Here is a 72,089-nt window from a genome sequence, read left to right on the forward strand (position 1 = left end):
AGACTAAATTCTGGCAAAAACTAACCAGCTACTAACTAATTCCCTTTCAAATTCCAGGCCATTAACTGTAGTATCGAAACCTGTGGGGCGACTTACTGGACCCTGGGAAAGCACGTCTGGGGGCTCTGGCAGGACCCAAGAGTTTGATATTGACATCCGCTTCATTCAGAAGAACCATGATCTCTCGGGCCAAAATGGAGCGATTAGTATTACCCTTGCCCGATCCTCCCTTATATTCCTTAAAACTGTAGGAATCAATATAAAAGAAGGAAAGGCGGAGATAAGGCCTGAACTTCAAGAAACCTGGAAAGTGTTAACCACATACAGTCAGGGCCAGAAATATTTGGACAGTGACACAAGTTTTGTTATTTTAGCTGTTTACAAAAACATGTTCAGAAATACAATTATATATATAATATGGGCTGAAAGTGCACACTCCCAGCTGCAATATGAGAGTTTTCACATCCAAATCGGAGAAAGGGTTTAGGAATCATAGCTCTGTAATGCATAGCCTCCTCTTTTTCAAGGGACCAAAAGTAATTGGACAAGGGACTCTAAGGGCTGCAATTAACTCTGAAGGCGTCTCCCTCGTTAACCTGTAATCAATGAAGTAGTTAAAAGGTCTGGGGTTGATTACAGGTGTGTGGTTTTGCATTTGGAAGCTGTTGCTGTGACCAGACAACATGCGGTCTAAGGAACTCTCAATTGAGGTGAAGCAGAACATCCTGAGGCTGAAAAAATAGAAAAAATCCATCAGAGAGATAGCAGACATGCTTGGAGTAGCAAAATCAACAGTCGGGTACATTCTGAGAAAAAAGGAATTGACTGGTGAGCTTGGGAACTCAAAAAGGCCTGGGCGTCCACGGATGACAACAGTGGTGGATGATCGCCGCATACTTTCTTTGGTGAAGAAGAACCCGTTCACAACATCAACTGAAGTCCAGAACACTCTCAGTGAAGTAGGTGTATCTGTCTCTAAATCAACAGTAAAGAGAAGACTCCATGAAAGTAAATACAAAGGGTTCACATCTAGATGCAAACCATTCATCAATTCCAAAAATAGACAGGCCAGAGTTAAATTTGCTGAAAAACACTTCATGAAGCCAGCTCAGTTCTGGAAAAGTATTCTATGCACAGATGAGACAAAGATCAACCTGTACCAGAATGATGGGAAGAAAAAAGTTTGGAGAAGAAAGGGAACGGCACATGATCCAAGGCACACCACATCCTCTGTAAAACATGGTGGAGGCAACGTGATGGCATGGGCATGCATGGCTTTCAATGGCACTGGGTCACTTGTGTTTATTGATGACATAACAGCAGACAAGAGTAGCCGAATTCTGAAGTGTACCGGGATATACTTTCAGCCCAGATTCAGCCAAATGCCGCAAAGTTGATCGGACGGCGCTTCATAGTACAGATGGACAATGACCCCAAGCATACAGCCAAAGCTACCCAGGAGTTCATGAGTGCAAAAAAGTGGAACCTTCTGCAATGGCCAAGTCAATCACCAGATCTTAACCCAATTGAGCATGCATTTCACTTGCTCAAATCCAGTCTTAAGACGAAAAGACCCACAAACAAGCAAGACCTGAAGGCTGCGGCTGTAAAGGACTGGCAAAGCATTAAGAAGGAGGAAACCCAGCGTTTGGTGATGTCCATGGGTTCCAGACTTATGGCAGTGATTGTCTCCAAAGGATTCGCGACAAAATATTGAAAATAAAAATATTTTGTTTGGGTTTGGTTTATTTGTCCAATTACTTTTGACCTCCTAAAATGTGGAGTGTTTGTAAAGAAATGTGTACAATTCCTACAATTTCTATCAGATATTTTTGTTCAAACCTTCAAATTAAACGTTACAATCTGCACTTGAATTTTGTTGTAGAGGTTTCATTTCAAATCCAATGTGGTGGCATGCAGAGCGCAACTCGCGAAAATTGTGTCACTGTCCAAATATTTCTGGACCTAACTGTATATAGACACGTTACTTACCCTCCTCGGCTCCCACACTGCATGACTTCTTCTCTGAGCTGCAATGCATTTCAGCATGATGTGCGCTCTCCGATGCACATCCAATCAAAGCGATCTCCTGCTCCTGTCTTCAGCTCACAAAGCACTTACCTTTCCCCGCCAGCTGCCGCATCCTCTCCACTTTCACGGCTCTGTGTTGCTTGCAGCAATGTGATGAAGTTACAGAGTGATGACGCTGCTGCTCGCTTGGCCGCAGGATGACGCGCCAGCTCCCTGCTCTGCTCCACTGAACTTGCCTCCAATACATGGCTGATTTGTATGTGCTGCCCCTGAAGCGCTTCACATGCAAATTAGCCACTTGTAGTGGCTGAAGCATTACAGCTGGGCCCCTCTGCTGCAGCTGTGACTGGGGACTAGTGAAGAGGGGGGCCCAGGGTTTTAATAAAGCTACCCCAGGCCCCCTTTTTTCACTGAGCCCCATACTCCGTCATGGTTGTGATGCCCTGGTGGCGGCCCTGGATATGACCACAAGACTCCACTTTGCCATTCAGATGTTTTATAGAAATCAGCTCCCCCTCTCACACCTGGCATCTACCAGAGAACAGAATCTCAGTAGATTTTGTGCTTATTCTGGTAAAGAGAACGCAAGATCCCTGTAATACTGAGGGAAATCATCTGAGTAGCTAAGGGCATGTATTTGAGAAAAGTAATAATTTCATCTAGCATTAATTTTTAGTTTAATTTATTGTTTCCCTTTAAAAAAAAAAAAAGGGGGCTAAAGACCTATCAGCAGATTTGTGCAATGTAAAGTGAGGACATCAACATCAAGTGAGGAGGGCTGAGCCACAGATTTCAGTGATGCGTCACTTATTAGGTTGTGTGGCGTTTCCATGCAATGAGTGTTTCATCATGAGCAGCTTTATGGACTACACAACTCCTGAGCCCTAGTCTGACCCCGCCCCCTCCTCTGATAAGCAGCTCGCTGTCAATAGACAATTTACAGAGCGCTTATTTTTGAACTTTTTTCTTCCTTAAGCCAGAACGCTTTATATTTCCACCCACACAATTGTATGAAGGCTTGTTTTTTTTTTTTTTTAAAGGACAAGTTTACTGTTGAATGGGCACCATTCATATTACCATATAGTGTACTCGGGAGGGGGGGTGGAGGGGAGAGAGAGAATATCTACGGTATATAAAAAACACAACACACGGGGAAAAATTCCAAATAAGGTAATATTGTGAAAAATTTGCAATTCTGCATTTGGTTTTTGGGCTTTGTTTTTATGGAATTCATTTGTGCAGTAACAATGACCTGGAAAAATGGTTCTCCAGGTCAGTACTATTATGTACTGTAGATACCAAGCTTGCATATTTTTTTTTTTGTCATTTAAAAAGGTAAGGTCTCGCGTTTTTTAATTTTTGTATTAATAATTGTGATTATGAAATAAAGTATTTTTAATACAAAAATTAAAATTCACTGTTTAGTTTTTATTTAATCCAGTTTTACTGGAAGCACTGGGGGCTGCCATCATGGATTTGGTGTTTGTAACGACAGTTACTCACCTCCTTTATGGCAGCCCCCTGTGCATAGAGAACAGTGGTCGGAATCCTACCCCCAATTTAGTAACATTAGAGAAGGCGTCTGCTGTGAAATGGACGCGCTCCCTGGGCTGTCCAGATCACAGCAGAGGGAGAAGATCAGCGCCATTTTTGTGGAGCACACAGCGTGTGCACTTTCCCCCTGTCACTCGCCGGGATGGATGGGGTGAGTACCGGCGCCGGGCAACGGTGACTGCACCGTTACTGATCTTGGCGCGCTGTTCCCCCACTCTTCCGCGACCCCTTCCTCCCCGCAACCACCCCCGTTCCCCACGTGTGCTCACCTCGGGCCTCTGCTGCTTGTACTGTGATGTCTGACAGGACAGGCTGCCAAGGCGCAGGTCTGAGGTGAGTGCATGCGGCATTGGGAAACAGTCAGTAGGCAGTGTGGGGGCATTGGGATACAGTGCGGAGCGGGATACAGTGGAGCACTATGCAGCTGTCCTTAGTGACACATTAGGATCACTTTGCGGCCACCAACAAAATGGCTCTGCACCGTGATTCTAAATTTCATTCTCTCTTATCCTGTTGGAAACACCCAGATTAGGAGGGGGAGGTGACATCACACACAGGAAAGCAGATTCTGCCCACTTTTACTGCAGCTGTAATGTGAGATATTTTTACAGTCGGAATTCAGCAGCTGCTCCCCCTAGTGTTTAAGAGTGGAAAATATCAAACTTATTTTTTTATATTTTTCTCAATTAAAAATAATTTTAAACATAACATTAAATACTTTACATTTTTTCAGTTATTTAAAATTTTTTTATTTAACAACACCTTCCCTTTAAAGTGGTTAAAAAAAAATAAAAAAAAATAATAATTCTGAAATTCATAAATATTGGGTTGCCATATTCCAAGGCCCATAACATTTAAATTTTGTTCGTGATAGAGCTGTGTGAGGGCTGGTTTTGTTTTTAGTTATGCTTTTTGGGGTGGATGCAATGTTTGTAGTGTAGTATTTTATATAATAGATTGATTGACCTTTTAAAGGATGCAACCATATAAAAACTATAGGTCACTACAGCAAAAAGAAAACAATATCCAGCTGCAACGTCTTCATAGGGAAAATATTTTTCTTAAAATTCCATTTTATTGAAAACTAATTAAAAATCATAGTGCAGCAAGTTATAAACACGCGGTTGACGCGTTTCAAAAGTTAGACTTCCTTAACCAGAACCATTGTTGTTATGATTAAGGAAGTCTAATTTCTGAAACGCGTCAACTGCGTGTTTATAACTTGCTACACTATGATTTTTAATGATTGTAGTTTTTAATAAAATGGAATTTTAAGAAAAATATTTTCCCTATGAGGACGTTGCGGCTGGATATTTTTTTCTTTTTGCTGTAATCACGTTTGAGCCTCCCTTATTCCATGCACCTCAAAAAAGTCAGTGGAGCCTCTGTTAGGAGTCTCAACACAGAAACCAGCCGGATATCCTTCTGGGAAGGACCTAGCCAAGGAGTGGCTCTTTTTAGGAGACCACCATAACCACCATATTAAGTGGCCCTTTAAGTCAATATCCAACGTTTTGACAAGTTTAAAGATATGACAAGGGAAATACCAAGGCCAGGCATCCATCCACAGACAGCTGTTTCGGGGTATTGCCCCTCATCAGTGTGGAGTAGGATTCCATGCACCGTCTGACCTGCTCTACAACATGAATTTACCAGCATAATATCATACGGTGAGCTGTATTTTTTCTTTTTTTAAACTGTCATGTACAGCATATTTTTTAAGATCTTTACATGATAAAATAAGAGGGTGACTTGAATTAGGTTTTGTTGGTTTTTTTTTTTATCTCCCCACTTTTTGGTGGATTTATTATGGGACTAGAACCTGCCGATGAGTGCTTAGCGTAGGGTGTGAATCGGGCAGCATGTATCGGCTTCAGGTTCCCCTTTAGGTTTTCCCATGAGCATAAATCTGCAATCTGTCTGCATCATCTATGTAAAAAAAAAAAGGCCATATACCCAAAGTATAAATAACAAAAGCAAATTTTATTATAAAGCTATTAAAAATTGCACAGTTATGGAAATATCCACATTTAGCGCTCAATGAGTAAACAGCCAATGGGTGAGCCTTTAGTGCTCAATGAGTAAACAGCCAATGGGTGAGCCTTGAGAAAGTGAACAGGCTACATGAGAGTATTGCAGTAAGGCCAGTGTCACACTTGCGATTGCCCTGCATGTATCTCGCGCGAGTCTCGCGGTGCATCACCCGTCACGGACTCACACTCTCCTCACAGTAGCGGGTCGGCTGTATAGAGATGTATGCAACCGACCCGCTCCTGTGAGTCTGACGGGTGATGCACCGCGAGACTCGCGTGGGATACATGCGAGGCAAGTGTGACACCGGCCGAAATGTATTAAGCATATACAGTGTCCTCCAATTTCTTTAAAATCCTAGAAAACGTATGGTAATAATGTCTCCAAGATACAGTAAAATCAGAGGAATTCTTCATACCTTGTAAACAAATCTGAGTTGCGCAACCTATGACAGTACCAGGAGGCTATTGATTGATAACACGCGGTACGCCATAATGCCATCTGTCATACAACCTTTGTACGTGTAAACAATTTTGGCACTGTATTCTTACACAGCAGGAAGGTTTCTTTTTATCTAAATGAGGTCAGTCACTGAATTCCATGCAAGAGGAAACACAACAGATTCCTTAGAGGTTTTCTAGAAGACTCATAAAAGGCAACAAGGCTCCTGTGAGTCCTGAGTAAACAATCACGGAGGGGCATCTCCAGGCATCAGGGTATCCAACAAACTCGGAGTTTGGCAGTTTCACTGGATCAGAATGGGTCCATAACTCTGCACAGTCACGTCTGGACCAGAAGAACGCATCTTGACCCGGAATTTCTTAGATCACAATTAAAAACAGAAATCAGAGAAGTCCACAACAGCCGCTTTTCTTCTTTTGTGACTCAATGTACTGGTGGATCTGGAATTTATGATCATCTGGACTACTGGATCTTTGCTTCAGCTCCCTACATAGGAAGATAAAGGACACAGAATGAGGAATTGTTGTCCAGGAGACTTTAAATTACCATGTGAGATTCTGTGTGTTACTTCTTAAAGGGAGTCTGTCACCAAGTTTTTAGTCCCTCATCTGAGAACAGCATAATATAGAGACAGAGACCCTGATTCCAGCGATGTGTCACTTACTGTTTGCTGTCATTTTGATAAAATCAATGTTTTCTCTGCTGCAGATCTAGCAGTTATACAGAGCTCATGAATATGCTGGACTACCTGGCAGCACGCCAAATAGTCCTCTAATGATAATTACTGCTGATTAAACAGTGGTTTTATGAAAACTACACTAAGCAGCCCAGTAAGTGACACATCACTGAAATCAGGATCTATGCCCCTACGTTATGCTGCTTTCAGATTAGGAGGCAAATACCAAATGACTGATTCCCTTTAAATTACATAAAAAATGGACCTCCTACTAGAAAATAAATTGCTGGAAGCTTTATATTACTATAGCAGAACATCTGTCAGCAGGTTTTAGCTATAAAATCTGAGAGCAGCATGGTATAGGGCAATAAAGCCAGATTCAAGAGAGGTGTCACTTAGGCTGCTTTCACACATCCGGTTTTTGCAGTGCGGCTCAAAAACCTATGCAACGGATGCGGCGAAAAAAACGGATCCGTTTCATAAGCTTTTTACATGCGGCCCGTCCGTTTGACGGATGCGGCTTGATACTGACCATGCACAGTGCAAAAAAACCCCGCATCCAGCGGCCGAATGTGGTTTTTGCCGCAGGACGACGCATCTGGCGTCCATAGGCTTGCATTGTAAATCGCGCCGGATCCGGCGCGATGCGGTTTTTTCGCTGCACAAAAAAAACGTGCCAGGCAACAGTCCATCTGGCCGCCGAATGGGCTAAATATGTTGCATCTGGCAAAAAACGGACGCAACGCAAGGCCATGAGGCACAATACGGCGCTAATGCAAGTCTATGCGGGAAAAACGCAACCGGCGTCAAAAAAAAAAAAAAAAAAAAAAAAAAAGTTGCATTTTTTCTGCAAAGCGCCGTATTGGGCCGCTCAGCAAAACCCGGATGTGTGAAAGCAGCCTTACTGGACTTCTTGGTGCAGTTTTGAAAGATTCCTTGTTTTGTCTGATGTATAACTCCGCCCCCACCACTGACTAGCAGCTTGCTGGCAATTCACAGTGCACACAGGAAGCTGCCAGTCAGTGGTGGGGGCAGGGTTACACAGATTAGCCTGACTGTCTGCAGGTGAGATGTAATCCTATAGTGATAATCTCCGGCTGATAAAATACTGATTGTATTGAACCTAAAAAACACATAGCCTGACATCCCTGAACTCAGTCTTTCTTGCATTATGCTGATGACAGATTAAATAGTAAAAATCTGTTGACAGATTCCCTTTAACTGACGTGAAAAGAATAGATTTTATCTGCTTTCTACACTGCACAATTTCATAAACGAATAGCTCGGCAATTATTAGCATTCTGCAGGTCGCTACAGTTAAGGCTATAGCAAAATATTTAACCATAATTATTTTTTAGTGATGAGCGAGCATGCTTGTCACTACTCGGTACTCGCACGAGTATCACTGTACTCGGGCTGCTCGGCGGGGACCGAGTAATCTCGCGATACTCGTGCTTTACTCGTGGTCTTCATTTCTGCATGTTGGCGCTCTTTTGAGAGCCAGCCCTCATGCAGGGATTGGCTGGCAGACCACTGCAATGCCACAGCCCTGTTAGTTGTGGAATTGCAGTGATTGGCCGGCCTGCACAGCGTCACCGAGCCTTTATATAGGCCGGCGCGCTGTGCTCTGCTCACAGCTATCCAGACAGTCAGTGCAGGGAGAGTGTCGCTGATTCAGGGAAAGCTTTGCGGCCCTTTATAGTTAGTTCCGGAGCAGGGCTGCAAACAGTGTGATCAAAAGTCCTTCTCAGGACTATTCTAGTTGTATACAGGCAGGCAGGGTATAGCCAGGTCGGCGTACAGTAGCAGAGTCCTTCTCAGGACTATTGTTGCTATATACAGGCAGGGTATAGCCAGGTCTGAATACAGGCTAGTGACCAAAAGAGTCCTTGTCAGGACTATTGTAGCAGTATACAGGCAGGCAGGCAGGCAGGGTAGTGGTGACCGTATACCAGCCTTCATATCTGGGGCTGGTGTACACAGTGTAAAACAGTCCAGATAGTGTCTGACTTGTCTGTACTGTAATTGTCGCTCCCCAAAAAAACCTGTTAGGTTATTATTGCGTCCGTGCTTGGTTTTTAAAACCGCACGTGTGTGCCTGTTGGTGGCAGCGTACAGGTGCACTGGTGTGCGTTTTTACCAAACTATTATATAACGCACAAGTGTAGTGTATAATACACGTCAGTCAGCAGTGGCTGATAGTGTCAGAGTTCTTAATTTTTGCTCCTAAAACCTGTGTTAGGTTATTATTGCGTCCGTGCTTGGTTTTTAAAACCGCACGTGTGTGCCTGTTGGTGGCAGCGTACAGGTGCACTGGTGTGCGTTTTTACCAAACTATTATATAACGCACAAGTGTAGTGTATAATACACGTCAGTCAGCAGTGGCTGATAGTGTCAGAGTTCTTAATTTTTGCTCCTAAAACCTGTGTTAGGTTATTATTGCGTCCGTGCTTGGTTTTTAAAACCGCACGTGTGTGCCTGTTGGTGGCAGCGTACAGGTGCACTGGTGTGCGTTTTTACCAAACTATTATATAACGCACAAGTGTAGTGTATAATACACGTCAGTCAGCAGTGGCTGATAGTGTCAGAGTTCTTAATTTTTGCTCCTAAAACCTGTGTTAGGTTATTATTGCGTCCGTGCTTGGTTTTTAAAACCGCACGTGTGTGCCTGTTGGTGGCAGCGTACAGGTGCACTGGTGTGCGTTTTTACCAAACTATTATATAACGCACAAGTGTAGTGTATAATACACGTCAGTCAGCAGTGGCTGATAGTGTCAGAGTTCTTAATTTTTGCTCCTAAAACCTGTGTTAGGTTCTTAGTGCGTCCGTGCTTGCATTTAAAAACCGCACGTGTGTGCCTGTCGGTGGCAGCGTACAGGTGCACTTGTGTGCAATTTCCAGAAACTTTGATATAACGCACAAGTAGTGAATATACACGTCAGCAGTGCACAGCATTGCAAAATGCGCAAGGGCATTGGCAAGGAACAAGGAAGTGGACGTGATGGTGGTGCAGGCAGAGGCCGAGGTCGTGGGCAAGCTCTAATTTCGCCACAACAAAGGGCCACATCTAGTCGCTCGCACGTCCTGTCCCAAATTCTTGGGGACCGCAGCAGTACACCGCTCTTGAACCAAGACCAGTGTCAACAGGTTGTTAGTTGGATAGCGGATAATGCTTCCAGTCAGATTGGCACCACCACAAACACTCTGTCTTCCACACGGTCAAGTGTCAGTAGCCGTGATACTGCACCGCACATTTCTGAACCTGATCCTCCTTCCTACCACCAGGCTGAGTACACGTCCTCCTCGGACATTAATGATCCCACACTTGGACACTCGGAAGAGCTGTTCACGTTTCCATTCACACATTCTGGCCTCTCGCCAGCTCATATTGAAGTGGGTCATGAGGAGATCGTCTGTACAGATGGCCAAATATTTGAGCAGCCACGTTCTCACGAAGTTGGCAACGTGTCTCAACAAGTGGTGGACGATGATGAGACACAATTGTCAGCAAGTCAGGAGGAGGAGCAGGGTGCGGAAGAGGAAGACGACGTGGTGGATGATCCAGTAACTGACCCAACCTGGCAGGAGGATATGCAGAGCGAGGACAGCAGTGCACAGGGGGAGGGAGGCGTAGCATCACAACAGGCAGTAAGAAGCAGGGTGGTGGCCCCAGGCAGAAGTCAGGCAACCGTTCCCCGGAACAACACGACGACACAAGGTGCCTGTACAAATGTTAGGTCTTCACGAGTCTGGCAGTTTTTTAAGTTGGATCCAGATGATTCAAAAAAGGCCATTTGCAACACCTGCCGTGCCAGCATCAGCAGGGGTACCAAAACTAGCAGCCTGACCACCACCAGCATGATCAGGCACATGTCAGCCAAGCACCCGACTTTGTGGGAAGTACAACAGAGTCGAGGAGCAGTGCTTGCTGATGTCACTGCTACGTCTTCGCTGGTTGTGCATGCGAGCCAATCCTCTGTCCATGCTGCCTGCGAACAAGCCTCCTCCACTCCTGCACCTGCAGTTGCCTACGCAGAAAGAACACCATCATCAAGCACGTCCTTGTCCCAGCGCAGCGTTCAGTTATCCATTCAGCAAACCTTTGAACGCAGGCGCAAATACACTGCCAACACCCCACATGCCACAGTTCTAAATGCTAACATTTCGCGACTGCTTGCGCTGGAAATGTTGCCTTTTAGGCTGGTGGAGACAGAAGCATTCCGTGACCTGATGGCGGCAGCTGTCCCACGTTACTCGGTCCCCAGCCGCCACTAATTCTCCCGGTGTGCCGTCCCCGCGTTGCATAACCACGTGTCACAAAACATCACACGTGCCCTGAACAACGCTGTTTCACCCAAGGTCCACCTAACCACAGACACGTGGACAAGTGCTTGTGGGCAAGGCCGCTACATCTCGTTGACGGCACACTGGGTTAATATTGTGGAAGCTGGGACCCAGTCTGAGCGAGGGACGGAACACGTCCTTCCCACACCAAGGTTTGCAGGCCCTACCTCAGTCAGTGTTTCACCCACACTCTACAGCTCCGGAATGTCATGCTCTTCAGCCTCCTCCTCCTCCTGCGCATCCTCATCCACTGTGCCCTCCACACCAGTCACAAGCTGGAAGCACTGCAGCACTGCCTCGGCGAAGCGGCAACAGGCTGTGCTGAAGCTAATCTGCATAGGTGACAAACCCCACAATGCAGAAGAGCTGTGGACAGCTCTGAAACAGCAGGCAGATCACTGGCTCACACCTCTGAACCTAAAGCCAGGAAAGGTCGTTTGTGACAATGGCCGGAACCTGGTGGCGGCTTTGAGGCGAGGCCAGCTGACACATGTTCCATGCGTGGCCCATGTGCTCAACCTCGTGGTTCAGCGGTTTATAAAGTCATACCCAGAGCTGTCTGATCTGCTGGTAAAAGTTCGCCGCCTGTCTGCACATTTTCGAAAGTCACCTACTGCTTCAGCCGGCCTTGCCGGCTTTCAGCGCCGTTTGCATCTTCCGGCTCACAGACTGGTGTGTGATGTCCCCACGCGTTGGAATTCAACTCTGCACATGTTGGTCAGGATATGTGAGCAGAAGAGGGCAGTTGTTGAGTACCTGCATCACCTAAGCCGTCGGGAAATGGGTCAAACTCCACACATAACACCTGAGGAGTGGAGATGGATGTCAGACCTATGTACCATCCTCCAAAACTTTGAGGACTCCACCAAGATGGTGAGTGGTGATGACGCCATTATTAGCGTCACCATACCGCTACTCTGCCTTCTAAAACGGTCCCTGCTGAAAAACAAACATGATGCATTGCAGGCGGAGCGCGATGAGTTGCAGCAAGAAACAGTAGTGGGTGTGGGTGATAACACACAGCCCAGCCTCGTCTCATCACAACGTGCAGTGGAGGACTATGACGAGGAGGAGGATGAAGACATGGAGCAACTCTCCGGCCAAATTGAGGATATGACATGCACACCAGTCATATCCTCGATTCAGCGTGGCTGGCCAGAGGACAGGGTAGATGAGGAGGAGGAGGAGGAGGAGGAGGAGGACAGCATGTTCAGTCATCTTGTTGGTCAGGCTACTGAAGTCCTGGCTGTTAAGAGTCTGGCGCACATGGCTGACTTTATGGTAAGCTGCCTGTCTCGTGACCCTCGCGTTAAGAACATCTTGGCCGACAATCATTACTGGTTGGTAACACTGTTAGACCCACGCTACAAGGAGAACTTTTTGTCTCTTATTCCCGTGGAGGAGAGGTCAACCAAAATGCAGCAGTTTCGGAAGGCCATACTCACGGAAGTAGGCAAAGCATTCCCCTCACAAAACGCTAGCGGCATAGGTCAGGAATCAGTGGACAACCGAGGCGTACAGCCGAGAGAGGCACAAGTCCAATCCGCCAGAGGTAGGGGAACAGTCTTTAAGATGTGGGACAGTTTTCTCAGCCCCTCACGTACCACAGCCCCTGAGGTGCGGGGTAGTGCCACAAGAAATCCTAAGTTTGCCCAGATGCTGAAGGAGTACCTTGCAGATCGAACAACTGTACTCCGACATTCCTCTGTGCCTTACAATTATTGGGTATCCAAGCTGGACACGTGGCATGAATTGGCTCTCTACGCCTTGGAAGTCCTGGCCTGCCCTGCTGCTAGCGTTTTGTCAGAGCGTGTTTTTAGTGCCGCAGGTGGAATCATTACAGATAAACGCACCCGCCTGTCAACTGAAAATGCTGACAGGCTGACTCTGATAAAGATGAACAAGGGTTGGATTGGGCCAGACTTCACCACACCACCAGCAAATGAGAGCGGAATTTAAAGTTTGCCATGTACCTCCACTCACCCATGGGTACACTTCTCGACTTTGGATAATCGCTGGACTGCTCCTCCTTCTCCTCATGCGCCATCATGATGACCGTTACAATAGTTAGGTCTTTGTTTCAGGTATACCCCCAGTGGTAAATTTTTTCGCCCATTCTTTGCAGAATGGACATTACAACGACAGGAGACCCGCTCCTTTGCAATGGGAACAATGTTTTGAGGCCCTCATGCACGTCTCTACCCAGGGACAACGTGGAGCCTCCCAATTTTTGGCTGCCCTGCCTAAGGGCTATACTGAAATACACCCACTTCCTTAAAATGGACACTTAATGTTTTGAGGCCCTCATGCACGTCTCTACCCAGGGACAATGTGGAGCCTCCCAATTTTTGGCTGCCCTGCCTAAGGGCTATACTGAAATACACCCACTTCCTTAAAATGGACACTTAATGTTTTGAGGCCCTCATGCACGTCTCTACCCAGGGACAATGTGGAGCCTCCCAATTTTTGGCTGCCCTGCCTAAGGGCTATACTGAAATACACCCACTTCCTTAAAATGGACACTTAATGTTTTGAGGCCCTCATGCACGTCTCTACCCAGGGACAATGTGGAGCCTCCCAATTTTTGGCTGCCCTGCCTAAGGGCTATACTGAAATACACCCACTTCCTTAAAATGGACACTTAATGTTTTGAGGCCATCATGCACGTCTCTACCCAGGGACAATGTGGAGCCTCCCAATTTTTGGCTGCCCTGGCAAAGGGCTATACTGAAATACACCCACTTCCTTAAAATGGACACTTAATGTTTTGAGGCCCTCATGCACGTCTCTACCCAGGGACAATGTGGAGCCTCCCAATTTTTGGCTGCCCTGGCAAAGGGCTATACTGAAATAGACCCACTTCCTTACAATGGGCACTTCAGGTTTACAGGCCATAATGCACGGCTCTATCCAGGGACAATGTGGAGCCTCCCAATTTTTGGCTGCCCTGGCAAAGGGCTATACTGAAATAGACCCACTTCCTTAAAATGGACACTTAATGTTTTGAGGCCCTCATGCACGTCTCTACCCAGGGACAATGTGGAGCCTCCCAATTTTTGGCTGCCCTGCCTAAGGGCTATACTGAAATACACCCACTTCCTTAAAATGGACACTTAATGTTTTGAGGCCATCATGCACGTCTCTACCCAGGGACAATGTGGAGCCTCCCAATTTTTGGCTGCCCTGGCAAAGGGCTATACTGAAATACACCCACTTCCTTAAAATGGACACTTAATGTTTTGAGGCCCTCATGCACGTCTCTACCCAGGGACAATGTGGAGCCTCCCAATTTTTGGCTGCCCTGGCAAAGGGCTATACTGAAATAGACCCACTTCCTTACAATGGGCACTTCAGGTTTACAGGCCATAATGCACGGCTCTATCCAGGGACAATGTGGAGCCTCCCAATTTTTGGCTGCCCTGGCAAAGGGCTATACTGAAATAGACCCACTTCCTTACAATGGGCACTTCAGGTTTAAAGGCCATCATGCACGTCTCTATCCAGGGACAATGTGGAGCCTCCCAATTTTTGGCTGCCCTGCCTAAGGGCTATACTATAATACACCCACTTCCTGACAATGGACACTTAATGTTTTGAGGCCCTCATGCACGTCTGTATGCAGGGGCATTGGTGAACCTCACAATTTTGGACTGCCCTGGCAAAGGAAAATACTACAAAGACTCACTTCCTCAAAATGGGCACATTAGACTCAAGAGGCCTTCATGTACGTCTCTTCTCAGGGACATCGGAGTGCCACACAATGTTTTCACGTAAAATCTTTCATGTATTAATCTCAAAAAGTAACATACACCAGATCTATCTCACTATTGGGTATGTGCCCTTAACATTTCCGCCATGAAAAATCATTTTGGGGTCATTTTGGAAGGTTTTCTGGTGAGTCCGTAAAAATGGCGTAAAACGCGGACAAAATTGTTCACAGCTGTGACTTTTGAGTGATAAATGCTTCAAGGGGTCTTCCCCATGCTGTTGCCATGTCATTTGAGCACTCTTCTGAGACTTTTGTGCCATTTTTAGGGTTTCTCCATGCTGCCGGGGGGTCATTTCACAAAAATACTCGGGTCTCCCATAGGATAACATTGGGCTCGTTGCTCGGGCCGAGTACACGAGTATCTTGGGAGGCTCGGCCCGAGCTTCGAGCACCCGAGCTTTTTAGTACTCGCTCATCACTATTATTTTTTGGTAAATGTTGTTGAGGGAGGACTTGTTCTTATGGATGAGCTTTAGTTTAAACTGGCACCATTTTGGGGTTACATACAACTTCTTGGTAACGTTTAGCTAAGGGAAGTGAAGGTGACCTAAAACAGCAATAGTTGGATCTATTTTATGGCATTCAGCATTATATGGATATATGGATGCTGTGATACCAACTAGGTTTTTCTTCCTACGGTGTACATTTTTAAATAAAAATCTGAAAAGTTATTTTCATCAAGCCTTCAAATTACACTGTACACACAGCAAATGCAATGCAGATTTTTGGCAGAATTTCTCCAGTATTCCCACAGTTAATAAAAAAAAAAAAAAAAAAAAATAGTATGTACATTCTATTGCACCCTATGCTTTACAAAAGGTGTACATACAATAAAATACGCTAAAAGTATTGACATATGGCAGAGTTGAAAATATATGCAACATGTAGAAGATTTTGTTTTAATTAAGGAGTCTACTTAAAGTGTAGACAAGTTTGAGTCTTGTGCATTTGCCCTAAATATTTGATTATTTTTTTACATATTACAACTTGTGTTTTTTTTTGTTTTTTTTAGCCACACCATTTAATGAAATTACTTGAATCTGACAAAAGTAATTAAAAAAAAAAAAAAAAAACAAACTATGAAAATGAACAAATGAAAGTCAGTTATTGCTTTTCTGCTTCCACAGAATTTATTTTATTTATTTATTTATTTATTTATTTTTTTTAATAAAACTCATGAAATCGGCCTGGACAAAAATGATGGCACCCTTCCTTAACTTAATATTTTGTTACACAGCCTTTTGAGGCAATTACTGCAATCAAACGATTTCTGTACCTGTCAATGAGACTTCTGCACCTATCGACAGGTATTTTGGCCACTCCTCAAGATTAAACTGCTCCAGTTGTCTGGTGTTTGAAGGTCGCCTTTTCCAGGTGGCATGTTTCAGCTCTTTCCAAAGATGCTCAATAGGATTTAGGTCGGGGCTCATCCACTTCAGAGTAGTCCAATGTTTTCCTCTTAGCCATTTTTTGGGTGTTTTTAGGTGTGCGTTTTGGGTCATTATCTTGTTGCAAGACCCATAACCTGCAACTGAGATCAAGCTTTCTGACACTGGGCAGCACATTTCTCTCTAGAATCTCTTGATAGTCTTGAGATTTCATTGTACCCAGCACAGATTCAAAACACCCTGTGCCAGATTCAGCAACGCAGCCCCAGAACATAACTGAGCCTCCTCCATGTTTCACAGTAGGGACAGTGTACTTTTCTTGATATGCTTTACTTTTCTGTCTGAACAAAGCTGACGTGCCTTGCCAAAAAGTTCCATCTTTGTCTCATCTGTCCATAGGATATTCTCCCAGAAGCTTTGTGGCTTATCAACATGTAGTTTAGCAAATTCCAGTCTGGCTATGACTTTTTTTTTTATTTTAACATTGGTGTCCTCCTTGGTCGTCTCCCTTGAAGTCCACTTTGGCTCAAAACCACGGATGGTGCGATCTGACACTGATGTTCCTTGAGCTTGAACTTCACCTTTAATCTCTTTAGATGTTTTTCTGGGCTCTTTTGTTACCCTTTGTATTATCCGTCTTAGATTTGTCATCAATTTTCCTTCTGCGGCCACGTCCAGGGAGGTTGGCTACAGTCCAATGATCTTAAATTTCTGAATAATATGTACAACTGTAGTCACAGGAACATCAAGCAGATTGGAGATGGTCTTATAACCTTTACCATGCTTGTCTATAATTTTCTTTCTAATCTCCTGAGACAAAACTTTCCATCACCAAACAGCACAGTTGAGTATCTGTAGCCCTATATACAGGCCCACTTAGTGTTTACAAGATTATAGATACCTGTGATGCTAATTAGTGGACACACTTTGATTTAACATGTCTCCTTTGTCACATTTTCAGGGGTACCATCGTTTCTGTCCAGGCCTATTTCATGCGTTTTAATTTTTTTTTTTTTTTTTTTTAAAAAAAAAAATTGTGGAAGCATGGTTGCAAAGAAATGTCTGACTTTCACTTGTTCATGGTCATAGATTATTACTTTTGTCAGATTCACGTTATTTCTGTGACCATTGTGGGTTTTTCCTTTCATTAAACGAGGGGGACCAACAGTTTTAACCACGTGTGTATGTAACTATTACAACTTTTGCTGCGTATGGAACAAACTCGGCAACTCAGCTCATTTTATAGGAAGGGTTAAGCTTTATAGAAAAAAAAAAAAAAAAGAGCCATGATCACAAAAACTACCTATTGCTTAAATAAGGTTTTTAATGGTACAAGTGTTTAAATTGCAATGTGTTTTTTTTTAATTACAAATTACTAATAAAAATTGTGATCTTTTCAATTGTCATTCTGAACACTTTTTTTTCACTCATACTCCTTCTCCTTTCAGGAAGAGTTTACCACAGATCATCAAAGGCAGGATTACAATGACCAGTCACTAGTGATGAGCGAGCATTACCATACTCTGGTACTCGAAATGAGCAGGTAATGCTCGGATGGGTTCGATTCGGTTATTGAGTCGCACCATCCAAGCATCCAACTGCTTGTTAACCCCTTCAGCCCCGGGGCACTTTCCGTTTTTGCGTTTTTGTTTTTTGCTCCCCTTCTTCCGAGAGCCGTAACTTTTTTATTTTTCCGTCAATCTTGCCATATGAGGGCTTGTTTTTTGCGGGACAAGTTGTACTTTTAAATGAAACCATAAGTTTTACCATATGGTGTACTGGAAAGCAGCAAAAAAATTCCAAGTGTGGAAAAATTGCAAAAAAAGTGTGATGGCTCAATAGTTTTTGGGATGTTTTATTCACGGTGTTCACTATATGGTAAAACTGATGTGTGGGTATGATACCTGAGGTCGGTGCGAGTTTGTAGACACCAAACATGTATAGGTTTACTTGTATCTAAGGGGATAAAAAAAATTCACAAGTTTGTCCAATAAAAGTGGCGCACGTTTTGCGCCATTTTCTGAAACACGTAGCGTTCTTATTTTTTGGGATCTATGGCTCAGTGACGGCTTATTTTTTGCGTCTCGAGCTGATGTTTCTAATGGTAGCATTTTTGCGCAGATGCTACGTTTTGATCGCCTGTTATTACATTTTGCGTAAAACTTGCGGCGACCAAAAAACGTAATTTTGGCGTTTGGAATTTTTTTGCCACTACGCCGTTTACCAATCAGATTAATTGATTTTATATTTTGATAGATCGGGCATTTCTGAACGCGGCGATACCAAATATGTGTATATTTATTTATTTTTTAACCCTTTAATTTTCAATGGGGGGAAAGGGGGGTGATTTGAACTTTTAGGTTTTTTGTTTTTTTTTTAATTTTTTAAAACTTTTTTTTTACTTTTTTTATTTTATTTTACTAGTCCCCCTAGGGGGCTATAGCGATCAGCAATCCGATTGCTGATCGCTATCTGCTGATTACAGCTATACCGCTGTAAACAGCAGAAATAGTCACTTTCTTTCTTCCTCTGCTCCGTGCCGAGGAAGAATGAAAGTGAAACTTCGTAGCACCAGGCGTCATCACATGACCCTGTGCTACGATGGCAACCACCGAACGACACGTGATCACTCACGTGACGTCCGGAGGGGGCAGCGGTAAGTAAAAAAGATGGCCGCGCGCATATAGATCTCGCTGCCAGATTTTGGCAGCGAGATCTAAGGGGTTAATGTTCCGGGTGGAATGCGATTCCACTCGGAACATGTAGGCACACATGTCAGCTGTTGAAAACAGCTGATATGTGTGCCGATCCACGCCGCCTGCCCGCGGCAGGGGGCGGGGCTTACCGGGACACGATCCATGACGGATATATCCGTCCATGGTCGTGAAGGGGTTAAGAGCACGGCAGTGTTCGCTCATCATATGTACTAGAGTCACTTACACATACCCTTCACACCATAGCCACCGGACATACTTACTTCGCTACAGCCATAAACGCAAGTTCAACATTTACACCTGTCTTTGCGCTAGTCTCCATGAAAGGAATGCCATACTCCTAAGGATTAGAAATCAATGTATAGTTAATACAGCCCACCGTCACATGGCTTTAAAGATTAGAGGGGTGTTCCCATGAACAACGTTCATTTTAAAGTGGATTTTAATCTAATATAATTATATCATTTATACAATTAGATGTCTAAAAATAATGGTCCTGTGCTGAGATAATCTCAATAAAAATTAGAATATCATCAAAAAGCTAATTTATTTCAGTTATTCAATACAAAAAAAGGAAATGCATATACTAGAGTCATTACAAGCAGAGTGATCTATTTCAAGTGTTTATTTCTATTAACGTTGATGATTATGGCTTAAAGCCAATGAAAACCCGAAAGTCACTATCTCAGAAAATTAAAATAATTACCACAAAACACCTGCAAAAGCTTCCTAAGCATTTAAAATGGTCCTTTAGTCTGGTTCAGTAGGCTACACAATCATGGGGAAAACTACTGACTTGACAGATGTCCAGAAGGCAGTCATGACACACTCCACAAAGAGGGTAAGTTACAAAAGGTCATTGATAAAGAAGTTGGCTGTTCACAGAGTGCTGTATCTCAAACAGATTAATGGACCGTTGAGTGGAAGGGAAAAAAAATAAATAAAAAAAGTGGTAGAAAAAAGGTGCACAAGCAACCGGAATAACCGCAGCTTTGATTGGATTGTTAAGAAAAAGGCCATTCAAAAATTTGGATTTACAAGGAGTGGACTGCTGTTGGAGTCAGTGCTTCAAAAGCCACCACACACAGCCGTATCCAGGGTATGGGCTACAACTGTCACATTCCTTGTGTCGAGCCACTCATGACCAATAGACAACGCCAGAAGCATCTTACCTGGGCCAAGGAGAAAAAGAACTGGATTGTTGCTTAGTGTCCAAGGTGTTATTTTCAGATGAAAATAAATTTTGCATTTCATTTGGAAATTATGGTCCCAGAGTCTGTAGGAAGAGTGGAGAGGCCACAATCCAAGCTGCTTGAGGTCTAGTGTGAAGTTTCCACAATCAGTGATGGTTTGGGGAGCCATGTCATCTGCTGGTGTAGGTCCACTGTGTTTTATCAAGACCAAAGTCAGCGCAGCCATTTACCAGGAAATTTTAGAGCACTTAACTATTCCCTCTACTGACAAGCTTTTTGGAGATGGAAACTTCATTTTCCAGCAGGACTTGGCACCTGTCCACACTGCCAAAAGTACCAATACCTGGATTAATAACCACAGTATCACTGTGCTTGATTGGCCAGCAAACTCACCTAACCTAAACCTCATAGAGAACCTATGGGGTATTGTGAAGAGGAAGATGAAACACCAGACCCAACAATGCAGATGAGCTGAAGGCTGCTATCAAAGCAACCATAACCCCTCAGCAGTGCCACAGGCTGATCGCCTCCACGCCACGCCGCATTGATGCAGTAATTCATACAAATGGAGCCCCAACCAAGTATTGAGAGCATTTACTGTACACACTTTTCAGTAGACTCCAACATTTCTAAGTTTAAAATCATTTTTTCAGGTTGGTCATATAATATTCTAATTTTCTGAGTTTTGGCTTTTCATTGGCTGTAAGCCATAATCATCAACACTAACAGAAATAAACACTTGATATAGATCACTGTGTTTGTAATAACTATATAATATGGGTTTCACTTTTTGTATTGAATTACTGAAATAAAATTCAAATTTTGTTGATATACTAATTTATTGAGATGCACCTGTATGTGCCCCGGCTATGTACTGTGTAATGGCCGTGTCTGACCGTACAGGGACATGGTCCGATCACATCACATCTCCTGGGCCGGGGAAGAAGTAATAAAGTATATAACAATACAGCTTGGGAATGCAAATTATTCCAGGTGGTAAATTTTTAATTTTATTTTTTCAAATAACAGGCAGGGAAATGTTTTACCACACAAAGAATCAGATACAATCCTGTGCTGTAAGGTCTGTATATTCTTGTGCTTCCTCACCAGCCCAGGAGATGGGGTGTGATCAGAGACGGCCATTACACAGTACACATCAGAAGCAGGTACATAAGGGTATGTGCCCACGATCAGGACCAACTGCCTTATAGTATAAACATTTCCATTAAAAAAAAATATATATATAAATAAATATATGGATTCCATGGTCAGTGGCAAGCTGCCGACAAAAAAGCTCTCTTGCTTTGGTGCACCTGACTTGTCTACAATGCATGGGGTAATATATGGCCAGTAGGGGTTTGTACCAGCAATGAACGTCAATCATAAGGACTTCTAAAGCTGGATCCATGGCAATTCACTGCATAATAAAATATATCTATGAATCAGCACAACCTTTTATATAGAATAGATCATATACCTATAGTAGGTGCACACATCCATAAATTGAATGGATACATATATTCGAAATTCTGGTTAGAAACAGAAAACAAGCTCCAGAAAAGATTACATTTATGGCTTAAAGAGAATCAGCCATGATTAAAGATTACATTAATGGACGCGTCTTGTTTTTTGTTTTTAAAAGGTGAGGATTTACTAGAAATAGGCGAGTGGTGGGAGTGCGGTGAAATGAATATATGTCTATGCTTAGTGGTGCTGACAGGAGCAGTGGTGAGTGGGGCTGGGGGCATACATATTTGGCGGGGTCCTTGGGGCATACAGATCTGATGAGGGGGGGCTGATGTCCCCTGCAGTAATGAGCCCACTGTTTAGTAATGTGCTCCAGCAGGTTTCCTTCTGTCCCCTATTATGCAGTGTCTCACCTATTCTCCATGCCTTCTGTGCCTCCAGATGCAGCACACAGACCCCTCCGTGATAGCGTCCGGAGCGGCTGCTGCAGGATGTTGTGGCTTTACTGCAGTTAAACGCTTTACGGTGCCACAAAGCATTCAACTGCAGTAAAGCGCTGACAGCAGAAGCCGCGGCGGCTGCCCCGAACAGGCGAGTATACAGTAGTGTGTGTGCCTGTCTTCAGTGTATACATGCATGTGCGGTGTGTATGTGTGTGTGTGCGCGTGTGTGTGCGTGCGTGTGTGCGTGTGTGTGTGTGCGCTTGGTGTATCCATGTGTGCCTGCTATGTGTGTATATGTGCTCACGTGTGTGCGTGCGTGCGTGCAGTGAGGACCTGGAAGCCGGAGCATCGTTCGAACTGCAGCTGCACAAGTGACAGTGCCGCCATGCATGCCGGAATAGGAGGGCAGAAAACTGGAGATTATGTATGTAGATTAATTTCTAAAATTATAGCTATGGTGCCACTCATTATTACAGTGAATTGGTCAGCAGGTATTTGCTACCTGATCTGAGAGCAGCATGCTGTAGGCAAAGAGATCCTGAATCAAATGATGTATAACTTTGATTGCGTCAGAACAGTTGCAGCCAGTAATCTATGCATTTAGATTTAGAATGTATCGGAGTCCAGGGAGCTGTCACTCCCACACCGGGCTGTCATTAATTAATATACAGTTAGGTCCAGAAATATTTGGACAGTGACACAATTTTCGTGAGTTGGGCTCTGCATGCCACCACATTGGATTTGAAATGAAACCTCTACAACAGAATTCAAGTGCAGATTGTAACGTTTAATTTGAAGGTTTGAACAAAAATATCTGATAGAAATTGTAGGAATTGTACACATTTCTTTACAAACACTCCACATTTTAGGAGGTCAAAAGTAATTGGACAAATAAACCAAACCCAAACAAAATATTTTTATTTTCAATATTTTGTTGCGAATCCTTTGGAGGCAATCACTGCCTTAAGTCTGGAACCCATGGACATCACCAAACGCTGGGTTTCCTCCTTCTTAATGCTTTGCCAGGCCTTTACAGCCGCAGCCTTCAGGTCTTGCTTGTTTGTGGGTCTTTCCGTCTTAAGTCTGGATTTGAGCAAGTGAAATGCATGCTCAATTGGGTTAAGATCTGGTGATTGACTTGGCCATTGCAGAATGTTCCACTTTTTTGCACTCATGAACTCCTGGGTAGCTTTGGCTGTATGCTTGGGGTCATTGTCCATCTGTACTATGAAGCGCCGTCCGATCAACTTTGCGGCATTTGGCTGAATCTGGGCTGAAAGTATATCCCGGTACACTTCAGAATTCATCCGGCTACTCTTGTCTGCTGTTATGTCATCAATAAACACAAGTGACCCAGTGCCATTGAAAGCCATGCATGCCCATGCCATCACGTTGCCTCCACCATGTTTTACAGAGGATGTGGTGTGCCTTGGATCATGTGCCGTTCCCTTTCTTCTCCAAACTTTTATCTTCCCATCATTCTGGTACAGGTTGATCTTTGTCTCATCTGTCCATAGAATACTTTTCCAGAACTGAGCTGGCTTCATGAGGTGTTTTTCAGCAAATTTAACTCTGGCCTGTCTATTTTTGGAATTGATGAATGGTTTTGATCTAGATGTGAACCCTTTGTATTTACTTTCATGGAGTCTTCTCTTTACTGTTGACTTAGAGACAGATACACCTACTTCACTGAGAGTGTTCTGGACTTCAGTTGATGTTGTGAACGGGTTCTTCTTCACCAAAGAAAGTATGCGGCGATCATCCACCACTGTTGTCATCCGTAGACGCCCAGGACTTTTTGAGTTCCCAAGCTCACCAGTCAATTCCTTTTTTCTCAGAATGTACCCGACTGTTGATTTTGCTACTCCAAGCATGTCTGCTATCTCGCTGATGGATTTTTTCTTTTTTTTTCAGCCTCAGGATGTTCTGCTTCACCTCAATTGAGAGTTCCTTAGACCGCATGTTGTCTGGTCACAGCAACAGCTTCCAAATGCAAAACCACACACCTGTAATCAACCCCAGACCTTTTAACTACTTCATTGATTACAGGTTAACGAGGGAGATGCCTTCAGAGTTAATTGCAGCCCTTAGAGTCCCTTGTCCAATTACTTTTGGTCCCTTTAAAAAGAGGAGGCTATGCATTACAGAGCTATGATTCCTAAACCCTTTCTCCAATTTGGATGTGAAAACTCTCATATTGCAGCTGGGAGTGTGCACTTTCAGCCCATATTATATATATAATTTTATTTCTGAACATGTTTTTGTAAACAGCTAAAATAACAAAACTTGTGTCACTGTCCAAATATTTCTGGACCTAACTGTATATGTATGCAAGAGAACCACGAGTTTTTTTGTGCAGAATTAGACAATTTTATTACATACAGAAGGTGAACAATCATAAAATCACATAAAATCCATAATTCATGGGACCAGAGGCTGGAATATACACCATATCAGGGCTCAATTACAGACAAGAATAGTGTGATACAATGTAATAATGCACCCATTCCAGTGCATGAGTGAAATACACTTAACTCCAGTGTCAACATGTCAGAATTGAAAATCCCTCAGAATCCCATCACATAAAGGCAACTGCCATACTAACATTGGTATATCTACCGGTCAGTGGTGGGATGGTATATCCAGGCCTGGTCACAATAAGGACCTCACAGAACGACGTACGTTTCGAAGAGACGATATTTTAAAATCTTCATCAGGGTGGAGGTATTCTGACCGTCCATCCCAGAGCTCCGGTTTTTAAATGTGCGCGTTAAAGCGCCAGCCGGAAGTTCGCATGCGGCGCATGCGCCGGCCCGCAGGCAAGTCCCCTCCTTTGCTCTGGATGATGAAGGGTTTAAAACAAAATGGGAGGAACTTGCCCAGACGTGTTCCCGTGGCTTTTTGGGCCTTTTATGGGATCACAATTCAGCTACCCTGACCTCGCTTGAGGCTGAACTAGAATCTATAGAGAAAGATCTGAATGGCACCTGTACACCTGAAACTATGACACAATTCAACTCCGAAATAAATCAGGAGTTGGAGAGATGGGAACGGGAAATCAAGGCGTTCAAGTTCAAAAAATTGAATAGAGACATTGCCGATTATTCGACGAAAAGGGCGTACAAATGGAGAATGGACACAATAAGAGGACGGGCAGGGGGTTATCCCTTTAAAAATCAGAAACCCAGATCCTCATCCTTAGTGTCGGACACCTCATGTGGCGACTCCTCCTCCGAGGCATCAGTGAGTTCCCCAACTGCAGCGGAAACAGTTGGGGCGCGCGTTAAGCAACGTGCCCGCCCACCTGCTGCTCAAGGAAAGAACAAGCGACAGGGTAACAGGCTGCAGGTAATTAACCTTTCAACACGGGTTCTCACTGGTGCTGAGGTGGAGGTGCTGTCACGGGGTCTCACGTTTTCTCCTGCTAACCCTTTTCATCTATTCACAGCCTTGAAAGACCTCAACCTTTTCTCTCGTAAATTAATTTTAAAAAAACTTTTTCACAAGCGGAACACAGTGTCTGACAGCCAGGTGGAAAGGGATGCCATTCAGAACTTGGAGGATCTGTTACAAGAACAGGAGGCACCAACCACAGGTATATTTCCACATGCTTTGTTACCTAGATCTACAAGGTTCCCCCCATTGTCCCTGAGTCCCGCTGTAGACATCTTCACCAAGATGGTGTGTGATGAATTCAGACAAATACCAACCAGGTGCAGACGTGACAATTTGACACGGGCACAAAGATCGGCACTGGTTGAACTACAAGGGTACAGGGACATAATAATAAAGGCAGCTGACAAGGGGGGGAATGTTGTGGTGTTACCAATAGAGAAGTATGAAAGGGAGGTATTGAGACAGTTACGCAATAGGGAGACATACAGGAAACTCCCCTCAAGCCCGTTGGTTTCATTTTCCAATGAGCTCACTGCCATCCTGAATGAGGCTCTTGAGAAAGGTTTGATTACTAAGAAAATGTTTGATGGACTTTGTAATAAACATCCGAGGATACCTACATTCTATATCCTACCTAAAATCCACAAAGACGCCGTCAACCCACCGGGACGCCCGATAGTGTCCGGCATAGAGGGCTTGTGCGACCCCATCTGCAAATTCATAGATTACCATCTGAAACCTTTGGTGGAAGCATTGCCATCTTATGTGCGTGACACTACGGACGTCCTGAGTCGCATTGACGGTGTCTTTGTGGAGGACGACATGATTCTGGTAACTGCCGACATCGAGAGTCTCTATACCTGCATTTCCCACGAGGATGGTCTCAGAGCGGTCCGTTTTTTCCTCAGTATGTCGGGTCGCGATGATGATATGGGCGAACTGATTATTGAGCTCCTCCGCTTCGCCCTGTCACACAATTTTTTTGTTTTCAAGGATGTCTTTTACCTACAGCAGCGGGGCACTGCCATGGGCGCGGCTTGTGCGCCTTCGTACGCCGGCCTCTTCCTGGGGTATTGGGAGAGGCTAGTTTTCGGTGACGGAGGCCCTGAGCTTTGCGCCCATGTGCAGTGTTGGCTGCGATACATAGATGACATCCTTTTTGTGTGGCAGGGCGACGCGGACCAGCTCAATCGGTTCATGGGACAATTGAATATCAACAAATTCAACATTAAGTTGACCTACAAAAGCAGCAGATGCAGGATCGATTTCCTGGATATACTAATTACTGTTGATGACAGGAGATCGATCCAAACGGACGTCTTCCGCAAGGAGACGTCCGTAAATGCACTGCTGCATGCGTCCTCAGCTCATAATCCATCTGTAATTCGTGCCATCCCGACCGGGCAATACCTGAGGATGCGACGGATCTGCTCATCTGATGTCATGTTTGAGGCACAATCTGTGGACCTCAGGGACCGCTTCCGTGATAGGGGGTACAGCATGAGGAGTATAAAATCTGGTTATAATCGTGCGAAAAACACCCCTAGAGCACGGTTGCTGACTAATACCCCAAAAAAACTAAAAGAACAGGATGGTATAGTGAGGTTTATTGGGACTTACAACCAAGAGTGGGAGACCATGCGTAAGATCATGAGGAAACACTGGCCGGTACTCCTCACTGATCCCGCACTTGCAGAGGTACTGACTAAAAATCCAATGATGACCTCAAGGAGGGCCAGAAATCTGAAGGATATTCTGGTACGGAGCCACTATATTCCACCCAGGACGAATCCGTTTGGCTCGAGTGTGCCCACATGGGGATGTTTTCCCTGTGGGCATTGTGTAGCCTGCAGCAATATTCTCCGCAGTTCTTCCTTCCATTCATCAGATGGATCTAGGAATTTCCAAATTAAACAATATATCACGTGTGGCACTACTCACGTGGTATATTATGCTACTTGCACGTGCCCCCTGACCTATGTGGGGCTCACGTCTCGTGAGCTCCGCATTAGGGTTAGGGAGCACGTCAGAGATATTGCTGCGGCAAAATCAGAGGTAGATCGAAGTGTCTTAAAAACATTACCACGACACTTTAGATCTCACCACGCCTGTGATCCTTCCAAACTTAAAGTCAGAGGCATTGATGCCATAATGGGAGGAATCAGGGGTGGTGACATCAGGAAACGTCTCGCACAGTGCGAGACAAAGTGGATCGTGACCCTGGATACTTTGGTCCCTAAAGGTCTCAATGAGGCCGTTAGTTATTCCCCCTTTCTGTAAAACCGGGACAGAGGCTTAGATATGTGGGAAATAGATACAGCCCTATGGATAACCTCCACAGGGACTGAGAATTAGTGGATGTCTCCTTTGTCTCACTTGATTGTTGTGGTACCACTGCTGTCTCTTAACCACCTACGTTTGTATCACTTTTTTATTCTTTTAACTTTTTATCCATTCTGCCCGTCTTTTCCGGAGTTCTTATTCCACATCTTTTGTGATTGCAGGACAATACCCAAAAATCACCATTGGTGGAAGTGTGACAGAATGCCTATATGGACTACTAAAGATATGAAATGACCTTTTCTGCGAAAAATGATATAAATAGTGCCATTATGTCTGTCATGTCTTTACACCTGTGAATCTGGTACACCTGCATCATGATATTATGCATGTTCCATCACGCTCTCAGTGAGATCCGGGAGTTCCCGTGCGCGTGCGCCGGCTCACATGCTCGTCCCTGCTTGATCGCCGCCGTCTGGCCATCTCGCGCCTGCGCGGGAGCCATGGAGACGCGTCCGTTGTCCCGCGCATGCGCGATTGTGACGTGACGGCGGCGGTCTCGCGGGACTTGCCTGCGGGCCGGCGCATGCGCCGCATGCGAACTTCCGGCTGGCGCTTTAACGCGCACATTTAAAAACCGGAGCTCTGGGATGGACGGTCAGAATACCTCCACCCTGATGAAGATTTTAAAATATCGTCTCTTCGAAACGTACGTCGTTCTGTGAGGTCCTTATTGTGACCAGGCCTGGATATACCATCCCACCACTGACCGGTAGATATACCAATGTTAGTATGGCAGTTGCCTTTATGTGATGGGATTCTGAGGGATTTTCAATTCTGACATGTTGACACTGGAGTTAAGTGTATTTCACTCATGCACTGGAATGGGTGCATTATTACATTGTATCACACTATTCTTGTCTGTAATTGAGCCCTGATATGGTGTATATTCCAGCCTCTGGTCCCATGAATTATGGATTTTATGTGATTTTATGATTGTTCACCTTCTGTATGTAATAAAATTGTCTAATTCTGCACAAAAAAACTCGTGGTTCTCTTGCATACATAATATGTTACTGAGTTTGTGCCATTTGTGGGGGCTCTTACTATATTGTCCCCACACATTTATACGTTGTGCTCTTAGGAGTATTTGCCTAATTAACCTAACTGTATATATATATATATATATATATATACATACATACACACATAAGACCTGGCAGGGATCGCTGGAGTGTCACTATATGGTCGCTGGTGAGCTGTCAATCAGGTAGATCTCCACAGCGATCAGAGATCAGCCACCAGCGACCCATGTAACGACGCTGTTCTTGGTAACCACATTCAGATCGTTGCTCTCTCGCTGTCAAACACAGCGATGTGTGCTTCACAGCGGGAGAGCAACGACCAAAAAAATGGTCCAGGACATTCAGCAATGACCGGCGACCTCACAGCAGGGGCCAGGTCGTTGCTGGATGTCACACACAGCGACATCGTTAGAAAGATCGCTGTTGCGTCACAAAAACCGTGACTCAGCAGCGATGTCGCTAGCGATGTCGCTTAGTGAGACGTGGCCTTTAATCTGCTTCTTATATGTCTTGGTAATGTTGTTAAATAACGCAAGTAGATCACTTTGTGCAAACGTGGGGTTATCAGTAGAGAATACCTGGGAGGCTTCCAATAAAAGGCTGTCTAGGTTGGATTTATGTGACAAAAAACCTTCCATATTAGGGATATAAATTAAAGGGACCTATACCATGGCCCCCAATTAGAACAACACTGAAACCTCAATTTATAACCCTAATCAGCGTAGGGTTTGGGACCAAGAAAAGGTAACCTGGATAGTCTTGTTACCGGAAGAGTCTAGGTGGATGTATAGATTAAATTCCCTTTCCCCATCTGGTTTGAATGAGAGGTTTTCATTTTCAGCTTTTTTGTGACTTAGAACTTGTTTCTTTACTTTCCTACTTTTTTGATTTGTGGATAATCTTTAGTACTATTCTAATCAGATTCCCCTTTACAGGCACTGATAGTTGGTTTAGATAGCTCTTCCCTCTCTTCCCTACACTGGTTTATTGTTTTATTCCCTTACATACTTGTGCCATTATATAAGGTAGCATACTTCACATGGCTTAGCCTTTATACATATGAGCCTTGATGAGAGGGTTTTTTTTCTGCTCATCCCAAAATTAGTGAGCATGGTCAATGTGTATATTTGAGTTTCCCAATATATGAGATGGAAAAATAGTATCCCTATCATATAGTCATAGTTATAATAGGCATATTATCTGAGTACTGATGTTAGACACTGGCATATTAATGCCCATTTATTGTGTGTGTGGGCTTAATTGTAATGATTATGCGCTTTGAGATATGGCACTATTAATTTTCATGTGAATGGTGTTCTTCTAATTGATTTTTCTAAGTCCCTACACAAGCGCCGCTGTATTTAATTCCCACGGTGACTAAGTAGGGGAGCATGCGCACTGCTGACATACTGTTTCCTGGAAAAAAATCTCTATATAGCGTCTAAAGGGGGCTTTAGACGCTACGACATCGCTAATGCGAACTCGTTGGGGTCACGGAATTGGTGAACCCTTTGTATTTACTTTCATGGAGTCTAATCATTAGCGATGCCGTTGCGTGTGACACCTATGAGCAATTTTGCATCATTGCAAAAACGTGGAAAAATCGCTCATCGGTGACATGGGGGTCCATTCTCAAAAATCGTTACTGCAGCAGTGATGAAGTTGTTCCTCGCTCCTGCGGCAGCACACATCGCTACGTGTGACACCGCAGGAACGAGGAAGCTCTCCTTACCTGCCTCCCGGCCACAATGCGGAAGGAAGGAGGTGGGCGGGATGTTACGTCCCGCTCATCTCCGCCCCTCCGCTTCTATTGGGCGGCAGTTCAGTGACGCAGCTGTGACGTCGCTGTGACGCTGAACGAACCGCCCCCTTAGAAAGGAGGCGCTTCGCCGGTCACAGCGACGTCGCCGGGCAGGTAAGTACGTGTGATGGGTCTGGGCGATGTTGTGCGGCATGGGCAGCGATTTGCCCGTGTCGCACAACAGATGGGGGCGGGTACCCACGCTAGCGATATCGATACCGATATCACAGTGTGTAAAGCGGCCTTTAGTCCCCGGGCATGCACAATATGACTATAATAATGTAACTTGCACTAAGTGCCCGCGCATGCGCAGGTTCATCTATTATCGCGGCACTAACCATGGGGACGCTAGGAAACAGATGATTGGATGAACTCAGCATGTGGTATATGCCTGACCCGGATATCATCTCTGATTGGTAACGGTGCAGACTCGCAACAGTGCAGTTTATTGGTTGGCACGGGGATCGACAATCTCGCTGTATAACAACACGTAAGCCCGCGGTGATTTGCTGATATGCAGGCTTATCCTTATATGAGACAGCGATCCTGACTGGTCCTCTCAAGTGAATTACTTCCCTGTTAACGAGTAAGATAATAGAGAGTGAGGGCTTGTGTTTCATTATGCCAATGGGAATGGGGAAACGATATTGCTGGACATAGGATTGGTTGATCTTATATTTCCAATGATCAGGCACATTGGATGACCTATGGATGATGTTATCACCCGAACTTTTAAGAGGGGTTGCAGTCTGATTTTCAGCTCATTATAGCCTAAGCCCCCTGATGAAGCCAGTCATGGTGAAACATATTGGGGAGGCTATTAGCTGAACGCTTTTAAGTAGGCAGTGTAGGGCTGTACCGACCTTTATTTATTACTAGCTGTATTACCCAGCTTCGCCCGGGTTAATAACTGTTGTTAACAAAATAGAATGTATTAATAAAAATTTATTCTGCACACAAAACCCACAAAACAAATAGATAGAAATGTAATTATAATGTCTGTCTCCCCCTCTGTATATATCTCTCTATCTCTCTCTCTCTTTGTCAGTTTGTCTCTTTCCCTGTCTGTCTCTGACTGTCTCTGTCTGTCTCAATCTCTTTCCCTGTCTGTCTATCTATCTCTTTCCCTGTCTGTCTATCTATCTCTATCACGTTCCTTGTCTGTCTCTTTCCCTGTCTGTCTCTTTCCCTCTGTCTCTTTCCCTCTCTTTTCCTGTCTGTTTCTTTCCCTCTTTCCCTCTGTCTCTTTCCCTGTGTCTGTCTCTTTGTCTGTCTCTTTACCTGTCTTTGTCTGTCTCTTACCCTGTCTGTCTCTTTCCCTCTCTTTCCCTGTCTGTCTGTTTTCCTGTGTCTGTCTCTTTGTCTGTGTCTGTCTCTTTACCTGTCTGGGTCTGTCTCTTAACCTGTCTCTCTCTTTCCCTCTCTTTCCTTGTCAGTCTGTCTCTTTGTCTGTGTCTGTCTCTTTGTGTCGGTCTCTTACCCTGTCTATGTCTGTTTCTTTCCCTGTCTGTGTCTGCCTCTTTCCCAGTCTGTGTCTGTCTCTTTCCCTGGCTGCATTGTGACACGCCAACATTCCATATAAGGGTGTGGCTGCACATTCTTCTCAAGTTCTGGCTGCACTGTGGCTCCCAGCTCCATTCGCTTTAATGGAGGCAGGTTTTTTTTATGGAATAATTGTAAAGCGCGTGGTTAAAATTTCCCCTCAAAACATAGCCTATGACGCTCTCGGGGTCCAGAAGTGTGAGTGTGCAAAATTTTGTGGCTGTAGCTGCGACGGTGCGGATGCCAATCCCGGACATACACACATACATACATTCAGCTTTATATATTAGATAGGACAGTTGTCCAGCTGGTGATAGTGTCTGGTTCACTGCCGGACACCTGATTTAGTTAGTGGATTTGGTTGCCCTGCATGCTAATTTTACCCTTGTCCCTTAATTTTGATTATAATAGAAGTTATTTTTTATAGATCTTTAGTTAGGGTACCTCTAGCTGCCATTTGGGCAAATTGTATTTACATTTATATATTCAACACATATCCATACAAAAAAAAATATACAACAGGAAATATGTATAATATGCACATTCAAAAACAATACTGTTCAAACATTTTAGGTGGGTGTAGAAAAAATATTGCAAAGAATGCTTTAAAAAAATAGAAGTGTGTCACGCTCCCGGTCCGACCGCGCCACTCACCACCCGTCGCTCCAACCCCTGGGGTCCCAGCTCCCCGCCGAGCCCGCTCTCCTGCTACCCAGTCCATACTTTTTTCCCGTCAGCCCCGGCCCCGCGCTGCTCACTCACTACAGCCACCTGCGCCCCAGCGTCCTGCCTCTCCTCCTGTGGTATCGGCTCTGACTTCCGGGTTGCAGCTCTCACACATGCACACTAGGGCGCGCGCATGTGCACTCTCCTTGACTTAACAGCACAGCTGTCCGGAATATCACTATTTGGAAGGTCACTATCACTATTAGTAACCTTGGGTATTTAAGACTTGCTACTCCCCATGGCCAGTGCTTGTTCAACGTGTCCCTGTAGCTTGTCTCTTGTACTAGTTGTTCAGGTCCCTCTATTCCTGTGCTTGGTGTAACTGTCTCTGCTTGCAGATCCTGAGTACCGTTCTGAGCACACACTCCAGCCTGATTCCAGTAACCTGCACCAGTCTCCGGTTCTGGACTTCAACCTGATCCCGTTAACCTGTACCTGGTCCAGATCGGATCCTGCATCCAGTGACTCTTGCTGATCCCGGCTTCTGTGCATCTAGGCCCTCTGTGGTTACGCCTGACAGTCCCTGTATAGGGGTTCGCTCAAGGCGACATCGCAGGGGAGCCCGGTGCATGGTCCAGAGGGTCCATTCCCAGGACTATCCTTACAAAGTGTTATTAGTTTAATTTGATCAATTAACAAAATGCCAAGTGAATGAGAAAAAGAGAAATGTAAATCACAATATTTGGTGTGATCGCCCTTTGCCTTCAGAGCTGTGTTAAAGCATCAGTGCTTCCAGGTACACCTTCACACTGTTTTTTGAAGGAACTCTGCCAGAAGATGTTACAAACATCTTTGAGAACTCAGAGATAAGAACTCCAAAGCTATCAATTGGAAGTAGCATAACCAGAGCTTTTTTTGCGGTGGTACGCGCCGGTACGGTGTACCGGAAAATCTGAAGAACGCTGAGGATAAGCACCTCTGGCTCTGTCCACATGGCTAATTTGTAAATTTGCTATATCATCAGCCATTGGCTGGAGCAGGGTGACCTCTGTGTGTCCCCCCCACTCCGATCTGATTGGAGCTAGCATCCATGTGACGCTATCCCTCCAATCAGATGTGGAGGGGCGGTGGGTGCCCACCCTCTTCAAGATGTTCATGGACGCTGAAGATCGATGTCACGGCCGGTCACCCCGATCTGCTGCCATCCGGTAAGGTATTTTCTCCCCTCTGCTGTCTTCCACTCCCCCCCGACCTCCGTTGCCCCTCGTCATCCAATTCAAACCCCCCCCACCACGACCGACCTTCGCTCCCTCCAACCTGCCCTGTAATCACTGTGCTGCTCCTGCCGCCGGCGATCGGGTCCCCCAGTGCTCACCCCCCCCCCCGGCCCCCAGATGATATTGGATCCGGATTGGACGGCGCGGTACCCTTGACCCAGGATTACTGAGGAGGGGGGTTCTTTATTTCAATAAAGATGAAGTCACTAATTTTTTGTGTTTTATTTCTAATAAAAATATTTTTCTGTGTGTTGTGTTTTATTTTTTATCTTTACAAAAAATTCATGGTGGCCATGTCTAATATTGGTGTGACACCATAAATTTCGGGCTTAGGGCCAGTTGATAATATACAGCTGGCCCTAACCCCTTATTACCCAGCGAGCCACCCGTCACCAGGGCCGCTGGAAGAGTTGGATACAGCACCAGAATATGGCGCTTCTATGAAAGCGCCATTTTCTGGGGAGGCTGAGGACTGCAATTCGCAGCAGGGGTGCCCAGAAAGCTTGGGCACTCTGCGCTGCGGATTCCAATCCCTGGTGCCTGGACACAAAATTTGTGCGAAGCCCACGTCATATTTTTTTTCTTAAATTATTTCATGAAATTCATGAAATAATTTAAAAAAGGGCTTCCCTATATTTTTGGTTCTCAGCATCATCCTGCATACAGTCTTGGCTGAAGGATGCTGAGCCTTGTAGTTCGTCAGCTGCTGTCTGCTCTCCTGCATACACTAGTGGATGGAGTATGCTGAGCCTTGTAGTTCTGCACCTTCTGCCTCTCTCCAGCATACAGTACCGTATGTAGTATGTAGTAAACCGTGCACAGGATCTCCCGGCAGCACGACAGCAACGACAGCACTCCCTCCCACTCCTCAAACTCAGCCTCCGGCTGACAGATCCTCCCCACCCCCCCTCCTCAATCTTGGTGCCCGGCGCCTAACAGCAACCCCCCCCCCAGCTCCTCGTCTCAGAGATGCGTACCAGCAAATATTTTTTTACAAAAAAAAAGCACTGAGCATAACTAAAAGGTAATATTAACCCTTTAAAAGGGAACAAGTCTGTATGGTCTTTGCTTATTTTTTTTTTTCCTTTCGTGTGTGTGTGTGTGTTATTTTACAATTCTGTAGCTCTTTAAAAGATAAGTCAGTTGATAGCTTTATAGCCCAAAAGCGCAGCTCCAAATGTTGTGTCTGGAAGTGCATTGGGACGTGACGATGCACTTCTAGCTTCTCAGCCTCATACCTGGCAACATTGTCCCCTGGCTTCATTGACAGGTCATTTGATTTGGCGCATGGCCACTTAACTGTCAATAGGTCACAGGGTGGTGGGGAGCTTTCTACTAGGTAGATAATCGATCGCAAGACTAAGAAGCTGTAAGTGCCCTGTGACACCCCAATACACTTCCGGACAACTTTAAAAACTGATCTTTTGCAGCTGGAGCAGTACTCTGGGGTCAAAAAGTAATTCACTGGGTTCTCTTTTGAAGGAATACACACAGTCCTCTAATGATGTGGGTGATGTGGGGGGTTAAAGTTTTTGACAGGTTTCCTCCTAAGGGTCTTGCCACATAACTTAGAATAAAAAGCCAAACCTGAAACTCTGTTTGCAACAAAGTGTTTTAAACCCCTTGTCAACATTTGACACAAGTTTATGTCATGGCCAGGAAGGGGTTTGCGCAAAATGATGTAAATGCACATCATGGCAATGATGCGGGCACAGGAGCTGTGCTCACGCAATCGTCGCTGACTGTTGTACTCACTAAATGCTGCAATCAAGGCAATCACAGCATTTAGGAGGCTGGGAAAGGGAATGCTCCCATCTAATTGGGACCCCACTATCACGGGGAGGCAATCGTTGTCTTGGCAACCTGAGGACGCGATGATGACCTCAGAGTCGGCCAGCTATGGCAAGCCTGTTATACCATGCCAGGACATGGTCTAAAGAGGTTTTGGTCAGTGTCTCACTTATAGGTATAATGTATTGCAAAGTAGGTGCATTGCAATACATTATACCAGCAATCAGACTAATAAAAGTTAAAGGAGTCTGACAAACTCAAAAATTTTTGTTAAGCTAATCTGTGCTGTATTGTCATATAAAACACCCCTACATTGTTATTTTTTGTTTTCTAACTTTTGTTCCTCTTGAATTATCCCTTTATTCTCTGCAGCTCTTTGTTTACATTCAGCTCCAGGAAACATGATAGCTTCCTGTGCTAAACCTCCCAGTCAGAGCTGGCACCGCCCGCCTCAGTGTCCAGCCTCGCCCCAGTGTCCAGCCTCGCCCCCTGCCCACCCCCTGCACACACATTCCCTGTCAGTATTCTGCCCAACACTGACCTGTTATCACTACGGCATTGGAAATAACAGCCCCACATCGGGCTCTGCGCCCCACACACACACACACACACACACACACACACATAGGGCTCTGCACTCCCCACCACATTGGGCTCTGCACACCACACACACATCGGGCTCTGCACTGCACACACACATCGGGCTCTGCACCGCACACACACATAGGGCTCTGCACCACACACACACACATAGGGCTCTGCGCCACACACACATAGGGCTCTGCACAACACACACACATAGGGCTCTGCACTGCACACACACATAGGGCTCTGCACCGCACACACACATAGGGCTCTGCACCGCACACACACATAGGGCTCTGCACGGCACACACACATAGGGCTCTGCACCCCACACACACAAAGGGCGCTGCACCGCACACACACATAGGGCTCTGCACACCACACACACATAGGGCTCTGCACCGCACACACACATAGGACTCTGCACACCACACACACATAGGGCTCTGCACACGACACACACATAGGGCTCTGCACACCACACACACACATAGGGCTCTGCACACCACACACACACATAGGGCTCTGCACCGCACACACACATAGGGCTCTGCACCGCACACACACATAGGGCTCTGCACCGCACACACACATAGGGCTCTGCACACCACACACACACATAGGGCTCTGCACACCGCACACACACATAGGGCTCTGCACCGCACACACACATCGGGCTCTGCACCCCACACACACATAGGGCTCTGCAACCCCCCCCCACACACACACACACACCCACACACACACACACACACACGACGCGCTGGCGCTCTGTACCGACCCCACTTCCCCCATAGGGAACACATGTAGGGAATACATACTTACCCTCCTCGGTCCCCGCCGCTCCTGCACGTTCGCACGCTGTCTGGTCTGGACATATCAGCACAGTAGTGACGTCACCGCTGTCCTACACTGTCAGACACAGACAGCGGGACAGTGATGAGAAGAAGCGCTGCGCTCCCTCTCATCAGTGCTTTCAAATGTATCGGCATCTGTGAAGCCGGTACATTTGAATGTGCGATCCTGAGCATGGGGCCCGGTGCTGGCAATGACACCATGGGCAGCGCACGGGTCCTACAGCAGTGCCGGGGGAGGTTGCGGGGAGAGTACGGGGTGCGGGGGAATGTGTGGGAGAGTGCAGGGAAGGGGGCGGGGACTTATGCACTGTAGCCGCCCAGCAGGGCGGCAACATGCTGTTCCCAGATTTGCATGTCAACATGGTCCTGCCTATGTTGACATAAAATGACCGGAAGCAGCAAAATCGTGCAGGAGCAGTCACCTGACCACTCTGAGCCGGGGGAGAGGGGCTGACAGCAGGGCAGGTAAGTGCTCACTATCTACTTACCTGCCCCAATGTAGCCCAATAGGGTAATTATAAAAAAAAAAGTCAAAATAAGCCGGATAACCACTTTAATCAGACCACAAAGGCAGAGGGAACATTAGAGGTGGACAACGCTTCAGGCTGTGTGCACACATTGCGTTTTTGGATACAATAAATTAATGGATATATTTATTTAAATAGTTTAAAGCTTAAAAAAAGAGTAAAAATACCATACATATGCAGGAAATAGGTTTGATTGTAAATCAGAACAAGGCTGTCATGGGTGTGTCATGCGTGACAGACAATCATGTGGTTTCTGGCAATAGAAGGTCACAGTGTTTGGCTACACAGAATGCTCCCTAACTTTCTATTGTTCCTGCTGTAGTATTCATTGGTATAGGTAGCTTTCATGCTGGATTTTCATTTCTTACCCTTTTGGACCCAGCAGGAGCTCGACTTCCACCCAGCTGCTGATCTTCAGTTTTCTCTTGGTGCTTAAATCCTCCCTTCTTCTTTGGACTGGTGCTGGTGATATTATTCAGTTAATTCTAGCTCTGGTTGCAAGCAGGTGGCTTGTACTCGTCTGTAGCATCATTGCTGAACTCGTTGCATAGGTACATATTTACATAGGTTGAAAAAAGACCTAGGTCCATCTAGTTCAACCTTTCTCCACCAATTCTACATTTTGTACCTAAGTCACTTATAACCGACAATGTTCTGTGTACTGAGGAAATCATCCAGCCTTTTTTTAAAGGAGTTATAGTATCTGTCATTACTACCTCTTGTGGTAGGGCATTCCACAACCTGACTGCTCTAACTGTAAAGAACTCTTTCTTATTTAGCTGCCGTAATCACTTTTCTTCCAGCGGCTAAATAGGAAAGGGTTCTTTACAGTTAGAACAGCCTCAGTCATCTGTGGATAAGTCTCCCATGTGCCCCCCTTGTGTCTTACTTTAACATTTAGTGGTATTGATGAAGAGCTCATCCAACCTGTTGCCTATTTAGGGTCCAGCACTAGGGTCAGGTACCCGGCTCGGCACATAGGTGCGGAACCTATCTAGGGTGGTGAGGGACCCCAGAGACCAGCTGAAGGTTTGGTCAGGGGTCACCATCTCCCCCTTTCCTAGACGCAGGTGTCCTCTTCCTTTTCCTGTCGCCGCTCACTTCGTACTTCCCCGTAGCTAGCGTGACAAAAGGCTGGGAAGATAAAATATGAAGGATTAGCTTCAATGTGTAACTCTGGATCTTACAAATACTTGGAGATGTGCTCGGATTAGCTCTGCTCCAATGAGTGGATCAGTAATTTATGGCTGACAGATGGGACTCCTGTGATCTAGCTCCTCTTTTGATTAGCCGGCATGGCACAATGTCATCGTTGCAATTTGAACACACAACGACAGACAAGATCGGCTAAGCAAATGAGGAGCCACAGATGCTGGCAGGCAGGAGCTACTTCTTGGGGCTCCCATCTAGTGGCCATGGATATCTGACCTGGCCACTGGGCCAGAGTCCTCCACATTTATTTGTTCATCTGTAGTAGACAGATGTCGGTCCTGACTTATATTTTTGGGCATGTTGGAAGGTTTGATAAAGGGTTGGACAGTTACTTAGCGCTATCTCCAAAAAGTAGCACTAGGTGGTTTTCTGTTCTTTACAAATGGTTTTCCAATGGAACATAGCCAGTAAGTCTCCATACAAAGCTGACCTTCTTCAGAAAAGTCAGCAGCCTCAAAGATGGAAATACAGTATGTTGGCCTCTTGACATATATACAGATAAAGCATTGTTCACATCTACATTGTGGTTTCATTTATTACATAAGTTACATCTCCAGGCTGGATCCATCATAAGACAAAGATCAGTTGCGACTGATGACCACATTGACTGTCACGACCCTCTCTCCGCATCTAGAGACTTGTGACAGAATCTGGGCCAGAGTCTCTCTGTGCTGTCTGATCTGAGACCCATCACATTAAATGTATTCCCATTCCTTTGGTGCTGAAAGGGTTAATGTCAGTTTTACTTTCCAGCAGCTTCTGACTCCTGGCCTCAGGTGTTTCCGGTTGGTGACCACTCCTTTCCCTTATATATGGTCACATCTCCCAGTAGAGGGGCCGGTTATTTCTGATTCATTCTGAAATTAGGTTTCGAGGTGGAAGGAGCTGCTGGAACCCTTGTTGTGTGAAGTGGTGTAGGTTGCAGTCCTGGTGTCTGACTTCAACAGTAAAGTTGGGCTTTATCCTTTGTTATTTCCCCTGTCTGTTGTACCCTCCCTTCATGTTGTTTTAGTGCAGCGTTGGCACTAGCGATCCTCACCTGCCAGCTCACTAGCCACGGTTATTGCAGGGCTTCTTATAATTTTAGGTATCTTGCTCGGCGACAGGTGTAGAACCTTTATAGGGCTTGCTAGGAGTGCAGGTTGCAGCTGCATGTGAGTGCAGGAGGTGTCCCATCATCACCCTCCCTAGTGCCAGAGCCCACCATTGTTAAAGTGTCAACGGTGCACCCCTTGTTTGTTGTGGTGAAACCCCTGTTTGTTGTGTGTTTCGACCTTCCCCAAGTCCATACGTGACATTGACTTATCATGGGTTTATTTAGGTCCTGTTGAAGTTTCTGTCGTTTTGACAAGAAAAATAGCGCAAACTCTTTTTTTTAAGGGAAAATATGAAAAAATGTGATTTTCTGATGTTGAGTATTCTGCTGATTTGAGTCACCTTGATTTGTTGACTGCTAGTCGTCTGACATTTGACCACCTATGTTAGGACCATTTGAGCTGTCAGACACCACAGTCTGGGTTTTATAATGACATTAGGCTGCTTATATTTAGTTCATTGATAAATATTTTACATGATGATAATGTAGAGCTTATGCAATAAAATATGTGTATATTTCCACCATAGTGTATACATCAGATTATGCTATCAATATCTGCTCGGTGAGGATCTGACCTCTGTGATATCAAAGGATACATACCTAGCTTTGTGTTTGGGAATTATAGCACTGTTCTTCAGTTAATAAAAGAAAGCCTTTGTTCAAGGCGCCATTTGTCGGACCGTCAAGATCAGTCAACGACGGCATAGCATAGGGTTCTAGGTTCAGATCCAACCAAAGGCAAAAACCCAATGTCTTTTTTTGGGACAGGGGTTCTTTTTGGCAACAAGCTGAAGTGCGGAATATGTTGATTTGTTATTTACAATATCAGACTCTACAGCGGGTCACAAACCTGTAGCTTGAGAGCCACATGTGGCGCGTGGGCTCATGTTATGTGGCAGGTTTAGCAAACAGCTATGAAGAGCAGGTCTCCAGATGGAGAATCTTGTGAATAGCCCCACACAGAAGAGCACATCGGGATGTGTGCATACAATAATGGTGGGGAAAGGGAATAAATATAGTAAACTGGAGACAGGACGATACCGCCAGTTAGAGGAGACATGAAGCTGGGTGCAATAATGTGGGGAGGGTGCTTGATGCAAGAATATGTAGGATAGAGTGGGAACCCTTTGATGTAAGTATCCTGCCAATGCAACCAGGTTTCGGTGTGCTTTTTCGGGGAAGCTTTGCCCATCATTTCATTGGGACTGTTGGGCTCTTGGTGTCACTATTGTGTAAATTGGAGGGTTCCCATCTATTAGAGCTGAATATGGTGCTCAAGTTTAGAAAGGTTGGGGCCCGCTGCTCTACAGTCAGCTTGATGACCACCAGTGATCCCAGTCTACTGCACTGCCCTCCACGCATAAGTGAGTCACGTCCCATTCAAGTACATTTATACCAGGGATGGGAGATTTTTTCTTTACTGTCACTTTCCCAGCTCCTTGAGAGTAGCTATTAAGATGTGATTTATTTTCCTCTGTCAGAGATTGCTCTCAACATGATTATGTCAACTACATGACGACTTCATTCAGATCACTTAGGAAATGCATTATTCACACCTTCTACTGTTGTGTGGAGATATAATGATGACAATGAGAGAAATATGTAACCTAACGTGTTCTCTAATTTAAAGAAGTTGGCCACTACTTTTTTATCGATAGGCCATGTTTAGGTAGACCATCAATATCTCATCGGTGGGGGTGCAACATTCGGCACTATACATATGCAGACAATGTGTATGATTCCAAGCAGTCAGACATGCTGTCACACGGGATGGGGGCACGGTCTGACTGTAACCAATCACAGATGCCGGGACTGCCGGTGGGCGGGGGAAGAATTGCATATTCATGTGGTTAATGAGCAGCATAGAAGTAGTGTTACCGTCGCGCGGAGACTGGTAAGCATAACACTCCTGCAATATTCTTATTTCTTTTTCCTTTATTTTATATTTAAATTACCCGAGTGGCATGATCTGGATAGTTACCCACAGTTCTCTGAGAACTCTGGGCCTCGGATTGGTTCTTGGGTGCTAGGTTTTCCCACGCGGATCCAGACTTTTACAGTCTGGGTTATTAGAATCATAGAATGATAGAGTTGGAAGGGACCTCAGGGGCCTTCGGGTCCACTCCCCTGCGAGTGCAGGCTTTCCTAAATCATCCCAGCTATATGGTTATCCAGTTTCCGCTTGAAGATTTCCATTTATGGAGAGGTCACTACCTCCCGTGGTCGCCTGTTCCACTCCCTGACTGCCCTCACTACCTCCGGTGGCCGCCTGTTCCACTCCCTGTCTGCCCTCACTACCTCCGGTGGCCGTCTGTTCTATTCTCTGACTGCCCCCACTACCTCTAGTGGCCGCCTGTTCCACTCTCTGACTTCCATCACTACCTTCCATGGTCGCTTGTTCCACTCTCTGACTGCCCTCGCTGTCAGAAATTTTTTCCTAATGTCTAATCTGAATCTCCTTCCTTTTAGTTTCATCCCATTGCTTCATGTTGTTCCTTGTGCTAATGAGAATAGGGTGATTCCCTCTGCACTGTGACCACCTTTCAGATATTTGTAGACCGCTATTAAGTCTCCTCTCAGCCTTCTCTTTCAAACTAAACATCCCTAATTCTTTTAGTTCGGCCATCACTACTTGTGCTTTTTTCATTTTAGAGATTGGCATATTCGTAAGTCCCACAGGTGCTACCCACATCTGTCAGACATTTGTTTTCTATCTTGCAGATATGCCAAAAATGTCTAAGATGGAAATAACCCTTTAATATAAAAATTATGACAAATTGTGTTGGCACACTCTTATTTAAAAATCTGTCTTATGTTTCAGGTAAGGAGAACTTTAGAGGAGTTTCTTAAATTCTACAAGGTATCAACAATCTACAGGGATAAATACTAGATTTGTAAGGGTCCTACTGTTGAGATCAGGGATCTTTGAGGGGCTCAGTACTGAGACCTCTAGTAGTTATCCCATATCCTAGGTAGGCGATAACTTGCAGCAACTGACCTGCCGATTTACATTTTTTATAAATATTGAACATTACGTAACTCATTTAATTTGATAAAGGTGACCCGGTGTATGATTCTTAAATGGTTTGTCCACAACTTTTATATTAATGACCTATTCCCAGAATCGTGGGATGTGACACTGGGATTTCAGACAATCAATTGTATATCATTTTGTGGTGGCCCAAAATTAATGTCAATACTGTACATAACACAAAGCCACAACTCCATACACTGTTTAGTGACCGCTGCTGGGTACTGCAGGTCAGATCTTATTAAAAAGAATAGCACTACTGCAGCACCCGGCAGTGGCTGCTACACGGTGTATGGGCCCATCACCATCCTTATCCATGATCAGATGCATCTTAAATCACCAGTCCATGGTAGGCCCCTGGTGGCTTCTCCCTTCCCCACTCCACTGGGCTATCCATTAGTGATGAGCGAGCCCTACCATACTTGGGTGCTCGGTACTTGTAACCAACAGTTGGATGCTCTGATTACCTTGACTCGTGAACCCGAGTATAATGGAAGTCAAGGGGGACTCAAGCATTTTTCCCTAAGATCTCCCAGAAAAGTGGTGGAGTTTCCCATTGACTTCTGTCCAAGTGTTTGACTGCTATTTACTGTACTGTGCGCTCATCACTATATCCTATACAAAAACAAGCCGCCTGACCCCGGCTTGGCATCATGCCTGGCCGGTATTTCGTAGAGGTTGTACGGGACTGCAAAGCGCAGCCGGTCTCTAATTCATGATGCATCAATCTACTGTCATATTCCCTTTAAAGTCATTCTTGATGTTCTCCTTTAAGAGAGGAGATATTTCCCCTTTCCGATAATAAGAATTGAATTCTTCCGATAGATATCCGCATTTACGTAACACCTGCTCCAGAAAGATAAATGTTAGTTATTGTTGGGCTCGTCTCTGCTGTGTAAGATAAATATTTCCTAACGTTTATCTGAAATTACAGCTTTCTTATTGTCTGTTCAGAAGAGATTTTTTATTTTTGCTCTTTGTATTTACTTTTTCAAACTTAGAGCATGATGCAGATATCTCCTTTTATTAATATACCGTAATTATGGATTTTCTTCAGTTTTAGACATTCAAATTAAACATTCGAATGCCAAAAGGACAAAGGCTACAACATGTAGCCGAAACCGGTAGCACTGTCAATATTTTTTTCTACATGCTGGAAGTTTTTGTATGCAGATATTGTACATGCTTCACTTTTTAATGAACAGCAATAAAAAAGTTGGAAATTTATCCTGAGTGGTGGCTAATACACTCCGAAGCGCCGGATTTTCCTTCTCTTGTTAAAAGGAACCTGTTGCAGCAACACTGGTCACATTGGCAGACAAGCAGGAAGAGACCAAAGAAATGTAAGAAACCAAGAATGTAGTGAGTCCATTGTATACCAGTGGGGGGCGCACTGGTGAAGTGAGGGTGCTGCCCAGCTGAGAAGACAAGGAAGAGGAAGCGGCTGTAAGAACAGTTCTCGTAAGGGATCACTGCCTTTGGCTGTGGGTGCAGGATACTCAGCGAAACATATTGACCCGTGGACTCCAGGGCCATAGAGATGACGGGCTTATTTAACTTTCCTGGCTAAAAGAATGTTCACAAGTAATATGCCGTCATTGGAAACTGCAATGATTGTGTGTCTGAGTTATACAGAAGATACCATGAAGTGTGCTGCCTGCTGTATTCTGTGACCAAGTGTTATGCCAAGTAAAGACTACTTTGTTGTTATGAATATGTTTGTCGCCTTTATCTGGAAGTCCTATGGACCTGATGAAGAGCGTAACATCATCGGCATGGCATGAAGGTACTCCAAGTAACACTATCAGCACACACAGACCCAGTGTAACGGGGGCAGGGAGCGCCTCTGGGGGTGTAGTCAGGTCCCCTCGCCTTGTGGGCCGCAGGCTGAACCCCGGCCCGGCCGTTACTTGCAAAACAGGTGTGTGGTTGGGGCAGAGTGTGGATGCATGGGGCCCATTCATGACAGCGTTCTTTCTGTGCTCTCCAGCTCCTTCTTCACTTTCAGGAAAGAGACAATTGCAGGCAGCAGATAAACCAAACACCGATTTATTAAACAAAGCTTCCATCTTTCTGTTTGCAGCAGGCTTACTTTAGTACGTTACAAGTTACAAGTCCTTTTCTACAAAAACGGTTTCCTTTTCTCTACGGGCACTTTCCTTTGCCTGCAGGGGACATACGTTAACCCCCTAGTAGCTGCGCTCTAACCCGGATTTACTGTAGGGCAGATCCAGCACACACTACCGGCTCTGGATAAGTTCTCACCTCTCCACTTCTTTGTCAGGGCACTAACCTTCGCCTGCAGGGGCCACTTGTTATCCCCCTGATAGCTGCACTCCACTCTAGTACACACCACCGGCTCCGGACTAGTCCCAACTCTTCCACCCTTTCTCATGGGTTTCCTCTGCTTTCTAGCCAAGAGTACTCACTCAGGCTGACTGCCTCATCTCACTCCCACACTCTGCCCCGTCACCTCAGACCGAGCTTGCTCGCCTCTCACATCTCACTGCACACTGCACACTGGACTCTGCATTCAGAACCCTTCCTTCCCCACCTAGGCTGCCCTGCCCCTTCCTTCCCTGCCGCTGTTACCAGGGGAACCACTGCTCTACACTGGCACCTAGTGGGGAAACAGTTTATGACAGGTAACATTTTACCATCAACATTTACAATTTGCCACCATACTACTGTGGCGTCTTCAGGGGGAAAAAACGCTCCTTCACTACCAGGGGTCCGACTACCCCTTACATTCCTCCCCTCTTTAACCTCAGCCTCCTGGCGAGGTTCGTACCTGCAAAACAACACATGTAGGAAAACACAATACTTAAAACACACAGACTGGCACACAAGTTTGGTGCCCGGAGTCCCTCCAGGGAAGCTCCCGGTCTTAGTCGCACATCTGCCCGGAGGCCCTCCTCAGGCGCTCCCGGTCTTAGCTGACCTTCTGCCCGGAGGCTATTTCCAAGCGCTCCCGGTATTTGGGTGGGCAGAAAACAACAGGACAACAAGATTCCTTCTTAACAGTCACGGAAGGAGTCCACGCACAGTTCTGCATTAAGCTCCTCCCGGGTTCAGTACTTTTAACGTTGCTTGAGCTGTAACATTCGCTGGCTCTTAACAGCAAACAGACGTCTCTTCCGGATGACCACCTCTTCACGCTGGGTGGTATGCACGCAGCCATTCGGCTCGCTGGGCCCTCACATGGTCGGAGAGGGACTGTCCAGGTAAGCGGGGTAGCCTACGAAACGGCTCATAACCTGGTGGCTCCGGTACTTCCTTCTCCGGTTCAGGCCCTTCAGCCTCCTGCGGGGGTGAGGGGGTAGCTGGACGGGACCGCAGTGGGCTGCCGACAACAACTACCGGGTGCGACACCATACTCTGATGTATCACCAGTAATGCTGATCCTTCTCTTGGCTTGTCTCCAGCCGTAGGTTCGGCGGCCGCTTTTGGAGTGACCGTCGGGGTACTCTTCAGCCCACAGGCTTCAGCGAGCGCTTGCTTATGCTGAGCGCGCCACGCTCTGTTCTCCATTCTGCTTGGTCCAGGTATTGGAGTTTGCTTCTTCTTCCACTGCCGGGGTTGCAATCGCACCAGGGAAGGTGGAGGCGGTTCTTCTTTTCCCGCTTCTGCCCATACTCCGCCCCCGGCCTCACCCACCAGGTCGGCACAGTGTTTGCGACGCCTCTTCTTTCTTGCGGCGCCGCCCACGTCTCTAGACCTCTGCAGTATCTCGGGGCAAGCACCTCCCCTCTTTGGGTGGTGCACTCCGGGCTTCTTCCTTACAGGCCAGCCCAGCGCTTTTCGTTTGGCGCCCACTTTTCGCGCCTTCACTAAATCCATGAGGACGGCCGCCATCTTGCCGCCATCTTGTGGCCTGTTCAGTACATCAGGCACCACTTGGTCTCTGCTCGGGGTTTCTCTTCTGTGGGCTTGATCCTGCCGACTACGCCAAAATGTAACGGGGCAGGGGGCGCCTCAGGGGGTGTAGTCAGGTCCCCTCGCCTTGTGGGCCGCAGGCTGAACCCCGGCCCGGCCGTTACTTGCAAAACAGGTGTGTGGTTGGGGCAGAGTGTGGATGCATGGGGCCCATTCATGACAGCGTTCTTTCTGTGCTCTCCAGCTCCTTCTTCACTTTCAGGAAAGAGACAATTGCAGGCAGCGGATAAACCAAACACCGTTTTATTAGACAAACCTTCCATCTTTCTGTTTGCAGGAGGCTTACTTTAGTACGTTACAAGTTACAAGTCCTTTTCTACAAAAACGGTTTCCTTTTCTCTACGGGCACTTTCCTTTGCCTGCAGGGGACATACGTTAACCCCCTAGTAGCTGCGCTCTAACCCGGATTTACTGTAGGGCAGATCCAGCACACACTACCGGCTCTGGATAAGTTCTCACCTCTCCACTTCTTTGTCAGGGCACTAACCTTCGCCGGCAGGGGCCACTTGTTATCCCCCTGATAGCTGCACTCCACTCTAGTACACACCACCGGCTCCGGACTAGTCCCAACTCTTCCACCCTTTCTCATGGGTTTCCTCTGCTTTCTAGCCAAGAGTACTCACTCAGGCTGACTGCCTCATCTCACTCCCACACTCTGCCCCGTCACCTCAGACCGAGCTTGCTCGCCTCTCACATCTCACTGCACACTGCACACTGGACTCTGCATTCAGAACCCTTCCTTCCCCACCTAGGCTGCCATGCCCCTTCCTTCCCTGCCACTGTTACCAGGGGAACCACTGCTCTACACTGGCACCTAGTGGGGAAACAGTTTATGACAGGTAACATTTTACCATCAACATTTACAATTTGCCACCATACTACTGTGGCGTCTTCAGGGGGGAAAAAACGCTCCTTCACTACCAGGGGTCCGACTACCCCTTACACGAGAACTCTCATTTAAAACCCGTGTGTCGGGGTGCTGAACTTTACACTCTCACCCATGGCTACTGCCCCGGGCACCATTGCTTCAGCCATGCACTGCAGTCTCCTGACACCTAAAAAAGAGGAGATCACTCTCCGTCTTAGTACCCCCATGACATCTCTGCATTACACCTATTATTCCTAATTCCACTAAGTAATATTCATGAACATGGATATTTATATCTAGATTGCGTTTGTTCTCCTGGAACAAGCACTCTGCCCTCAATTGGATGCGTTTTATACCACAGTCACGGTATTGGCATGGGCTATCTACTAGTAAGAATTAAATGTGTAAGCAATGGAAGTTCCCATATTTAGGATCCACACCAAACCCATCAGGTAGATAATAAGTGGCCAATTTACTCTCTATTTGCTGCTAACCTACATGATCATCTATGATCAGACATAATTACTACCCTTGTATTTCGGTTTGATTTATTGCAGAAGCCATAAGTCCTAAAATTGATAACTAATTTATACAAATAACTAAGTGTTGCATAATATAAAGAAATGAGAAGACAGATCATTAAGTTTTGAACTCTTTATTAAATACAGTCTCTACCTATACCTAAAGCTATTGATCCAGAAGAAGGCAAAAAACCTGGACACGTTCAGCCAATTTGTGCCACAGGGAAAAAATTCCTTCTCGACACCGCGAAAAGGCGATCAGTTCAAGAACCCTGGACCAAGGCTATACTACAACTGACTGAACTATAGGACAGTTATATCATATAAGAACCCTTATGTGGCATTCATAAAATGACCAACAGAAGAACTGGAATTAGGCCAGTGGTAGTATGGGACGTGTTTAGGCCTGTTGTTTGAAGACCAGAAATAGCCTTAGCTATTGTCCCAGACCAGGACAGATTTTGTATTTTATCACCTTTCAGAGCATCGCATCCCTGAAGAATGAAATCATTAGGGATGATTGAATGCTACAAATATCCGACTTTGCGAATATCCAACCAATAGGTCACCGCTATGTGAATATTCGATGCGCAATGTAAGTCTTTGGGAAGCCCGAATAATTGTTATTCGGGTTTCCCATAGACTTACATTGCACATCGAATATTCGCAAATAGTCGAATAGCGGCGACCTATTTGCGAATATTCGCGAAGTCAGATATTTGTGGTATTCGATCATCCCTAGAAATCATCCTTAGTGACTAAGTGTGTAAATTAAACAAAAACAGTGCACGTTTGTTACGATGTTCAAGATGGGGACCATAATGTGGACAAAATAACAAAATAGGGAACATGATAGGGGACATTTCTACATGACATACATTATTCTTATCTATATAATAGGATGACAACAGCTCTCCAGACCTGCATCCCACCACAAAGACCACTCCATCCCTGAAGAATGAAATCATCCTAAATGACGAAGTGAAGGACTTCGTGCCAACCTGTGGTCTCAAGGCATTGACTCTTATAAGAGTCCTGCTCAAGGTGAAGGGGTGCAGCTGTGGGACCCTATATCAGAGATGATGTCCTCCACCCAACTTTCAAAAAGCTGTAAGGGTCTTCAGTAGAGATGGGTAGTTGAGCTGGGCTATCAGACGGTCACCTCTGTAGCTGTAGTGTCATTATTCGTATGGTCCCAATGTGTAAATTAAAATAAAGTGCACGTTTGTTATAATGTCCAAGATTGGGACCATAATGTGGACAAAATAATAAAATGGGGAACATGATAGGGGACATTTCTACAAGACATACATTATTCTTATCTATATAATAGGATGACAACAGCTCTCCAGACCTGCATCCCACCACAAAGACCACTCCATCCCTGAAGAATGAAATCATCCTAAATGACGAAGTGAAGGACTTCGTGCCAACCTGTGGTCTCAAGGCATTGACTCTTATAAGAGTCCTGCTCAAGGTGAAGGGGTGCAGCTGTGGGACCCTATACCAGAGATGATGTCCTCCACCCAACTTTCAAAAAGCTGTAAGGGTCGTCAGTAGAGATGGGTAGTTGAGCTGGGCTATCAGACGGTCACCTCTGTAGCTGTAGTGTCATTATTCGTATGGTCCCAATATGTAAATTAAAATAAAGTGCACGTTTGTTATAATGTCCAAGATTGGGACCATAATGTGGACAAAATAATAAAATAGGGAACATGATAGGGGACATTTCTACAATACATACATTATTCTTATCTATATAATAGGATGACAACAGCTCTCCAGACCTGTATCCCACCACAAAGACCACTCCATCCCTGAAGAATGAAATCATCCTAAATGACGAAGTGAAGGACTTCGTGCCAACCTGTGGTCTCAAGGCATTGACTCTTGTAAGAGTCCTGCTCAAGGTGATGGGGTGCAGCTGTGGGACCCTATACCAGAGATGATGTCCTCCACCCAACTTTCAAAAAGCTGTAAGGGTCTTCAGTAGAGATGGGTAGTTGAGCTGGGCTATCAGACGGTCACCTCTGTAGCTGTAGTGTCATTATTCGTATGGTCCCAATGTGTAAATTAAAATAAAGTGCACGTTTGTTATAATGTCCAAGATTGGGACCATAATGTGGACAAAATAACAAAATGGGGAACATGATAGGGGACATTTCTACAATACATACATTATTCTTATCTATATAATAGGATGACAACAGCTCTCCAGACCTGCATCCCACCACAAAGACCACTCCATCCCTGAAGAATGAAATCATCCTAAATGACGAAGTGAAGGACTTCGTGCCAACCTGTGGTCTCAAGGCATTGACTCTTATAAGAGTCCTGCTCAAGGTGAAGGGGTGCAGCTGTGGGACCCTATACCAGAGATGATGTCCTCCACCCAACTTTCAAAAAGCTGTAAGGGTCGTCAGTAGAGATGGGTAGTTGAGCTGGGCTATCAGACGGTCACCTCTGTAGCTGTAGTGTCATTATTCGTATGGTCCCAATGTGTAAATTAAAATAAAGTGCACGTTTGTTATAATGTCCAAGATTGGGACCATAATGTGGACAAAATAACAAAATGGGGAACATGATAGGGGACATTTCTACAATACATACATTATTCTTATCTATATAATAGGATGACAACAGCTCTCTAGACCTGCATCCCACCACAAAGACCACTCCATCCCTGAAGAATGAAATCATCCTAAATGACGAAGTGAAGGACTTCGTGCCAACCTGTGGTCTCAAGGCATTGACTCTTATAAGAGTCCTGCTCAAGGTGAAGGGGTGCAGCTGTGGGACCCTATACCAGAGATGATGTCCTCCACCCAACTTTCAAAAAGCTGTAAGAGTCTTCAGTAGAGATGGGTAGTTGAGCTGGGCTATCATACGGTCACCTCTGTAGCTGTAGTGTCATTATTCGTATGGTCCCAATATGTAAATTAAAATAAAGTGCACGTTTGTTATAATGTCCAAGATTGGGACCATAATGTGGACAAAATAATAAAATAGGGAACATGATAGGGGACATTTCTACAATACATATATTATTCTTATCTATATAATAGGATGACAACAGCTCTCCAGACCTGTATCCCACCACAAAGACCACTCCATCCCTGAAGAATGAAATCATCCTAAATGACGAAGTGAAGGACTTCGTGCCAACCTGTGGTCTCAAGGCATTGACTCTTGTAAGAGTCCTGCTCAAGGTGATGGGGTGCAGCTGTGGGACCCTATACCAGAGATGATGTCCTCCACCCAACTTTCAAAAAGCTGTAAGGGTCTTCAGTAGAGATGGGTAGTTGAGCTGGGCTATCAGACGGTCACCTCTGTAGCTGTAGTGTCATTATTCGTATGGTCCCAATGTGTAAATTAAAATAAAGTGCACGTTTGTTATAATGTCCAAGATTGGGACCATAATGTGGACAAAATAACAAAATGGGGAACATGATAGGGGACATTTCTACAATACATACATTATTCTTATCTATATAATAGGATGACAACAGCTCTCCAGACCTGCATCCCACCACAAAGACCACTCCATCCCTGAAGAATGAAATCATCCTAAATGACGAAGTGAAGGACTTCGTGCCAACCTGTGGTCTCAAGGCATTGACTCTTATAAGAGTCCTGCTCAAGGTGATGGGGTGCAGCTGTGGGACCCTATACCAGAGATGATGTCCTCCACCCAACTTTCAAAAAGCTGTAAGGGTCTTCAGTAGAGATGGGTAGTTGAGCTGGGCTATCAGACGGTCACCTCTGTAGCTGTAGTGTCATTATTCGTATGGTCCCAATGTGTAAATTAAAATAAAGTGCACGTTTGTTATAATGTCCAAGATTGGGACCATAATGTGGACAAAATAACAAAATGGGGAACATGATAGGGGACATTTCTACAATACATACATTATTCTTATCTATATAATAGGATGACAACAGCTCTCCAGACCTGCATCCCACCACAAAGACCACTCCATCCCTGAAGAATGAAATCATCCTTAATGACGAAGTGAAGGACTTCGTGCCAACCTGTGGTCTCAAGGCATTGACTCTTATAAGAGTCCTGCTCAAGGTGAAGGGGTGCAGCTGTGGGACCCTATACCAGAGATGATGTCCTCCACCCAACTTTCAAAAAGCTGTAAGGGTCTTCAGTAGAGATGGGTAGTTGAGCTAGGCTATCAGACGGTCACCTCTGTAGCTGTAGTGTCATTATTCGTATGGTCCCAATGTGTAAGTTATTTTGTTCTGTATAGTCAGTGTGTGATGACACATAAGGCACCAAATATAATAAACCGATAGTCCTATAATCTAACACTAATCTATATCCTGGCATTTTCTAAATTCTTCAGTCTTCCTTTCTGGATCCAGATATACTTTCTAGAAAGAAAAAAAAAAATAAGTGTCAGGCAAAGGCCTAGAAATCTGAAGACTAATGTACAAATGGAAGATGGACTTCAGTTTGTTTTGTTTATATCTGATCTGAGGTCCTTAAATGAGATTGTGACTATATGCACCATATATGCACATATGTGAGAACAAATAATCTATTACAATCCCCCATCTACCAATTTTCAGATTATAATCACATATTACAATGCATACGTTACAACATTCCAAATGTAATAGTCCCAGTGATCCAAAATGGCGGAATTTGCTCCACATTTTTCAGTATCACTCACTACAAAATCTGCCAATCCGTATTTTTTCAATTTTGCACCTTAATGATAAATGTGGGGCAGATTATGCCAGTGCAAGCATGATAACACACTGCCCAATGTTAAATGAGATCAATTTTCAAGTCAAGTAAACATTTTTTTTTTTAGAAAACTGGTATTTTTTAATTATGTTAAGAATGGTTGCAACAGAAACTCAATTGATGTATTTTTAACACAGGTATTGCCTGTCTACATTGTGTTACCTTTATGTAGAAGTGCAGTATTAACCTCTTCACGACACATGACATACTGGGTATGTCATGGATCGTGTCAGGTTAATCACAGCCAGCTGCTGCGGGCAGCCAGTGGAGATCCCCGCACATGTCAGCTGATTTGAACAGCTGACATGTGTGCCTTGGAGGCTGGAGTGGATCCGCGATCCACCTTTGCCTGTTAACCCCTTAGATCGTACTTTCAAAATGTGACAGCGCAATGTAAACGCCCGGCACGGTAAGCTCGTACTCACCTGCTGACATCGGAAGTCACGTGGCATAATCACATGGTGCTGATGGTTTCCATGGTAGCAAAGGGTCATGTAATGACTCCTGTAGCTATCATGAGTCACTTCCTCTTACTGCTAGCAGAGCACCATGTGTGAGAGAAGAGCAGCAGATTAAAGCTGTGCATCTGCGATCTACAAAAATGAACCAGCGATCAGACTGCTGATCCTTATAGCCCTCTAAGGGAACTATTAAAATTAAAAAAAGTAAAAAAAAAAGTTTTAAAAATTAAAAAAAAAACCTAAAAGTTCAAATCACCCCTCATTCGCCCCATTGAAGATTAAAGGGTTAAAAAAATAAAACGTATACACTTATTTGGTATTGCAGAGTTCAGAAATGCCCAATCTCTTAAAATACAATATCAATCTAATCGGTAAATGGTGTAGCGGCATAAAAATTCCAAGTGCCAAATTTACGGTTTTTGGTTGCCGCAAATTTTGCGCAAACTGCAATAACAGGCGATCAAATGTAGCATCTGCGCAAAAATGGTAGCGTAAAAAATGTCAGCTCGAGACACAAAAAAAACCCTGTCACTGCACCATAGATCCCAAAAAATTAGAACGCTTAGGGTTTTGGAAAATAGTGCAAAAAGTGTGCACTTTTTTTGGGAAATACTTGTGAATTTTTTTAACCCCTTAGATAAAAATAAACCTATACATGTTTGGTATGTACAAACTTGTACCGACCTGAGGCATCAAACCCACACAAAGGTATTACCATATAGTGAACACTGTGAATAAAATATCCCAAAAACAATTGAGCAATCGCACTTTTTTTGGGGATTTTTTTTGCCGTTTTCCAGTACACTATATGGTAAAACTCTTGGTTTCATTTAAAAGTACAACTCATTCTGCAAAAAATTAGCCCTTATATGTCAAAATTGAAGGAAAAATAAAAACGTTACGGCTTTTAGAAGAAGGGGAGGAAAAAAAATAACAATGGAAAAACGGAAAATCGCCCAGGGGTGAAGGGTTTAAAAATGTCATGTTTCCTATCGAAAAGTTACCTTGTTTTATATTTAAATTTTGTAATAGGTGTTTAAAAATGGTGTAATAAATGGCTTAAAGTAGTGGAAAATTATTTATAACAATGAAATGTTGCAATTTGCAAAAACAAATAAAATGAAGCAAATGGTATTATATATAGAATGGTCCCAAATGTATGAATACAAACCCCTCTTCCATATGATGGAATAATGAGAATTTTTTTGTCCCACAAAATCTGAAATTAGGTAACAGAATCACCAACAATCTGCGCCAACCACAGTCACCACTTGTAGAGTCACTGACTAAAGTCCCCACTATCCCACTATCCCAGGCGCCATCTTTGCTCTTACATCTCTATGTGGAGTCTCCATGTTTGCTGCACGGAACTCTCGGTGTCCAACATTCCGCCTTGTGACCTCATATAGAACCTTCATCACCCCAATCTACAGATTCTAACCGCAAAGACTGACGCAACATAGTACTGTACAGCCACAATCAGGACATTTAGGGGTCAGACTATGTTCACACAGGTTGTTTTTAGTGTTTTTTTTGTTTTGCATTTTTTTTATTAGATTAATGCAAATACATGTTAATAAAAAACTGCTTTTTACCATACCAGCAAAACCTATGAGATTCCAGAAATCTCATGCACACACATACACGTACACCTACTTTTTTTCCTTACTGAACTGGCAAAATGATTTCTTTTTAGCATTTGTTTTTGCTACCTTTTTCACCATTGAAAGCCATGAGAGTGAAAAAATAAACGCAGCAGAGCATTTTGTGGTGCTTTTTTTGCTGTTTTTTTTGTTGTTGAATGAACATGTACTGTAAAGAAATGACACTCCAAAAACCTAGTAAAAAATGCAGCAAAAACTCAGCACAAAAACGCAATTTTTTTTTACTGCCAAGAGATCAGGTTTTGCTGCTTAAAAAAAAAAAGCACAAAAATGCAGCAAAATACAAAACATAGCCTAAGCGTACATGTTGGCACAAGTTTAACTGATTGAAAACCCTGTAAAGTTCCTCATTTACCTGTGTTGTTGATCCCGGATCCTCCGCTTTCCTCGTCTTCACCGTCAGAAATGATGGAGTCATCAATCCTGGATCCTCCACCCTCTTTGTCTTCACCTCTTGACTTGAACATGTCAGTTCACAATCCTGGATCCTCCACCCTTGTCTTCACCTCCAGACATGACAATGTATCTTCAATCCTGGATCCTCCGCTCTCTTTGTCTTCACCTCTTGACTCGAACATCTGATTTCACAATCTTGGATCCTCCACTCTTGTTGTCTTCACCTCCAGATATGACAATGTATTTATAATCCTGGATCCTCCGCTCTCTTTATCTTCTGAGATGATCATCTGAGTCCTCGATCCATGGTCCTCTGCTCTTCTCTTCACCTTCTGAGATGACCATCTGTGTCCTCGATCCTTCTCTCTCCTCTTCATCTTCTGGAATGAGCATTTGTCCCCTGTACACCAACTTCTATAGATTCTCAGTCATTGTGACATCACGCGGTGAGGTAACAAGGGCCGCCTGTATCAGGTGATGTCACATATGTGACCATGAAGGATATCTCCTGTTGTTAACATTGATAACAAGTAGTAATTATATGGCAGACCATATTGGTGATGATCAAGGCTGTGAGGAACAGGTGATTGACTTCACAAAAGGAAAAATATGTTTATTTTTTCTGAAAAATCTAAATTCCTTATAAATATGTACTTCTGCGACAGATTACGAGCACCTGAAACTTTATGGCAATTTCCTTCCTTATACAAAAGTCACCATTATAGAAATAGAGGTCTCTTTTATTATTAATAAATATGTAACTGTTGCCGATAGCAACCTGCCCGATTCAACACTGCTATTTTTTTATGCTAATATTTGTATTTTATTTATTTATTTTTTTCAGCAAAAACACTATAGCAATATGCTTGAGGCCTAAAACACACTTCCGCAAAAAAAACGTCCGTATGAAACGGTCCGTTTTTCGGGTCCGTGTTCCGTATTTTTGGGTTGTTTCTCCGGTACGTATGGCATCCGTGTGATGGCGTATGCGAGCCGTGTGTACGTTTAAAATGTCCGTGTTTGTGTGTAAAACGCCCGTGTATGTGTACGTGGAATGTCCGTATGGAATGTCCGTTTGTGTGTTGCACAATGTCGTTGATACATGTCGGCTGACAGCAGACAGAGTTGCGCGATGAGAATGAACTCGGGTGAACTTCACCCGACTTCATTGTCATGCCGCGGCTCTGTCTGTGTGCCGCGTACTGATTAGCGGTCACCTGTGAAGGATTCACCAGTGACCGCTAATCCCCCGAGTGATTGAAGTTAGCAGCCCTCTCTCATACTTACCGCTCCCCGATCACCAGCGCGGTGAGGAACAGCTCTGCAGAGAATACGCGGCAACAATTACTTTGAAAATGCCTGCCGCTCATTAATCAATCTCGTATTCCCTGCTTTCCCCACCCACCGGCGCCTATGATTGGTTGCAGTCAGACACGCCCCCCACGCTGAGTGACAGCTGTCTCACTGCACCCAATCACGGCAGCCGGTGGGCGTGTCTATACTGTGCAGTAAAATAAATAAATAAATAATTAAAAAAAACAGTGTGCGGTCCCCCCCCATTTTAATACCAGCCAGATAAAGCCATACGGCTGAAGGCTGGTATTCTCAGGATTCTGAAGGCAACCGTCCAACCAGCAAAAGGAAATACAGCTACCGCCACAGTTAGAGTTCCAAGGGCCAGAGCCTGCGGGTAAAAAGGCTCCTCCGGCACCTATACACGCTGGGGAGCGGGTTACCGGTGGGATCCATCGCGACCGAACATACACACAGGTGCAGGGAAAGGCAGCCACCAACAACCGTCCGGGAGAAACTACAGCAGCCGGCTGCAGGACCCGTCCATCCAGCCGTTTGGTTTACCAGAGACTTTTCGTACATTTGTGGCTGAGTGAGTACTACCGTGCCATCCGGCACCGCGCTGCGCAGTCCAAGCGACCCTGCACCTTCCCGCCCTGCCTCCCCATCACCTCTCCGGGCCCCGGGACAACCAACCCCTACCCACGGAGGGGGGGAAACAACATCCCAGCTGCTCCCTGCCATCGCTCCCGGGATCCCCATCACCAGCAGCGGTGGTGCCCCAACCTCACCACAAACCGTGGGTGACGTCACGGACCAAATCCCCAAACTAAACTGCCCCCTTTCACTCACGGGTGAGGAGCGCCGCTCGAGTCCCCGGATCCGGCCCACCGCTCGAGCCACCGAGCAGCCATCGCAGCAGCACCGGACCCGAGCGAGCGCAGCGGCGGCGGCGCCCTCCCCGCCCGCGACACATGCACTAAGTAAGAGCCGCCTCACCGATCCCCCTGTGCCAATGCTGCCCGAACCCCTGGTAATGTTTGTACACTTCAGTTCAGGCTGCGTGATGTGGTTCTTGCTATCAGACAGTGACTGTAGTCATGAAGTCATGTAGTGTAGCCATATTCTCATGGTTATGGAAGACATTCTCATAATACTGGTAGTGGTTTTCAAGATGGTGGCATGGGCACTGTTTGTTCCTTGGTTAAAGGGAACCTGTCACCAGATTTGGGGCCTATAAACTGCGGCCACCACCAGTGAGCTCTTATATACAACATTCCAGAACACTGTATATAAGGCCACTGTGTAGAATGTAAAAATGACTTCATAATACTCACCTAAATGGTCAGTGCTTTGCAGACTGGTCGGATGGGCGTCTCCGTTCTCCGGTACGGCGCCTCCTCTTTCGGCCATCTTTGTTCTTCTGAAGCCTGGGTGCATGACGCGTTCTACGTCATACACACTCGCCGGCATTGTGGTCCTACGCAGGCGCACTTTGTTCTGCCCTGAGCAGGGCAGATCAAAGCCTTGTAGTGCACCTGCGCAGGACCTCAATGCTGGCAAATGTTTATGACGTAGAACGTGTCATGCACCCAGGCTTCAGAAGAAGGAGGACAAAGATGGCCGAAAGAGGAGGCGCTGGTACCGGAGAACGGAGACGCCCATCCGACCAGTCTGCACCGCACTGACCATTTAGGTGAGTATTATAAAGTCATTTTTATATTCTACCTGCCTGGGCTCTTATATACAGTAGTCTAACATGCTGTATATAAGAGCCCACTGGTGGTGGCCACAGCTTATAGTTGCCAAATCCGGTGACAGGTTCCCTTTAATGGCTCATTTACACAAGCTAATCCAGGCTGTTAAACTGGCCTCTGTGTGACGATTCCGTGGTGCAGAACATTCCATATTGTTCTGCTATGCTCTCCTGCAGAACCGGTAAATGTTGCCTATGGTGCAGAGCATTTTGCAGGATGAACGCACTGCTGGTTGTTTCACAGCACTGGATTTCACGGAAGTGTATATATATATAAATGTGGCGCCCTGGATAAGCCAGGACATCACAGGTACTGCAACAACACACCCCACACCCCGGTTAGGCACATCAGTCACACACGCAAATCCTTGTTGCCTCCCTCCAGGGGCTGATGTCCACACCAGGTGGGGTGGAGCTGTCGCGGGCGGGGAGGGGACGCTGCGCTCACCACGCTCGGGTCCGGCGCTTCTGCTGCTCGGTGGCTCGAGCGGTGGGCCGGATCCGGGGACTCGAGCGGCGCTCCTCGCTCGTGAGTGAAAAGGGGAATGGTTTTGGGGATTTATTGTCTGTATGTGCCTGGGCCACGCACCCGGACACGTTCAGTGTCCTGCACTACCACTTCATTCCTCCACTCCACTCTCTACTCAACCGATCTGATCTCCCTTCCGTTTCCCGCCTCCAGGACTGTGTACTCCTCGGTGGGTGGGGCCAACCGCCTGGCTCCACCCCCTGGTGTGGACATCAGCCCCTGGAGGGAGGCAACAAGGATTTTTGTTTGACCTAGATGTGCCTAGCCGGGGTGTGGGGTGTGTTGTTGCAGTACCTGTGACGTCCTGGCTTGTCCAGGGCGCCACAGAGCCAGGCGGTTGGCCCCACCCACTGAGGAGTTCACTGTCCTGGAGGCGGGAAAGGAAGTCAGAGTAGTTCGGAGTGAGAGAAGTTGGAGTGGAGTGCAGAGAGTTGAGTGGAGTGGTAGTTGAGGAGCAAGAGCAGACTGACCGTGTCCGGGTACGTGGCCCGGGCACCCAAGAGCAAGGTTGACAGACGGTGGTGACCGTCTGCAGGAGAGGCCGATTGACGCATAACCGTAAGGACCGGGGACGGGCGGTGGCCCGCCGGTACCGAACCGGGGAGCGAAGAGAAGCCAGCACCATTTGGCAGGGCCTACGGACCCCGACCAGGCTTGGAGTCACCATTAAACCGGTCAAATCCGTCAGCGACGGGAACCTCCGGGGTTTCCCAGCAGCAAAGACCCGACTGAAGGCAACCGCTCAACCTTGAAGGGAAATACAGCTACCGCCACAGCTAGAGTTCCCAGGGCCAGAGCCTGCGGGCAAAAGGGGGCTCCTCTGGCAAATACACCGCTGGGGAGCGGGTTACCGGTGGGAAGCCATCGGAGCCGAAAACACATCACAGGTGCAGGGAGAGACAGTCACCGCCAACCTACCGGGAGTGACCACCGCAGCCGGCTGCGGGACCCGTCCATCCAGCCATTTGTTTTACCAGAGACTCCGTCTACGTTATTGGCTGAGTGAGTACCACCGCGCTGCCCCCGCGACCCTGCACCTCACCAAACCCCGCCATCCACCTTTCAGTCACCATCACCGGGCCCCGGGACCACCAAAACCCCCTACCCACAGAGGGGAGAGAAACATCTCGGCTGCTCCCTGTCATCGCCCCCGGGATCCCCACCCAGAGCAGCGGTGGTGTCCCCAACCTCACCACAAACCGTGGGTGGCGTCACGGACTGACTTCCCAAACCCCAAAAACTATTCCCCTTTCACTCACGGGCGAAGAGCGCCACTCGAGTCCCCGGATCCGGCCCACCGCTCGAGCCACCGAGCAGCAGTAGCAGCAGCGTCGGACCCGAGCGTGGTGAGCGCAGCGTCCCCTCCCCGCCCGCAACATATATATATATATATATATATATATATATATATATCCATATATATATATATATATATATATATATATATACGTATGCTTGCTTCGTACATACTAAAGGGGGTCTTCTAGATTTGTTCAGTGTAGCCGGAGGAAGTAGGGAACTGCTCAAATCCTTAAAGGAGTTGTCCGACATTAGCTTACCAAAAATGTTTGAGTTTATCTGTGCTGTATTGTTATATAAATCACCCCTACATTGTTATTTTTTGTTTTCTAATTTTTGTTCCTCTTGAATTATCTCTTTATTCACTGCAGCTCTTTGTTTACATTTTGCTCCAGTAAACATGACCACTTCCTGTGCAAAACCTCCCAGTCAGAGCTTGCACCGCTTGGCCTCAGTGTCCAGCCCCCCCCGCCAGCCCCGCCCTCTGCACACACATTCCCTGTCAGCATTCTGCCCCAGCACCTGAACTGTTATCACTCTAGCAATGGAAATAACAGCCCACATCGGGCTCTGCGCCACACACACACACACACACACAGGACTCTGCGCCACACACACACACACACACACACACACACACACACCGGGCTCTGCGCCACACACACACACACCCACAAGACACGCACGCACACATCGGGCTCTGCGCCACACACACACACACATCGGGCTCTGCACCCCACACCACATCAGGCTCTGCAACCTTCCCCCCCCTTAACACCCCCCACACACACACACGGCGCTCTGCACCGACCCCCCCCACCATCATTCTGTACCGACCCCTACCCCCATAGGGAACACATGTAGGCTACATTCACATGACTGTTCCATTTTTGCGGTCCGCAAAAAACGGTCCATTTTTTCACGGATGCATCCGTGTGTCATCCGTGTGCCTTCCGTTTTTTTGCGGACCGCAAAAAACGGAAGCAGCCAGAAAGATAAATAGATGAGTAGATATAGAGATGAATAGATAGATATAGAGACAGAGAGATAGAGGGATGAATGAATAAATGAATGAATGAATGCATAGAGGGATAGATAGATAGATAGATAGATAGATAGATAGATAGATAGATAGAATCATAGATCGGTAGATAGATAGATGGATAGATCGATGGATAGATCGATAGATAGAATCATAGATAGAGGGATAGATGGACAGATAGATAGATAGAATCATAGATAGAGGGATAGAAGGATAGATAGATAGATAGATAGATAGATTGATAGATAGATGAGAAAGACATATAATGTCCTACCCCCCTGCATATTCTAAGCTAGCACCCTTTAGTGACTTTCATGTGGCACTAAAGGGTGCTTAGCCTTGTATTTATCCAAAAAAATAAATAATTTAAAAAAAAAAAAAATGATGTGGGGTCCCCCATACTTTTGTAGCCAGCTAGGGTAAAGCAGACGGCTGCAGCCTGCAGACCACAGCTGGCAGCTTCACCTTGGCTGGTAATCCAAACAGAGGGCACCCCACGCTGTTATTTTTAAATTAAATAAATAATTTAAAACAAAAAACATGGGGTCGCCCCCAAATTGGATCACCAGCCAAGGTAAAGCAGACAGCTAGCCTGGTATTCTCAGACTAGGGAGGTCCACTGTTATTGGACACTCCCCAGGCTAAAAATTGCAGACTACAGCCCTCTTTCACCAATTTATTGAAAAGAAAAACAAATCCAGGTCCAGTGTAATCCAATAAGGGGGTCCCACGACAATCCATACCATAGTCAATGTCCCAGTCAATGAAGAACAGAATGTTCCCCATTGGCTGGGAGAGTAATGCAGTGACCTGAGCTAACATCAATAGCCCAGGTCACTGCAGGGGATGACGAGCGCTGCTGCCTGGAGGTTAGATGAGATCATTACCTGCTGTGACGATCTTCCCTTCACTCCTGTCAGCGCTGTCACTGACTTTTATGCCCGCCGCGTTCTCAGCAGTATCGCCCGTGACGTCACCGCTAGTGACATGAGAACACAGCTGGCATAGAAGGCAGTGACAGCGCTGACAGGAGTGAAGCGAAGATCGTCACAGCAGGTAATGATGTCATCTAACATCCTGATGGCAGCGATCGTCATCCCCATGGCTGCCTGCGCTGCAGGGTGAGAAGCTGCTGAGCCTGCAGTACGAGCAGCCGCAGGGCTGCAGCGGGACACAGACTTCACGGGCACTCCTGCTCTCCTGAGCAGGGGGTCCGGTGCTGGCAGTGACACCGTGGGCAGGGAGAGTATGGGGTGCGGGGAATGTGTGGGAGGGTGCAGGGAAGGGCAGGCGGGGACTCTACGCACTGTAGCCGCCCAGCAGGGCGGCAACAAGCGGTTCCAGATTTGCATGTCAACATGGTCCTGCCCATGTTGACATGAAATGACCGGAAGCAGCAAAATCGCGGCAGGAGTGGTCACATGACCGCTCTGAGCCGGGGGAGAGGGGCTGACAGCAAGGCAGGTAAGTGCTCATGTCGCGGGCGGGGAGGGAGCCGTCGCTGCTGCGCTCTCGCTGGCGCTCGGGTCCGGCGCTGCTGCTGCTCGGTGGCTAGAGCGGTGGGCCGGATCCGGGGACTCGAGCGGCACTCCTCGCCCGTGAGTGAAAGGGGTGGTTTAGTTTGGGGATTTGGTCCGTGATGCCACCCACGGTTTGTGGTGAAGGTGGGCACCACCGCTGCTGGTGATGGGGATCCCGGGAGCGTTGTTAGGGAGCAGCTGAGATGTTTTCCCCCTCCGTGGGTAGGGGGTTGGTGGTCCCGGGGCCCGGTTGAGGTGACGGGGAAGCAGGGCTGGGCATGGTGCAGGGTCACTTGGACTGCGCAGCACGTTGCCGGATGGCACGGTAGTACTCACTCAGCCACAAATGGATGCAAAGTCTCTGGTAAGACAGACGGCTGGATGGACGGGTCCCGCAGCCGGCTGTTGTGGTTTCTCCCGGACGGTTGATGGTTGCCTTTCCCTGTACCTTTTGTGTATCTTCGGTCCCGATGGCTTCCCACCGGTAACCCGCTCCCCAGCGTGTATGTGGGCCCTGAGGAGCCCTTTTGCCCGCAGGCTCTGGCCCTGGGAACTCTAGCTGTGGCGGTAGCTGTATTTCCCTTGTGCTGGTTGGACGGTTGCCTTCAATCGGGTCTTGGCTGTTTGGAAACCCCTGGGGTTCCGGTCACTAACGGATTTGACCTGTTTAACGGCGACTCCAAGCCTGGTCGGGGTCCGCAGGCCCTGCCGGTTTGTGCTGGCTTCACTTCGCTCCCCGGTTCGGTACCGGCGGGCCACCGCCCGTCCCCGGTCCTACGGTTCCAAGTCGATCTGCCTCTTCTGCAGACGGCCACCACCGTCTGCCAACCTTGCTTTCGGTGCCTGGGCCACGTACCCGGACACGGTCAGTTTTGCTCCTCTACTACCACTTCCCTAACTCAACTCCAACTCCACTCGAGCTCTGCTCGAGCTTAACTGACTTCCTTCTCCTGCCTCCAGGACTGTGAACTCCTCAGTGGATGGGGCCAACCGCCTGGCTCCACCCCACCTGGTGTGGACATCAGCCCCTGGAGGGAGGCAACAAGGATTTGTGTCTGACTGATGTGCCTATCTCGGGGTGGGGGGTGTTGTGTTGTAGTACCTGTGACGACCTAGCTAGTCCAGGGCGCCACACTCACTATCTACTTACCTGCCCCAATGTAGCCCAATAGGGTAATAATAAAAAAAAGTCAAAATAAGCCGGATAGTCCTTATAGTACATTAAAGGGGTTAAGTAAAGAAGTTAAAAAAGTTAAATAAAAATGTCAAAATATTTTAAAACATATCTGAAAATTAAGAAAAAAAAATCAAAATAATTTTTATTTCAATAGTGCCAAACATATTTCGCGGCGCTTTTACAATTCAGAGGAGACATGTACAGACAATATGAGACATTACAGAGTAACAAAATTAATCAGATACCAAGAGGAGTGAGGGCCCTGCAAGCAAGCTTACAATCTATGAGGAAATAGGGGAGGCACAAAAGGTAGATAATAGGGAATTCAAAAGCAGCTGCATGAACCGGTCACCAACCAGAATTTCTACAAGTACACAGTGTAAAAATGTACAAGGAGTGTGTGTAACCAGAAGATACAGGAGACCAGAATTGGAGAAAATGTTATAAAGGGCAGAATGGGAATAGTTAGATGAGGGAGGTGAGGTGATAGGCCAGTCTAAAGAAATGCAGTTTTAGGGGCCGCTTAAAAGTGTGTATGTAGGAAATTAATAAAATTGTTCTTGGTAGTGTGCTCCAGAGCATAGGCGCAGCTCGTGAGAAATCTTGGGGACGGGGTAGGGTGATAGACAGAGATGAGGGAGGAGATGTAGGGGGGTGCAGACCTGTGGAGGGCTTTGTGAGTGAGAGTGATAAGTTTATATTGGATTCTGTAACGGATAGGCAACCAGTGCAATGAATGGCACAGGGTAGAGGCATCGGTGAAGCGGTTTGGGAGGAAAAAAATCCTGGCTGCGGCATTCACGATAGATTGGAGAGGGGAGAGTTTAGTAATAGCAAGACCAATTAGTAGAGAGCTGCAGTAATCGAAGCGAGAATGAATAAGAGCGATGGTGAGGGTTTTTGTAGAGTCATTAGTAAGAAAAGGTCGAATTCTAGAGATTATAGCAATACATACATACAAAAATTTACAAAAAAAAATCTAAAATAAATATGTATATACACACACACACACACACACACACAAACAGTGGAACCTTGGATTACGAGCATAATTGGTTCCGGGAGTCTGCTCTTAAACCAAGATACTCTTATATCAAAGCAAATTTTCCCATAGGAAATAATTGAAACAGACAGTTCGTTCCACAGCCCAAAAATATTTCCTGTATTTATACAAACTAATTACAGTAATACAAAATAATGTCCTGTATTCATCTAAAATTATTACAGCACACTAATACAAAATACTGTACAGTAATAGCATATAAAACAAATTACACTGCATGTTAGCTTACAATAGAATTGTTGAACTGTGAGAGGTACAGTATAAGTAATGTGCTGTGCTGGTTATCAGAAAGAAAGTATAATACGGTATGCACAAATGCAAATTGATAGACATGCTATATAATATATACTGTATTGTACAATGGTATATTGTATATGACTCGCCCACCCCAGGGCTCTGGGACACCCGGTGCCGGGCCGGACTAGTCCGGGGGTAGTCAGCGGTGGCAGGGCCCGGCTCCGTGACCCTGGCGGGGTCAACTAATATGGCGACTGTGGGGATGGTGATTATAATTAAGTTTATGGAAGATTCGTGACGCCACCTGTGGATTGCGGCTATGGAGCCGCCGCTGCTGGATAGGGCCTCCGGGGCTGATGTAATGGCAGCTGGGATGGTTCTGCTCCCTACAGGTGGAGCGGTACCCCGGGGCAACCGTTGGTGCTTATGAAAGTCTATGCAATGGTGGTGCGGAGTAGAAGAAAAGGGAGGCGACACCAGGAGTTGCAGTTTCAAGGTCTTTACTCACTGTTATCAGGGCTGCAGCAGACTGGTTGCCGTTGGAGTGCTGGAATTCACTATCCGGTGCCTCCGCCGATCCCAGGTAATTCTTAGGGTTAATACCGGTGCACCACTTTTTAAGTCTTTTTCCTTGGCTGACTTCTTAGCCTCGACTTTGGTAGATGAACTAGTCTCGGCCTCTGCCCAGAATCTGGTCAAGAGGACTTGCCTTACAGAAATCTTGACCTCTTCCCAGGGGATCTATGGCAGGTGGTGGCCCTGGGCGCTTGCAACCACCCTAGGCCTACGGTGTTACTTTATGAGGAAATGTCTTTCTTCCCTCTGTCTAGGGACCGTCCCCGAATGCAGCCAGACCCCTCCACCCGATCTTCCTGTGGAGCAGGCCACGAGCATATATGCCCTTCCATGGCCCTGGGATCCTCTCTTCTCTGTCTGTGGTGTCACCTAGGCCCCAGGATCTCCACCAGAAAACTTCTCTCTCTTCACTGTCTCAACCTACTACCACTCTGCTCCTCTGTCTCACGCAGACCACTCTGAGCTTGAACTTCCTGTTTCTACTCTTACTTTCTAGTTGGCTCCTCCCACTCTCCTTGTTGCTAGGCCCCCACCCCATGGGAGGAGAGATGGGTCTTACGGCCCCCCTGACTACAGCACGGGGGTAGCTGCCACTATCTCTGGTCCCTGTATGTGCCTAACAATGAGTGTTTGTGCAGATTTGCCTGTGAACCGGTATGTACCCTTGTCCTTACCTAGGATGGGACATCACACCTCTGGCTGAGGTGCAATGTCTCTGTGGCGACGGAAGCCTCAGGGGCGCCACATATACTGTACATATGTGCAGAAAGTAATCTCCAGAGGGGGTCAGAGTGCGTTGAAAGGACGGAACCGAAACTGTGCACAGTGAGTATTTGCTCTTATTGCAAAGCATTGCTCTTAAACCAAGTTACAAATTTTTAAAAAGCTTTGTTTGTCTTGCAAAATGCTCTCAAACCAAGGTTCCATTGTGTGCATATATTTTATATATATATATATATATATATATATATACAGTGCCTACAAGTAGTATTCAACCCCCTGCAGATTTAGCAGGTTTGATAAGATGCAAATAAGTTAGAGCCTGCAAACTTCAAACAAGAGCAGGATTTATTAACAGATGCATAAATCTTACAAACCAACAAGTTATGTTGCTCAGTTAAATTTTAATACATTTTCAACATAAAAGTGTGGGTCAATTATTATTCAACCCCTAGGTTTAATATTTTGTGGAATAACCCTTGTTTGCAATTACAGCTAATAATCGTCTTTTATAAGACCTGATCAGGCGGGCACAGGTCTCTGAAGTTATCTTGGCCCACTCATCCATGCAGATCTTCTCCAAGTTATCTAGGTTCTTTGGGTGTCTCATGTGGACTTTAATCTTGAGCTCCTTCCACAAGTTTTCAATTGGGTTAAGGTCAGGAGACTGACTAGGCCACTGCAACACCTTGATTTTTTCCCTCTTGAAGCAGGCCTTGGTTTTCTTGGCTGTGTGCTTTGGGTCGTTGTCTTGTTGGAAGATGAAATGACGACCCATCTTAAGATCCTTGATGGAGGAGCGGAGGTTCTTGGCCAAAATCTCCAGGTAGGCCGTGCTATCCATCTTCCCATGGATGCGGACCAGATGGCCAGGCCCCTTGGCTGAGAAACAGCCCCACAGCATGATGCTGCCACCACCATGCTTGACTGTAGGGATGGTATTCTTGGGGTCGTATGCAGTGCCATCCAGTCTCCAAACGTCACGTGTGTGGTTGGCACCAAAGATCTCGATCTTGGTCTCATCAGACCAGAGAACCTCGAACCAGTCTGTCTCAGAGTCCTCCAAGTGATCATGAGCAAACTGTAGACGAGCCTTGACATGACGCTTTGAAAGTAAAGGTACCTTACGGGCTCGTCTGGAACGGAGACCATTGCGGTGGAGTACGTTACTTATGGTATTGACTGAAACCAATGTCCCCACTGCCATGAGATCTTCCCGGAGATCCTTCCTTGTTGTCCTTGGGTTAGCCTTGACTCTTTGGACAAGCCTGGCCTCGGCACGGGTGGAAACTTTCAAAGGCTGTCCAGGCCGTGGAAGGCTAACAGTAGTTCCATAAGCCTTCCACTTCCGGATGATGCTCCCAACAGTGGAGACAGGTAGGCCCAACTCCTTGGAAAGGGTTTTGTACCCCTTGACAGCCTTGTGACCCTCCATGATCTTGTCTCTGATGGCCTTGGAATGCTCCTTTGTCTTTCCCATGTTGACCAAGTATGAGTGCTGTTCACAAGTTTAGGGAGGGTCTTAATTAGTCGGAAAAGGCAGGAAAAAGAGATAATTAATCCAAACATGTGAAGCTCATTGTTCTTTGTGCCTGAAATACTTCTTAATACTTTAGGGGAACCAAACAGAATTCTGGTGGTTTGAGGGGTTGAATAATAAATGACCCTCTGAATAAACTTTTCACAATTTAAAGAAAAAAAAAAAAAAAATAACATTCTTTTTTGCTGCAGTGCATTTCACACTTCCAGGCTGATCTACAGTCCAAATGTCACAATGCCAAGTTAATTCCGAATGTGTAAACCTGCTAAATCTGCAGGGGGTTGAATACTACTTGTAGGCACTGTATATATACACACACACACACATATATATATATATATATATAAAAATGTGGTACCACAATAATCGTATGGTGTTATCACTTTTTTTTGACACTGTGAATGGCGTAAAAAAAAATAATAATAATTCCTGAATTGCTGTTTGTTTATGATTCTGCCTCACAAAAAGCGGAATAGACAGCGATCAAAAAATATTCTGTGATCTACAGTGATACCAATAAAAATTCCAACTCATCCTGCAAAAAACAAGCCCTCACATAACTGTGGGCAGAAAAAAAAACAAAAAAAAACTACAGCCTTCAAGATTTGGTGATTAAAAAAACCCTATATTTTGTATAAACCCCCCCCCCCCCCCCACCACCACATTTTTAGTGTGACAGTATCCAAACCTAAAAAAACAAACCTATATAAATCTGGAATCACTAATCATACTGACCCGAGGAATATAGGCGCTCTATCACTTATACCACAAGGTGAACAAAAATAGTAATAAAGCCAATCCTTCAGTGGCTGTTGATTTGTTTATTCTGCCTCCCAAAGATCTCAGTACTGTGCGGCTATCATTTATCCTGCTGAACGCTTACATTGGGGATTATGTATAAACCTCTGAAAAATGTAATTTAGACAGAATTTCCAATGGAGAATTTAAGTTACTTACCGGTAATGGGATTTTCCAGAGCTCATGACAGCACCACCAGAGAGAGAGAGGTCCACTCATCTTAGGACAGGAAACCGACTATAAAAGGGTGGCACCGCTCCACCGCATCAGTTAGGTAACAGAGCAAGAGAGGACTTACAGGCAACCATTAGCACATTCCTTCACCAAAACTTCTAATTTTTACCCCAAGAACATACACATACACCCAGTGAGAAACACAAAGAAGTAGTGAGGGATTATAATGGTGCTGTCATGGGCTCTGAAAAACCCCATTACCAGTAAGTAACTTAGATATCTCTGACACCTCATTGGGGGACACAGGACCATGGGTGTTATGCTGCTTATCCATAGGAGGACACTAAGTAGATGCAAAGATGTTAGCTCCTCCCCTGCAGTATACACCCCCTGGCACAGCCAGGCTACTTCAGTTTTAGCTTAGTGTCTATAGGAGGCACATCTCTGCAGACTACTGCAGCAAGAATTGTTTGTTTTTAGAGGGCGACGGTTCCTTCGGGGACCGATTTCCCAAAACCATCAACAGGCGGAAACGCGGAGTATCGCCTCCCTGTACCCCCTCCTGCGACGCTGGATCCTGGGCTGTTACTCGCTGGACGGCAGGTCTCATGGCACTGATTTTCCAGAGCCCAGAGCAGATGAAAACTTCCTCAGTCCCTCTTGCAGGCTCTGAGTTGATACACGTTCTGCACCAAGTGTGACCAGACTGCCATCTCCACAGGAGCTGAGATCATTCCAATTTTTCCAGAGCAGATGAAAACTTCCTCAGTCCCTCTTGCAGGCTCTGAGTTGATACACTGCACCGGTGTGACCAGGCAGCAGGCATCAGACTGCCATCTCCATCAGACTGCCATCTCCCCAGGAGTTGAGGTGAGATCCTTCCGATTTTTTCCAGAGCCCCAGAGCAGATGAAAAACTTCCTCAGTCCCTCTGGCAGGCTCTGAGTTGATACACGTTCTGTGACCGGGCACAGCAGGCATCAGAATCTGCACACTGGCTCCCTGACAGGAAATTGGAGCAAAGGTCACACTGACTGAATGCACATGGGCTGTGATTGCAGACTCCTGCATAGCATTTCACCTGTGGTGTGGGGGAGGGGAGAGCTCCCAGGACTCAGTGCAGCCGCAGCTGCTGTACACTTATAGAAGTTTTTTCTGTCCACCATTGTTGTGCAGGGCTGGAGGGGGAAGGGGAGTCCCTTCACACCATTTTTTGCTTTTTTTGTTTATTATATTTTCTCTCGCCTTCTTGTCAGAGCTAAGCCCCGTCCCTTCCGACACTCGATAAGCCACGCCCCCCTCACACAGGATCTGCAGAGCATTGCTCCCTCTTGTTGTGATCAGAGCCTGTGGGCGTCTCTCAGAGCTGGCTTCCTCCTTCCCAGAACTGGGACGCAGGAGGAGGTGGAGAGGGGTCATCAGGGTTCTGGGTGAGTTATAGCCTCACTTCCATATTAGCTCTGCAGAGCATTGCTCCCTCATTACAATCAGAGTTTGTGGCTCATCAGCCATGGGCTGCAGTCACATGTTTTATGCCCTGCACAACTACAGCAACAACTATAAGATGCTGAGCTACTATGGGATGATAGCACCTCTCTCTTCTGTGAGTCCGGTGCCCCTGTAGCTTACACCCCCTTCCCGCCACCACCGCAGCAACTGCTGCCAGCCCAGAGCCTACGGCTCCCAGTCCCCCGGAATGGGCACAGTTCCCAGAACGTGGTGCTGGCTATGCAACATCGTCCTCACACTCCTCGGGGCCCCTGGACAGAACTCAGCCTGATGACACCTCTATAGAGGGTCCTTCTGATAAGAATCAGCCCTCTGCTTCACCGGTTTCAGATCAGAAAAAGGGCATGACCCCCATGGTTCTCCCTCTGGGGTACACAGATGGGGTTCTCCCACATGTTCCGCGGTCTCTGAGGAGCCGGAGGAAGGGGAATGATGTTTGTACTGGGATGATTCCTTGGTTTCAACCTCCCCGAGCGATCAAGGCGCGATGGACTTATTGCAGCAATCAACCAAAACTCTGCATGTGGTAGATCTCCCATCCACTATTACTGACCCTGCGGTCTCCTTTAAAAAAGGGTGAAGAAACCTCAAAAACAAAAAGGGATTTTAACGCCGCTTCGTTATCCGTAAACTCATGGAGTCCCGGTACCCCTTTGGCTTAGCTGTCTCTAAGGGCTGGGCTGATCCGGCCTCGGTGGACCCTCACCCGGCTTCCGCCTGCCTGAAGGACCACTCTTGTCTTTTACTTGATGGATCCTCCTTCAAGGACCCGACAGACAGACAAGTGGAGCAGCTCGATCGCTCTGCCTTGAGGCCGCGGGTCCCTCTCCCCTTCCGTGTGGGTCGGACAGGCACGCACCAGGACTACCAGTTTCCCTCAGACCCTCACAGATGTAACAGTTCACGTTGCTGCGGCGGCAGAGTACCTCATGCAGGCCTCCCTCGGCGCTGCTACCTGCACAGTTATTGCCGCCTCAAATACCATAGCCATCCGTAAGGCCCTCTGGTTCCGCTAATGGAGAGCGGACTTGGTC

This window comes from Anomaloglossus baeobatrachus, chromosome 5 (assembly GCF_048569485.1).
Source record: "Anomaloglossus baeobatrachus isolate aAnoBae1 chromosome 5, aAnoBae1.hap1, whole genome shotgun sequence".
NCBI lineage: Eukaryota > Metazoa > Chordata > Amphibia > Anura > Aromobatidae > Anomaloglossus > Anomaloglossus baeobatrachus.